At 34.7% G+C, this 72089-nt stretch overlaps 1 protein-coding gene across 2 annotated transcripts; it reads left to right on the forward strand.

Annotated features, from left to right (window-relative positions):
* The first annotated feature begins 24438 nt into the window (after nucleotides 1-24438).
* On the forward strand, nucleotides 24439-55933 carry LOC145671345 (uncharacterized). 2 transcript variants are annotated; one of them, XR_014128510.1, is made up of 3 exons: nucleotides 24439-29136; nucleotides 36438-36544; nucleotides 53630-55933. XR_014128510.1 is itself a non-coding variant. In XM_081740382.1 (2 exons), the coding sequence occupies exons 1-2, from the start codon at nucleotides 28700-28702 to the stop codon at nucleotides 54393-54395; spliced, it is 1203 nt and encodes a 400-aa protein (XP_081596508.1). In that variant the 5' UTR covers nucleotides 24465-28699; the 3' UTR covers nucleotides 54396-55933. The 2 variants fall into 2 exon arrangements, 1 of the variants encoding a protein (XP_081596508.1); XM_081740382.1 differs by lacking the exon at nucleotides 36438-36544 and having other exon boundaries at nucleotides 24465-29136.
* The last annotated feature ends 16156 nt before the right edge of the window (nucleotides 55934-72089 follow it).

The following is a 72089-nucleotide window of genomic DNA, read 5'->3' on the forward strand; positions in this document are numbered from 1 at the left end:
AGCCACCACGGCCCTAGAGAAAAAATAAAATACATTATTATAATCTTATTATAATCGAGTAGATTAATCTCCGAAATATTCTTTGTTTACCTGTCAAAAAATCAAGAATAATATAAAGCTCTTTCATCAGCTTCCATCGTACAACATACTAAACACAAACATTATATATATATAGTGGCGGGTCCAGGATATGATCAAGGGAGGAGCTAAACCATAGTTTGTCTCTTTATCCAGAGTAAACAGGATTGAAGCCCATTTTATCCAGTGTATACCTGAACGTCAAGGGGGGGGGGCTATAGCCTCTATAGCCACCTTTGGATCCGCGCCTGTATGTGTATACTGTTTACAGTGCCGGATTTACGTATAAGCTAAACAAGCTATAGCTTAGGGCCCTGCTCTCTTGGGGCCCAAAAGTCTAAAGAAAAACTGGATATACATTTCTAAAATATAAGAAAATTAAAAAATAAAATAAAATGTATATATACGTAGCAACAATGCTTCCTGCTGTGTAGCCTACGTTCATGTAATTAATGGGGCTCCTTCTGCTAGTCTGCTTCCTAAATTATCTCTAGTTTGTTCATTTCTGTATGTAGGGTGCCTATGTTCATCTGGACACATAAAGGACCCCATTACCTTAAACAGCTTGGGGCCCCACGAAACCTAAATCCGACTCTGACTATCTATTTATGCATGTTTGCTCCCTCTCTTTTCGAAGCAGTGTTTCTTTGATATTGCTTCAGATTCCGGTAGGTTTTACCAAGGAGGGAAGAGTCCTTATTCATTCCAGGCATTCAAACTAGGGACTGGACTACTTGCTTCCAACATTCTGTCTCCCATGTATCCCGGTCTGAATCAATTGCCTAAAGCCCATAAAACATTCAAATTCAAATGTAAATGTTGTTCATCAGTGTCGACACCGAAATATTTCTCAATCAATGGTAGGGGTGTTTGGTATCCTCAATCTGTCTCCCTCTTATTAGCGGAGAAATACTCTATATTCGGTAGTAATTTTTATTTTTATTTTTTTTTAAAAAGTGCTGTTTAATGTATCGCATAGGAAACTAAATTTTAATATACCCTAGTAGTATAGAAACGCACCATACGGTACCTTACAAAATAAACATCCTATGCCAAGGATGCAAACATTAACAATAATAATAGAAAAACATACTAATAAACATTTTAAAGACATTCTTTCATTAATCAAGTCGCACTTAAAAGTAGAAAACAATTTTGGTTATGCATGACTTAAAAAAAAAAAAAAAATGGGATGCGCTCTAATATAGGCTTACATACAGTTACTTTATAAATTCTTAAAATGACGCGCCCCATTCTTTTTATTTAGGCTTGCATAAATAAGATTATTTTTAACTTTTTAGTGCGAATTGATTAACAAAAGAATGTCTTTAAAAGGTGTTTTATCATTTTTTTTTATTCGTTGGACACATTTTCCAAATCCTAAAGTGATATGCAACCAGGGAAATAAGGGCTGGTTAAAGGCTAGTATTTATTTTAGGATAAAATAGTTGAAAATAAAAACATATTAAAATTTGCTTTTAAAATAAATAGATATATTGCAAAGTATGAAAGTAAAAATGAAATATTGTATTGTCGCCGGACTTACGTCACTCTGTGACAGTTCTTAGTTCTATGACGTCAGGAAATAAGTTCAATGTATACGAACACTTATTCAATGTTTGAAACAAACACCTGTTACGTCCTTGTACACTCATCTCCAAAATGATTGTCGCATATCTATAACTGTCTTCATGTAAGAATATAATGTAATACTGAATTTGCTGGGTACTTTTAATAATGATACTATGTGTATAATCGGGAAATGTATATATGGTAAATTTCATAGGAAAATATTTATAAATACGAAAATTAGAATGAGTAAATCATAATGTTCTAAATGGACACGAAAGTTTTATTTTCGTTTTATTGTTCTTATTTACTCCTCTTTTGACATGAAACTTGCATACATGTCTCTGCCGATTGTACACATACTAACATTATAGGAAATACCGGGTGAATTCGTTATCAAATTATATTCCTACAACAACATATTTATAGACATGCGACAATAATTTTGGACATGAGTGTACCTTCCTGAAGAAGGTGACATATCTTTTAATTCTATTGTTAATGAAGTGGTCTATTTCCCCAAATAAAAACCAATACCAAGCAGAGCATATGCTCCCTCCTGTCCTTCTAAGCCGGTACCCAAGGCTAAATGTAACATTGCGTCCCTTTCCTGTTGTAATAGGAAAAATTCAGGATGGTCAGCTACTGGTATCGATCCCAGGACCATTCGAATGTGAAGGCGAGACAGAGGGTAAATCTGGTGATCATATTTTGAAAAGAAAATAAAGAAATGGATTCCACTAAAAAAGAGTCACATTGCCAATACATTTCAGATCTATGTCTGGGTTTTCTGCCTTTCAATTCCAAGTTTTTTTTTTTAACCACGAAGGCCCAAAATAAATTAAAATATCGACTCTCCCGTTTTTTTTTTTTTTTTAAATATTTGCATGGTTCTTCATTTTATATCAGACTCTTCCTGCACTATTCCCGCGTTATTTACCATAGGTAGAATCCTTTGAGAAAGAGACAGGCGACAAGTGCTTTAGTTCTCTATGGTATGTTTGTGACCGTTGTAGATATTTGAGTGGCTGACGGCTGATATCATGTTGGTCCCTCTTACAATATCTCTGTATTTATTTTTTCTTCAGTTCTGTTTCTCTTTTAGCCAAAAGAAAGGAATTTCACTCCTGTGTCCCATTTACATCCGTAACCACCCCCCTCCTGCGCTGTCCAACTTTGACCACATGCAGGGGAAAACGAAGGAAAAGGAGGGGTGCCATTTGCTTTGACGGCATTTCAGCAACAACCCCATCTGTTGCCAAAATAAAGAAACACTTTGCACTGCGATATCTTCGATTTGTCAAGGTCACTTGACTCCTTCCGACTCTTAAAATTATAATACTTAAGGTTTGGTCAAAACTCTTGGAAACGTTGAAACAGTGGAATATTTAGACCTCTAGTATGTTCTCCAAAATTGTGGGACGTGCATAATTAATTAGGTGAAATTTATCCTTATTTTAGACGATACCAATCATAAATATAACTCCGTTTCTCTTCCAGTCGTGGGCTTATATGTCTTATATTTATGCCTACAATAGAAACGCCATTTCAGGCACGTAGCCAAGGGGGGGGGGGTATGGACTCCCCTTCGAAACCAAGAAATGGAAAAATTAAGGAAATTAAACAAAAAAAAAGAGAAAGAGAAGAATCAGCGTTAAAAATAAAAAAAAAAAAACTACAGCAAGCTTTTGGCTACTCTTTCTTATGAGCAGCTTTGTTTGGAGAAAACGGGGGTGTAACTTAAAAATGGATTTTGTTGTAACGGGATTATTTCATGTCACGGACCCCTTCTTCCCCTATTACGAAATCCTGGTCACTTTAAATGTTGTTTTTGGATGAAATTCACAAGCATTGCACAAAACAATGAAAAGGTCCATCACCGCTTAAATGTGAATACGTTCAATATTTCAAATAACAGGTATGGAGCATAATTGAAGGCTTTGAGCGACTTCTTAATATTTTTTTTTACTGCGGCGAAATTTTTCATTCAGTGTATTTAGACCACATGGATCAAAGTTGGCAACTATGCGATAGATCAGAGATTATTTGATACGTCAAGCTCAGTTAACCTCAAACTAGTGTTATTTGATGTGTCATACACCCCCTTTCCATAAAAAAATGACTTGAATCCAAAATGGCGGATTTCAAGATGGCGGCCATGAATGACATACACTTCAAAAGTTGCGTCCCCTCATCAAACCTCTGTTCCCATAATCACTTTTTACTTTCCCCGTCGATTTTCAAACTTATGCAGGTGTCCAAGGACTTTTAACTCACCCTGTATATATATATCTGTGTGCGTGTGTGTGTGCAACTCTGAATAACAAAGCAAGAAATCTAAAGAGTCTTTAGTAGACAGGACTAGAAAGATACTGCATATTTTCTTGGGTTTGTTATTAATTTTCAGAAGGAAATTTAGGTCACCGAATAGCACTCAAGGAGTTATTAATCTAATATTAGAATTGCATCTAATTTTATTTAGTTTAACGTCCCATGCATATGCTCTGATGCTGGGAGAGACGGTGATAATGAAGAAAGTGGGGTTAAATGGTGGAACCCCGAGAAATCTCATGCACATAGTATTTAGTTCTGTTGTATAACAAATACGTATAATGATCGACAAAAATAAATATTATGTACGTGATTTCTATATAAAACGTGCCTATAATCAACTTTGAAGTGTTCATTTGCAAATGACAGTTCTCCCTTGACAATTCCTGGATGTGTACAAAGGGTACTTGATTACACTTCTGTTGCGACACTTTCCAGATGCCAGAAATTTTTTATATCTTACGAGTATCAGGACGGTGATTCAGATGTCCAATGGCAGAGTAATTCATTGGGCTGGCATAGGCATAAGCGTAGTTGACGGAAAATATTAATTACAGAGAACACCTTCGTTAAAATGGGAGAGACTGCAATGGCTAAGCAATGATCTTAGTAACGAGCGTGTGCTTTTCCGTAAACCTGCAGTTGAGCCCGAAATTCTTGTGTTCGCACTCTCCATAAAGGATACACACCAGTCTAGTGTGGAAGCAATACACTGCATATCCTGGTCATCTTGGCCTCAATTCAGAATAGTGTAAGAAGTTCGTCACTAATTCTGTCTGCCGACTTCATATGAACACTTTGCTGGATACCATCATGCAACAGGATAACGCGAGTCTCCATACTGCATGGGAATCTCTAGCGGACAAACACCGTGTGCGTGGGTTTTCTCGGGGTTCTCCCGTTTCCTCCCACTTTCTTCATTTCACCATTTCATTCATTACTCATCATCACCGTCTCCTTTAGCCTAACCGGCATAACCGTGGGACGTAAAGCTCAAAGATTTCATTTCTCCATACTGCATGGGAATCTCAGTGTATTGTACCTTGTTGTCCCAAAAGCCAAGGCCCATCTAAGTGGTGTGGACATGGTTGGACGTCGTGAGACTGCCAGCAATGAGTATTACGATGATTTACAGTGAGCACGAGATATAACACTCTAAATTTTAGTTGATATATTAAATAGAGCCGCTATTACTCTTGAAGAATGATATTGTCGTTGTAACTGCATGAAATGTGATGTTTCAGACTTAAGCTTATGTTTTATAAAAATTATACGAATTGATAAAAGTACAAAAGACAGATCATGATTGAAGGTATGTTGTAGTTTCTTTTTTCAGTGGATATGTGTTGTATTCATAAAAGTGATTGAGATTAAATCTATTAAAAATTCTAGCTTTACTAGGGTCTATTTCTCACAACTATTAAGCTTGTAATACCAATGTGAAGCTTTTAAAAATCAAATCCAATTGCCAAAAATTCTTTATAAATTAGAGGTGTCAGCATAGTATTCAGAAGTGACTTTTGTATTTTTCTAGTATTTTTGTTTCAAGATATTTTACGATTTGCAAAAACATATTACAAAACTAGTAGCTTTGAGTAACAACCTGGTAGGGAGCAGTGTCTTATACCATGACTTCCGCTCATTTATATAGATTAATGTAAACATAAACCAGCATGTTTATTTGGGCATTCTCTGTAAACAGATGTCGTCATTTCTCCATGATGATTATGTAGTGGATACTCATCTTGCAATAAAACTAGTACCATGTTTATAATGCACATGGTTTATGGTTTGAGGAACATTCATCCGTCATACCTGGTCTGGCCTGAAAATTTCCAGATTTAAATGTAATTAAAAGTTGCGGTACTGTTTGGAGAAGTCGATAAAATGCAGAAATAAGCATTACGATTTTCCTCAAACTACAGAATCTTTGATGAGAGAAGGGGTTCACATCGCTTTGGCAAATCTGAAACATCTTTTAGAGTCCTTTGCAAACAGAATCCAGGCCAGAAACAGAAAAGTCTGATTATAAGGAAACGAATATGGTCAACATATTTCTGAACAGATAGGCTACCCACAAATATCCAGTTGATTGACTTGATTCCGAGATTCCTTTTCGGGGTCGAGACGGGACCTATAACTAAAATGGAGAATGATGTACTGCCTTCTTAAGCGGGTTTGCATCCAAGAATTTTTCGTCCCTATCGCAGCACGAAGTACGCAGGCTACTTGGTCACTAAAGTCATTGACCAGGTTGAATTCCTCTCATATCCACACATATATACACGGTGATCCTTTTACAATGATAGTAGTAAATATCTCAAAAATTGTAAAAGGCAGAGAAGCGAAGTTTTGCACTAAGAAACTAGATAGGGGGAGAGCGTCCTCGGTAGTTTCTAACATCACCTGATGAACAGTGTTGCCAATCCAATATAAAGTTATGTTTTTCAAATGGCATTACGTCACATTATTACATATTTCAAAGCTACATGACATAACGTCACTCTCCCTATAGTTTCTTAATGCAAAATTTCGCTTCTCTGCCGATTTCTGAGATACTACTATCATTGTAAATGGAACACATTGTGTGTATGTATAAATAGTAACATTATTTCACATACATATCAGGTCAATATCCTAATCGATGCATTAATTTGTGCCTCGCTATAATTTAAAATTCATAAGCTCCGATCAAATATGCACATATAGAAAATGGATATGCAAATAAGTCTAGGCAAAGCTAGCAAGAAACGGATGTCCACCGTAGTATCCTGCCTGCTAACTATGGACACACCAACATGCGGCTCCCCTAGTTTCACCCTGGCATGACGTGGAATAGATACAATTCTTACTTATGGTAGCCATCAAGCACGTGTTAGTATGGGCTCTTTCATGGAAACTCGGTATTGTGCATGCCCACCGTTTGTTTAAGCATGCCCCCTCCTAGTATCCAAACACGTCAGATTTATTCTGCTTTGGCTTGGAATAGTTACAATGCATGCTTGTCGCGGCGACTCAGCACAAGTTTGTGTGTTTTTCATATAAATAATGATATGCATGTAAAATCACCGTCATTTCGGGCATGCAACAAATCATGCACTAATATGTGCTAGGTGTTCACTATAAATAAGAATTGTACTTATTCTACGTCACGGCTGGATGATACTCAGAACTGCGACGGGAGCAGGCGCGAAGCGACAGTGCTTATTATACACAAATTTGATTATTTACACGAAAAATAACAAACTTGTGCTGGGTGGCCATTACAAGCCCTTCTTACGGACGAATCTCTGCGCAGGCCAATTGGCTTCATCCCACTCTGAACGGGAATATATATATTCTCTGTTGTAGCAACAATCTATTACAGGTTGGTGGTTGTGTTGCGCCTACCCACCGTCGCTTCGCGCCAAATTATCTCTTCCCTGTCGTGACGCGAAATAAACAATTTTTTCTTGTAGTTGCCACCTAACAAAGCCTGGTGCGTGTTTTTCGCATCAATAATCGTTTCTATGTTCTATCAGTTTGTACGCGCATTACAATCTATATGCCATAATTCTGGCATGTATAAGAAAGATAGAGTGCGTGCCCGAATAGGAAATCACGTAAAACAAGAAGAGTGAATGAAAATATCTTCTGGGATGTTACGACTTATGGTAAACCTGCACGGAGATTACTATGTACTCTTCCATGGGAGAAGCATTGTTAACCTTTAAACGACGGAGGGATTTAAATGCCGCAGCCCCTTTTATACGGCGCCATTTAAAGCGTTTTCGTAAGAGTTTACAAACAAATCCATATCTTCGCCCCTATTTATCCTAGGATCATGGTTCATACCTCATTCTCTTCAGAATGGAGCTGGCTTTCAAATGGTACCACTTGCATGCTCGTATCATATACCAGGAGAGGGGAAAATGATTTTAAATATAAAATTTCGTAGGGGGGGAATTTTTTACCACACTTTGGGCCCCTCTGGAACGGCCCTGTGTGAACGTAGAGATCTCAAAAAAAATCTGGTAAATAGTACTTGGTATACTGAATGTGTGTGCTAAATTTCAAGTTTATATCTTGAATACTAAGGGCGGGAGAAATTTTATCAAGAATTCCCACAATGCCCCAAATTACCGCAAAACACCATGATCTCAGGTAAAAAATTTCCTGAGACATCTCTATTTACCCTAGAACTACAATCTGCCAATCATTCTCTTCAGAATAGAACTGCCTTTCAGGCGGTACCATTCACATGTCTCCATCATGTATCTAAGGCGGGAAAATCCCGATAAAAGGAATTTTTTGGTGTAAATATCCCTTTTTTCAAATTTTAGCCCCTCTGGCTCCCCCCTGTTTTAACGCAGAAATCTGAAAAAAAATTCTGTTAAATACTACTCGGTGGACTGAATGTTTGTGCATAATTTCAATCTTCTAGGTGCAAAAATAGGCCCGCAAAAAATTATATATACCGACAACGTCCCATATTCCCCTATACAGAAGTATATTTTGACAAAAATTCCCTGACACATCCCTAATTACCCTAGGGTCATGTTTCGCCCATCATTCTCTTCAGAATAGAATTGCCTTTCAGACGGTACGACTCACGTGTCTCCATCATGTACCTAAGGCGGGAAAATCCCGAAGAAAGTGATTTTTTTGGTCTAAATATCCCTTTTTTCAACTTTTAGCCCCTCTGGACCCCCCTGTTTTAACGCAGAGATCTGAAAAAAAAATCTGATAAATACTACTAGGTGGACTGAATGTTTATACACAATTTCAATCTTCTAGGTGCAAAAGTAAGCCTGCCAAAAATATATATATACTGACAATGTACCATATTCTCGTATACAGAGGGATATTTTTGAAAATTCCCTGAGACATCCCTAATTACCCTAGAATCATGGTTTGCACATCGTTTTCTTCAGAATAGAACTGCCTTTCAGGCAGTACCATTCACATGTCTCCACCATGTATCTAAGACGGGAAAATCCCGAAGAAAAGGATTTTTTGATAAAAATATCCCTTTTTTCAACTTTTCCCTCTCTGGATCCCCCCCTGTTTTAACGCAGAAATCTAAAAAAAAATCTGTTAAATACTACTCGGTGGAGTGAATGTTTGTGCAAAATTTCAATCTTCTACGTGCAAAAATAAGCCCGCCAAAAAATAATGAACATAGGCTTAATAAAAGAAAATATATATATATTTGAGAATTATGACGTCATCACCTCCTATGTCTCGACGCAGGAAGGTGTGAAACCATACGTAAGGTCTTCTACAATGCCTCTTGACTTGAAAAACAAAAAAAAAAAAACCCGGACGAAAAAGCTCAAATAGGAGAGTTATAACGCAATGTACCATGAAACACACAAAGGGATAGAGTGTGGACTGTCTGGACAGAAACACTCTCACACACACACAAACGCATTCACGCACACACATTTTCCCTTATCTCATCAACATCATTGGTAATAAACACCTCGAAGTGTAAGCTGAGTTCCTCACAAGAGAAACAATCTCCTCGTGTCAGCAGAAATAATTGATAAACAAGCGGTCACAAAAGTCAACGTGAAGAAATGAAAAAAAAAAAATAAAGGGAGGAAAAGTAACCAATTTTATGGTTTGTTTGGGTTACAACTGGTGAACCATATTTCAGTCACGTGTTTCTATGATCGTTTTAGAACACACAGATGCTAGCAGCGGAAGGTTTGATGCAGGATAGCCAGTGCTACATTAGTTATTGGTCTGAATAATTCTTTTGGTCGAAAAGGACCAAACCGTATTTTCAGCCAAAATCGCTATTGGTCGAAAACGACCAACTTCGTCGTGTAAAGGTTAAGTATTAATAAAGTAGTACACGTTCACTTCTCACCATATACACGACACACTGACCTCAAGTAAACCTCATCCTCCCTAAAATTCCACTCGAACCGGTTGTTAAAATTCCCCCTTCACTTCTAGATGCAGAACTTACGAAAGAAAAATAATTTACTAGTACTATTTTTTAAAATCAATATTAAAAATATCAACGTAAGCTATACGCTACGACTTAATCCTACTTACTATTAGTGGGATCATTGGTATAAATTAAGGATAACGTTTAGCAGAAGGGGTTCAGCTATTTTCTCTAACAAATGTTACAATTTTGGCGCTTTGTGTTTGCATTAGGTTAGTTTCGGTTGGGTTAGGTTAGTTTCGATTAAGTTAAGTTACTTTATGTTAGATTATATTAGTGTAGGGATCCAGAATAATTTCCGTACAAACGATAAAATTTCGCTTATTTCTATTAATATTAGGTTAGTTCAGGTTAGTATAGGTTAGATTTGGTTAGGTTATGATAGGTCTAAATACTTGCATCTTCCATTTCTGCCGTAAGTTTTGTATTTTTTACGCACTTATGGACCTCGTCTGCTAAACATTTACCTAAATTAGAATAAAAATAAGTCAATTTACTATATTCATAATAGAACCTCTTGTTAAATAGTGTGAATGTCACCACTGGATAATATATATATATATATATATATGTGTGTGTGTGTATGCTGGGTTATACTCATTCTATACGGACATATATGTATGACAATGCAAAAATATTTCTGCAAACTGACATACTTCTCAACTAACTTATTTGCTCCATTTGTTTATGAATCAATAAAAGAAAAAGGAATAAATTTGAAGAGAAGGAAGAAGAATATTTCTGCACTTTATACATAGAAATGCAAAGACCCCCAACCCACAAAATTTCTACCGTGTCATTACTCGTTCAATCTATATACTATGTCTCACCCTATCAATTCATTCAAGCGCTGCCAAGCGGAGGAATTCGTAACTATTACAGAAGCTGACCAGTTGCGGAGGAAGGTGCAACTGCAAGCGGGCAGCACGAGAAAATAGGAGGGATGTAAGAATAAATCCACTTCCCCATGTTAAAAGATAGGAGTTTGCTAACATATGTTCAATGTTACTTCTTCTAATGGCAACGCTTTCTGCAAGTGGAAATGTAAATCACTCTCTTTCTTTCAGTTTTTAAATTTATTTTTTAAAGAAATGCATCAATACTCAAGACAAAGAAATATTGTTTACTGATACACTACCAGTAGCGTAGCCAGAATTTTTTTCAGGGAACCAATGAAGGGCCCAAAAAAATTTTATTCACATAAACACACACACACGCACACACGTATATATATATATATATATATATATATATATATATATATATATATATATATATATATATATATATATATATATATATATATATATATATATACACCTGGTACAGTATATGTGTGTGTGTTTGTATGTGTGTTCAAGGTGAAAGTTTTCATCTTTGTTGTTCATGGTTTTACTCTTTTACAGTGAAAATGTCAGAATTTACTACCTCAAACAACTAGGATATATTAATGCAACTGATTTCTAATATAAGTAAGTAGTTTTTTAATCACGGCGTTTAAAATATTTGTGGCTGGTTGATTTAAGTGGAAGCGAAGAAATACACTTTTACAGGTAAAGAAAATGACTCATAGGTTTATGCCTCTACTTAAAAAAGGCTTTTTCTATTGTTGTGGGCAGCAGCAAACTTATCACAACTTGTTCAAGATGTAACGATTTAGCAATTTTCTTCAATATAAAGCAATCCTAAATCTTTCAACTTATCATCAGTCATTGAATTGTGTATATGTCTATAATCTTTTTAAACATGAGAATGACCTTTCACATGTAGCACTAGAAACTGGTATAGTCGCAGAGATGATATCTAGCTTGTAGGTTTCTAGAAATGCGTTTTTGTAGACGCAAAGATCAACGAAATTAATCAAGGAATCAACTTTGGTTTTCTCTCGCCTTCGTACAACTTAATTGTGTATGGAAGGATTTTCAGCTCACCTTTGAATATTTCCAGATCACTTATATAATACTGGGCCATAGGCTCCAAATGTTGTAATTTAGAAAGTTTTCACTTTTTGGATGTAGAGTGGTGATTGATCCAATGGTTTTGCTACATGATCCAAAGCGTTTTTAAGTCTCAGTGATTGTCTTATCAATAGTAGGAAGAAAAATGTCTCTTAGTATATCATATTTAGAAAATTCATTTTCTGCCTCCAATGAAGGAAAAGATTCTTCCAAAATAAATTTGTGATATTTCGATGGCGAATGTCTAGTTCGTTTCCACGAAGAACCCCAATAGTCTATCTGTTTCCGGCTCTGGAATTTCAAGAGACCATTTTCTTTGTATATCTTCAAACATCCTTGATAAATTTGTTCGAATGTTGTTCGTTGAGAGTCATATTCTCCACACCTCATCTTCGAAAGCGTTTGAACTAGTGAGTCTACAAGAACCGAACCTTCCGACATGTCCGCATCTACTTGAGATAAGGCGAAGCTCAAAGTTATAGCTTGGTAGCAGTCGTCTCAAATATTACCAGCCCGAAAACATTCCCTTTTGTACAGATTACACTAATTTGCAGGATGGAATGACGGAAGTAAATAAATATCCCAAGTTCTAGATTTGGTTTAGTGCCGCATAATAATATAAATAGTTGTTTAGTAGATAAACTGCATTAATAATAATAATAATAATAATAATAATAATAATAATAATAATAATAATAATAATAATAATAATAATAATAATAAAGTAAAAAGTGATGGACAAGGAAAAATGTTCTTAAGAGACAAACGTCACACAGAAACAGGAACTGATCTCTAGCAGCACACTGAGTTGCCGTCCCAGCCTACTTTAAATTTTAAGCCCTGCTCTTGAAATTTAAAGTAAACTGCCAATAATTATCATGTATTCTTAATATTTCAGAAAAATGTCCCGATTTCACGCTCTAAAAATATGGTAGCCTAATCAGTTACGAAACTAGACATTTGGTGCCCAGGGCAAATTTTGCTATTAGGGTCTCCTTCATATACATCTACACCAATAAACACAGATTAGTTTGCTGGCGCCCGGGGCAACTGCCCCGGTTACAGCATTTTGTTTTGATCTGGTCGTGGTTCAATTATTTTTGGTTACTTTTATCCTTGAGCTCCAAAAATGAGTAATGAATGTGCCTTTACCAGTGACGTAGCAGCTGCCCCCGCAACCCCCGCAGTGCGGGGGGGGGCAAGGTATAGGGAGCCCCTAAGTCTTGCGATGAATAAAGATTTAAAGAAGTAGAACCTCACCCTTACTTCTGTCGGCTTTACAACAAGGGCCCCTTCTCCATACTTTGCAGGGGGCCCCGCAAAAGTGTGCTACGCCACTGGCCTTTACTTTATTAAAATGATGAGGTGAACATTCTTTGAAGCAAAAAGAGGAAATGTGTTTTTCTTTCCCTAATATCAAACAGTGTTAGAATAGACATTTCAATCGGGACTCCTTACAGCAAAAGAAGTATACGTGGCCTTTTTCTTTCTTTCGTTTGTTTACTTTCAACAGTTTTTAGAATTTGCCGTGAATTCAAATACACAAACACTTCACACCCACACCGAATGGCCAAAGCTCAGGGGTAGAACATCAGCTTAACATTCGGAAGATGGTGTGATCGATCCCTCGTGGATAAATATTTCGACTGAGGAGATTACCAAGATTCTTCCTCGGTGTCACTAGGGAAATTTTTATGGACATTTTGACTCATTTCCCTCATTTCTATCCTCTGAGTCTTAGATATTTCAAAGCCTTAAAATAAATTCAAATGTAGATTAAATAACTTAACGGTACTATCCTGTAGTGGATGCTAAATAAATATTGTTAATTTTGAGCTTAGATTTGAAGGAGGGGCATTAATTAGTATACCTTGTTGAAAATTCATATCACCACTGATTTACTGTTCTTCATAATTCCTACAATGTAATTTTCTCAGAAACGCTTAGTGCTTGATTTTCTCAGAAATGCATATTTTGACGAAGAACAAATATAAATCTGTGATAAAAATGGGTATTCACTGACTGATTTACTGAATGGAATATCTGGGGACCAGTCCCACAAACTCCTGATATATCTCTGATTACTAAACATCATGTAACGGGATGATACGATCTGCTCATGGGGGTAACTACCATTTTTATACAAAGTAGCATTACTGCCGCGACCAAGTTGAATCATCTCCGTATCTTCCTGATGGTTAGTAATCTGTCTCTGTGATAAACTTTGGAATTTCTCTAGTAGTAGCAGTTTCGTGATTAAGCTACAGTTAAAATCATTTAAAATAAAATACTCCTGAACGATTTATTTATAAAGAGTCACTGATTTTTTTAAGCCTAATTTCCCCAGGCTTTAGTTAGTAGTATAGGTCCACCAAGCGCTGACTTCGTTTTTCTCGGAGATAACATCGCAGCAGAAAGTTTCTACTGAGTTGGCAACGGCGAAGACCGTTAGAAAACTAGACGTACTTGAGACAAGACCAAAAGGTAGTCGAGAAGGAGAACCAGTATCAGTAGCAAATAGTAGGTGTTGGTAGTATTCAGTACCTTAATTTTCTCGAACGATTGGGATACTAACAACAGAGAGAATGACAGAAATAATGAAAACTTCTGCTCTCTTCTTTTACTGTATATTAAACAAGATGGCTCGATATTATTATTATTATTATTATTATTATTATTATTATTATTATTAATAATAATAATAATAATATCAAATTATTTAATGGATGCTACGCATTTGTTCTATGTCGCCATAATCAATGAAAATTCATTACTTAGTGCACGAAGACTTCTTTCGTCCAATACAAGTCTAATGTTTTACTGCAGTGCATGCTATTTGTAAGTAAGCTTTCTCATTTTCATATGACTTTCAACATCGAAGCGAATGAGAATGCATACTGTTTTTTTTTTCTTGTTCTTTGTCGAAAACAAAGAAAATAACCAGATAAGGGACAGAGGTAAAAATGAACGGTCAACTGGTGAGGTCAATCTATGCACCATACAGATTTCGATGAATTAGATCTTGCTGTACTACAAACAAAAACGAGCCTCGAGCTTTTTACTCAGAACGCAGACCATTAGAACATACGGTATTCTGCCGTTGGTAACTCTGTTGTCGAGAGATGTTTCGGTAGTAGTTTCACTTGAGGCCACTATCAACTCACCTTTTGTCGACCTATAGTAGTATCACTCTGTGTGGGGGGCCAAGAATTTGAGTAAGGGGGCCTGGCCCTCCCTTGGTTCCGCCACTGTACACTACTTTAATACTTTAAAATATTTTTAGTATTAAAACCAATATCCGGTTGCACAAGCATACAACATATATTACCAGCCGCCGCTGGTGGCAACGTTTCCGCATTTTACAATCGAGAGATCTCGGGCGCAGCAACTAGTTCCTCCTCTTTCGATTGAGGTACAGGTAAACACACATCGACTGCAGTGCCAGAAGGGGTACAATTGAACTAGAAAGGCCGTAAAAATGGGCAGTGGGAATATTCCCTGTCGGAAGGAAAATGAAAAATGGGAATATTCCCGCAATTTTTCCCTGGCATATAACTTCCGGGAAAGTAATTTATTTCAATGTATTTACTTTATTTTCCATATTACCAGAAAAATAAGACTAATTATTTTATTTTCATTTATTACTTTTAGGTTCTAAACAATTTGGAGGTTAAAAATGAAATTCGTTGATTGTACTTTATATAGTTAATTAATAATAAGTTTTATTTTAAATTTACATTTCCATTTGCAGGAGAAAATACCAAAATTATAATTTATAATTGGTGAAAACGAAGCAGTTTGTAAAGCAATCTGGAAAATCTATAGAGATAGAGGTGAGGTACTATCAATACACCCCAAACCGCCGTTAGTAATAGCACAGTGTTTTTTTTTTTGGTATGTCTGATCGAATTTCGCTCTCTGAGGAAGAATCAGATATTGAATAAAGGAATCTCTGTTGTTGTAAATACATATACTTTTTAAGTGTAATGGCTAATAGTAGACGTCAAGTACTCGTCACTTCCCGAGGACGCACGAAGTGCAGTCTTTTACAAATTATTCATTGAACATCTAGGAACTTAAAAATGGGGTAACCAAGCGAGTGACGTTCACTTTCTTGGTGATACGAATATAAAAATCAAGATACGTATATTCACCTTTGTGTTCGTACTCCTTCTTTGTTTTGTTCGACGGCGAACGCTCTTCAAATGTTTGAGAGTTGTATGCAGTAGTAGTAGGTCTAGCGTGATTGCTTACCGGTTTTTGTGAAGAAAACTGGTTTGAGGGGTTATTCCGCAGAGCTTTGCGTCAAGGTTTGGGGTCATTCCGTAGAGGGTTTTGTGAGCTGAACGCAACGCGAAGTTTGTTTTTTTGTTGTTTACTTTCACTTACTGGTTATTTGCATTTTCGGGAATTTTCTTGAGGGCCGTATAACGTCCTGCAGTTCTAGCCTACGCGGAGTTCCCATTTTTTTTTATGGTTCTGCATACATTGTAGTAGCTTGTGCTTTGTTTTCTGAATGTAGGTGGAAGCACGCTGGAGTAGTATGAGAAAGGATCGAAGAAAATGGTGGTAGGAGCACATGTAAGGCCGGCTATACACTATAAGATGGATCCTAGGAAATCTCTTACGATTTATCCTAGAGTCAAATCTCAACGTGTATGGCAACAGATCCCATGTCATTTCCTGTGTTCTGAACGATCCTATGAGATTTCTCTTGTTTAGAGCACGCTCTATTTCGGAAAGAAAATTCGTAAGATTTCGATTTAAGCGACATCAGGTGAGAGAAAGTGAAAACAAAACAAATGAAAACACAAATGATGAGGTATCTTCTGATCGTGCAGGTTTACTTTAGATGTACCACTCGAAATAATTGTTGAAAAATTATAATTATAATTGTTGAAAAAATGATTTGCGTTGACCGACATGAAAATATCTTACATAGCATAGATAAAATCCCTGAAGGGGACGAACAAAAGCAATTGTTGATAAACTACAATTCTTTTACGATTTGCGTACAAATACGGGGTCAAGATATATATAGTATAAAAACTATAGTGCAAGAAACGCAAACCAAGTTGTGCTAGGTTGTTTCTAGAAAGTACGAATGCTATTTAACCGAGTCAGAGCAGGGCTAAGCGGAGTCCCGAGCGTCATTGAGGGGGTGCGAGCGAAGGAAGCAGGCGCGTCAGTTGATGTAGTGAAAACGAGTGCGTTTTGGCAATGATACGAGTTTGAATAGCACTTGTCATGGTATCGTGGTAGTAGCGCTCCACTCGTAAACATAAATTATAGCTTCTGTAAACTATGCAGAAATACACCGGTGGTAGAAAATAGTAACACCGGTCAACTTTCATATGCACTCACTTACGTAAAAGTTTCGCAGAAGGGGTCCAGAAGTAAGCAGAACATACAAAATTTAGAGGAGAAATGGAAGATGCAAGTACTTAGATCTAACACAACCTAACGAAATCTAACCTAATGAAGTTAACTAGCTTAAACTAACCTAATATTAATAGAAGTAAGCGAAATTCTATCACTTTTTGAAAATTGTGTTGGACCCATGTACTAATATAATCTAACGTAACATAACCGTAACTAACCTGAACCAACCTAAACTAAACTAATGTGAATATAAACTACCGAATTTGTAGCATTTCTTAGAAAAAATAGCTGGACCCTTTCTGCTAAACATTGTCTCACCTATTTTAACCGTCGTTAAAACATTTATAATGATTTTACCCTAGTAATCCTACACTTGTAAACATAAAATACAGGTGTATTACTTTGTATTTAATTATGTTGCTTCCAAAAAAATTGTTCCTTATAAATATGTCTTTTCTTGCAAAGTATTAAATTTTACTTGTAAATCTTCTAAAATGTGGTGCGCCAAAAGTATACCAGCACCCTTCTGACTTATGCTTTTCTTTTCTTTTTAGAGGTATCCAATTTAACAATATAGCGCCTGATATTAATATCAGTGGGATGTGCAGTGTGGTTAGCATAGTAATTCTTCAACTTTATACTTTTATTAAATAGAACTATTTCACAATGTTGATATACGTCATTCGGTCAGACAGGTAAAATCTTCACGTGTATGGCACACAAGGGTAAGATTTCCTACAAGATATGTCATAACATTTTTCCGAAGATAAATCCTAAGATATTTCCTAGGATTGATCTCGTAATGTATAGCGCGCCTAAGTAAGGTGTACGATTTTTATCTGTTTTTATATTGGTGCTTTGAAATGTTTTAGGATATAGTATACATGAAGCTGCATCAGTTCCCGAAGGAGCAGGACGCTCATACTTTTAGGGATTATTCATTGAGTATGTACGAACTTACAAAGGGGGTAACAAAGCGATTTTTATTTACTTATCGACTGATACGAAAATAAAAAAGAACGTACATGTGCTTTATTTTTGCATGTGTAGTTTTCTATATCTATACCAAATGTTTTTCCAACTTATTTACTTATACAAAACATATCGTAGGAAATATACATTTAGGATATACGTACACTCTAAATATAATAAAATACCGTTCAGCATATACATTTTAAATAATCTTCTGGAGACAACAGTGTAAATTTCTATATTCTTGTTAAAAGAATATAAATATACACCAATTGTGTCTCCTGTAATACTATAGACCTGCCCAAATTAGTAACACCTTTTCGTACAAATGCTTACTTTATTTCTATAGGCCTACATGTTTATGGTATACACTTTTCACAAGAACTATCCAACTATTATTTTGTGGATATACAATCACGACGCCTTCTAACTAAACATATTAAATAATCTCAACTCATACATCCATTAAACATCCACTACTTACTTCCTATATCCAGCGATTCCCTTTCTTGTTATTAACCATACCCATACTATTTACCTAACAACAGCTACACAACGGCATGAGCACAATTTTATGTAACCTCCTGCCCATACTACATCCCACGTCTAAACAGAGCGTAACTTCAATGAGCGACTGCGCCAATGTAAATTTCTATATCCTTGTTAAAAGAATATAAACATACACCAATTGTGTCTCCTGTAATACTATACATCTGCCCAAATCAGTAACATTTTTTCGTACAAATGCTTACTTTATTTCTATACCTGTTTATGGTATACTTTTCACAAGAACTATCCAACCATTATTTTGTGGATATACAATCACGACGCCTTCTAACTAAACATGTTAAATAATCTCAAGTCATACATCCCTTAAAAATCCATTAATTACTTCCTAAATCTAGCGATTCTCTTTTTTGTTATTAACCATACACATACTATTTACTTAACAATTTCATGTAACTTCCTGCACATACTACATCCCAACAAACAGTAATAAATATACTTTGATAAAAAAAAAAGTATTTTATTTTTAAATCATAGTAACAGAATGCATGTTTCTTTGTCTGTGTTCATAAATTCCCGGAATATTCCCATTTTGGGAAGATTCCCGGGAATTTGCCCATCACTAGACCTGACGTTGTTACTAGTTGGTCTGCTTCGAGCTCCTGTTTTGTGCTTTGTCTTAGTCGGGAAGGTTGTAGTGGTGTTTTTGTGCTATTTCCGTTTTATTCTCTTTATTAGTGCATGAACATCTTCGGTATCACTACTTTTCTACACTTATTTCTTTTTACTCCCCATCTGATTAACACGGACTATTCCGGTTATCTGAGCCGCGGCATTTTGGTCATGCTGTATGATACCCATGCTCTTACTTCAGTGTAAACTATCTCACGTTTAACACAATTTTCGCATCTTCTAACAATTTTTCAATGTAATAGAGAACATTGGTACAACTTCTGCTACGTGCTCAATCTTAAGTTTTTTTTTTCTTAGATAAAGCACACAACAAAAAAGAGGTATCGAGAGCGAATAACGGTTGACTAAAAGGTGAATGACACTCGGGATACATTAACGCTTAGACAATTAAGTTTCAAGTGGCCCCGCGTGGCGTAGTCGCTAGCGCTCTCGCCTTCGGTGCGAGCGGTACCGGGTTCGATTCCAGGTGGGGGCACTCGATCGAAAAGTGTAAGAACGCTTTCTAGGCCAGCCGCCTTGAATGAGGTTTTCCTCATTCACACCAGGCAAATGCCGGGGTGGTACCTAACTTATAGGTCCCAGGCCGCTTCCTTCCTTCCCCAATCCTTTCTTCCTTCACGTTCCCCGCCGAGGGACGTGATCCCTCAGAACGTGATGGGCCCTCAATTAGAAGAACGCGTGCTACACGCAGTGGACGAAAACTCAGGAACGAACACAAGACGTGTGGGACTTGCCGAACGCGTATCCAATGCTCTCGTATTGCAGATTCTATATGCACAGCAGTTGTACCCATACGATCTGCAATGTGTCCAATATCTGACCCCCACAGACTTCCCCGCGAGAATGCAGTTTTGTCAGTGGCTTCGCAGACAAATTACTGGCAATCCTCATTTCACTGATGACGTCCTGCTTACTGATGAAGCACAATTCACCCGGGATGAAATTGTAAATTTTCACAATTCTTATGTATGGGCCCCTTCGAATCCACATACAATAGTGAAGATAGGACATTGACGTAGGTTTTCCTTGAATGTGTGAGTAGGATTCTTAGGTAATCAGCTCGTAGGACCATTCTTTCTTCCTAATGCTCACTGGGATTAACTGAGATTTCATATTTGCGATTTCTCCATCACGATTTGCCGCTTCTACTCGGAGATATACCTCTCAATAGGCGTCAGCGACTGTGGTTTATGCATGATCGAGCGCATTTCTTTAACCGTGCCACAGAACATTTACATGTCCGATTCGGACGAAAGTGGATAGGACGTGGGGTCCTATTGCTTGGCCACCGCGCTCCCCGGTCTTAAATTCTTTAGATTTCTTTCTCTGGGGCCATGTCAAATCGCAAGTTTATTCTTCCCCTGTTGCAACATTTGAAGACCTTCGAGAAAGGGTGGAACAATGTTGCGGACATATTCAACAGGATCCCGACATGTTATCACGAGTACGTGGATCTTTGCGAAGACGGGTACGAGCATGCATTTGCATGAATGGACGACACTTCCAACATTTACTTTAATGATTGAGGTAAGTTAATTTCTCATGCATCTCTTCTGAGGTTACACATTTGGGTATTTACTGTTTACCTTATGATTAATACTGCACACATTACCAACATGATGATTTCTGTTTGTTGATATGGACAAACACGACAGGTCCATCATTCTTTGCTTGTCGTAATACACTTACGCGTTCAACATGCGGAATGTTCCAAATTCGCCTCCCATATACTCGAATGTTGTCATGCTTTTCCCATTGCAATCTAGTTCGCGGATATTCGTCACGTTAATTGCTTAGCACATAATGCTTCATCAGTGCCTTGCATACCGTTTGATTTACCTAAGTGCTGCCACATTCGTACGTAAGCATTAGTTGTCGGAATTCTTCCTGGAGCCGTTTACAACGTACATCACCACACTTCGATTACCTCTCTCATTTCCTGCTGGTGATGCAACTACACACGGCACGTAAAATTTGTCCGCCATTTTGTATCTTTTCGAGATTTCGACCTGGTACCACGACTTATGAATTACTGGTGGATAGATTCGCCTCGAGCCCCCTTTCCTTGGACAATTTTACGGGAATCCCTCCGTTTCTTTGGGGAATCCTTTGCGCGCACATTGCAGAATTGTAAACCATTTTTGCATAGCGCAGGTCTGACTTCGTTAGTCATTCATTGGAACACCCTCTGTCTGATACATACTTTTTGAGATATTCGTCTTTAAGCTTCATTTTCCCACACCTTCGACAGTCCCTATCTCCGTTACAAAGCGTTTGCGGACACGTGTTTACTAAGACTTTTTTGCTAGTTTTGGCGTGTATTACCTTCGGTTTATATCATGACCATTACTTATTAAACATCCTATATATATATATATATATATATATATATATATATATATATATATATATATATATATATATATATACAGTGATGAAAATTTTCCGGAAAATTTTGAAACGGAAAATTTTCCGATTCATAAAAACATACTCCACTTATTCCTACATCGTTGTTTAGTCGAGATGTGAGGTGGAAAATTTTCTTCTATATTTTTCCGGAAAATTTTCCGTTCTTAACAAATATCAGTGATTAAGTAACAATTCGTCAGTATTCATAAAATTGATTGAATTCATATATAGAAACGTTAAAAAGTGAAAGATCGTTGAAAGAATTTGAAAATTTTCATGGCTCAGTCAATTTTCAGTACGATGTAAGAACTATTGGAACAATTTTCCATGAATCGAAAAATTGTTTGTCCTGTACAATGAAAATTTTCCGGAAAATTTTCCGATTGATAAAAACATACTCCACTTATTCCTACATCGTTGTCTAGTTAAGATGTGAGGTGGAAATTTTTCTTCTATATTTTTCCGGAAAATTTTCCGTTAACAAATATCAGTGATTAAGTAACAATTCGTCAGTATTCACAAAATTGATAGAATTCATATATAGAAATGTTAAAAAGTGAAAGATCGTTTAAAGAATCTGAAAATTTTCCATAGCTTAGACAATTTTCAGTACGATGTAGGAACTAGTGGAACAATTTTTCATTAATCGAAAAGTTGTCTGTCCTGTACAGTGATGAAAATTTTCCGATTCATAAAAATATATTCCACTTATTCCTACATCGTTGTTTAGTTGAGGTGTGAGTTGGGAAATTTTCTTCTATATTTTTCGGGAAATTTTTCCGTTCTTAACAAATATCAGTGATTAAGTAACAATTCGTCAGTATTCACAAAATTGATAGAATTCATATATAGAAATGTTATAAAGTGAAAGATCGTTTAAAGAATCAGAAAACTTTCATGGCTTAGAGAATTTTCAGTATTATGTAGGAACAAGTGGAACATTTTTTCATGAATCGAAAAATTGTGTCCTATACAGTGATGAAAATTTTCCGGGAAATTTTGAAACGGAAAATTTTCCGATTCGTAAAAATATACTCCACTTATTCCTACATCGTTGTTTAGTCGTGATGTGAGGTGGAGAATTTTCTTCTATATTTTTCCGGAAATTTTTCCGTTCTTCTTAACAAATATCAATGATCAAGTAACAATTCGTCAGTATTCATAAAATTGATTGAATTCATATATAGAAATGTTAAAAAGTGAAAGATCGTTTAAAGAATCTGAAAATTTTCATGGCTTAGATAATTTTCAGTACTATGCAGGAACTAGTGGAACAATTTTCCATGAATCGAAAAATTGTCTGTCCTGTACAGTGATTAAAATTTTCCGATTCGTAAAAGAATAGTCCACTTATTCCTACATCGTTGTTTAACCTTGATGTGAGGTGAAAAATTTTCTTCTATATATAGAGAGAAACACTGTGTAAAATTTTATTTCCCAACTTGAAATAAAAAATTTTTGGGTTCCCGAAAGATAATTGGAAAATTATAATTTGTTGCTGACTAACTTTCCTCTACTGAAATTCAATTTTGTAGCTCTATGTGCAGTTAAATATAGTGGAAAATTTTCCACCTAACATCACTTTACATAATATCCAAAATTGTCAGGCCTATGAAAAGTGTTTTCCACTTGTTTCTACATCGTGATGAAAATTTTCCGATCTATGAAAACTTTCCGACTCCTAAAAAATTCTTCAATTTTTCCATATAAGGCAGAAAATATTTCGATTCATGAAAAATTGTTTAACTTGTTTTTACATAGTACTGAAAATTGTCTGAGCCATGAAAATTTTCAGATTCTTTAAACGATCTTTCAGTTTTTAACATTTCTATACATGAATTCAATCAATTTCATGATTGCTGATGAATTGTTACTTGATTACTGATATTTTTTTAGAACGGAAAATTTTCCGGAAAAATATAGGGGAAAATTTTCCCAAATGCAAAATTTTCCGCCTCACATTACTATATATATATATATATATATATATATATATATATATATTCAAGAGCTATAAGCGAAATGAACTTGCTCTATGTGGCTACCAATAGCACGAATGCTATGTAACCGTGTCATTCAAGCGGAATTTGGTTTCCCGTGCGTCTGTTGGAGTATGGTCATTAGGAACTGTGCATTTACACGCATAAGCGGTAAATTGTTCATACGAGACAGTCATTGAGGTTCGGCAGTGGCTGTTGTAGTCGTTGCCTCGTGTCTGGTGGTGCTCCGTGAGGAAGAAGGCTAAGTGGGACTCGCTATACATCTACACTACACTTACACTTTCTGTTACATTTACACGTACATACATTCCCTTCTTTTTTATACGCTTTCCTTTTTCATTTTACACTTCCATCTTACCCTTAACTTTTTTGCCCTGTTCATCTTGGCTTGTGGCCCTCTTTCCCTGCCTGAACTTCTTTCTTGTTTTGACTTTCTTCTGACTTGGACTATTTTCCTGATTTGTGTCCTTTTTCCCGATTGTGTCCTTTTTTTCTATTTTTTTTTGAATCATAAATCCTCTGTTTGAGGTACACATTTGACAATTTAGCACTTGTAGCACATTTGACTAGTAAGCTGGTGCACCTACCTATTTGACTGATAAAAGTCATACGACAAGATAAGACATTCGTTAGCACAGACAAACGATATATCCTTTGTCTGTGTTCGTTAGAACGCTGGCTTTCTTCTTTAAGTGGTGCACACCAAGCACGTTGGAGAATCGGAAAAAGTTATGGTGCTTGTGTAGTTTTGGCGCATCACCTTTTGGAATATTTACAGGCAGAATATAATACTCTGCAAGAAAAGACATATTTATAAGGAGTACATTCTATCAGGCGACAAAATTAAATCCAATGCTATGCAGCTGTATTTCAGGTTTACAAGTGTTAAGGTTACTAGTGTAAGATCATTACGAGTGCTTTACTAAGGACAAAATAAGAGAGTACATATAAAAGGTGACTTTATTAGGTGCTATTTTCCACCTGGGGTGTATTACTGCACAATGTACAGAAGATGTAACGTTCCACTTATATAGATAAAATACAATTCTGAAACCATGACAATTGCTATTGAAACTCGTATTATTGCCTAAATCCACTTCTCGTCATTGATCTCGCTTATGCGTATACCTACCATTACTGATGCGTCTGTCCATTTCGGACGCGCTGCCGCCTGGGCGTACCAGCTATGCCCGACTTGACTCTTTTAGATTTCATTCATGCTTTTTAGTGACCATCTACCATATGTTGGTTCAGTTTTCTGCAGTGTTGTTTTTATACTTTATTCGATAAGTTCTTTTAATAAAAGGTCAGGTTAGATATTAAACTTTTTTCACCATAATCTAACCAAAAACGTTTTCCTGTATTAAAACAAGTAAATGTTTCAACTTAGAAATTGAAAGATTATGTAGTATATATCACTGGAAAGTTTTTACGTTTCCTCTTTATTTCGGTATATCATATAATAGATTGGAATAATATGGCAATATCAGAAAGTGAATTACATATTACATAAAATTCACAATAGAAAGAGAAAATGAAAGGCTTACGAGATATACATGCAAGAATTAAGTGCACAATATCACTTAATGTATTTTATTATAGTATTTTTTTTTAACATTTTAACTCCACTACATTGTACCGATTTATGATGTGAAGTTGTTTCATAAATGAAACAATTGGAAGGAATTACAATTCTTTACAAATCACAACTTTGTGGTGTAATTTTGTGTAAAATATGTTTTCCTGACATCAGTCTAGTAATTCCATATCTGTGAAAGTTTCCCGCATGGGTGTCCTCTTTCGTGCAATCAGTCGCTCACAAATAATTTGCTGTTGGCAGTTTCGTTTTACAGCATGCATAAATTGACTAAAAATTTGAAGCATGTTAAGTACCTCTGTATCAAAAAGATTACCGACAGTTTCACTAAACTCTTGTTCAAGATTTTCGGTATGACATGGTCAGGCATAATGATGGGTAAATTCCCGGGAAGATATTTTTCGGGAATATTCCCTGGGAACATTCCCGGGAAGATTCCCAAAATGGGAATTTATGTTCAATCAGAAAGAAAATTGCATTCTATTACTATATTATGATTTCAAAGGTGAATTAATTTTTATATCTCAGCATATTATTACTGTTGTCCACAGAGTATTCTTTAAAATATATATTCTGAACGGTACTATGTTACTTTATTAACACTTTATTATATTTAGAGAGTACGCATAAATGTATATTTATTTACAATATGTTCTATCAATTAATTATGTGTGAAAAATTAATACTTTTAAACCACTAAACAGTTTAAATTTATATGTAACTGGATTTGCTCAACTTGACTTTATTACTGATATTATAAAGACATTAAATTTATAAATGTTACAAACCAATAAGATTGGGTAAATGCTAGAAGATACATGTCTCATCAATTTATCAACATTTGCGCATACAGATTTATGTTCACAAAATTTTCAAGATACTTTCAACTTATCTTTATATTTTAGCACGTCACGTTGCCATACACGACCAGAGAGGAGACAGAAAGACGTGTATTACTAATGATAGTTCAGGGTTTATTAATAGTACTTCATCTCTATTTCTAGATAATTCTAAATTACTTTACAAAATGGTTCCTATCCATCATTCGTAAATTAGTATTTTGCTAATTTTGGCTGTTCTTTAGCATTGGGGGTCAGCTTTTGCACCTACTTTTTTTTGCAGACAGCATTGCAGAGCGAGCGTTAGCGAATGAAGGCGGGTTAGAGCACCGCACGGCACGTTGTTTTCTATCTTCGTTACCATCAATTCACTTTCTTTTCTCACATAAATCACTTCTACTTACCTTTCCGTTTAGTATAAACCCCCTACTGCCCTAAAAAAAATTGTGTTCGATACATTCTTGACTACTTGAACATCACTATCAACTCATTTCTTCCGTAAATCATCCTACTTTTTGCTAGTTTTGGCCTTCCAATACTAAACAATTACCTTACTTTTTAGTGAAAATGGAAATGGAACTTAAAAACTTATATTAATAGTTATATAAAGTACTGTCAAGTAATTTTAAATTTTTTAACCTCCATATTCTTTAAAACCTAGAAGTAAATCATAATATATTAAAATATAGTAATTAGTCATATGGTTCTTATAATTTGGAAGATAAAGTAGAGAAATGGAAATAAATTCCTTCCCACCGGGAATATTCCCACTGCCCATCACTAGTCAGGCATATTTTTTCAAATTTTTATCGTAAGATAAAATGTAGAGTAAGAGAGTAGCTCGAAGAATTTGCTTATCATTTAATATCTAAATTAGGGTGTATTAAATCCAGAATATAATCCAACATTGCAAACTGCGTACAAGTATAAAGAAAACATGTAATTTGAAACACGTCTTTGCAGAGTCTGTGTAAGTTCAGTCACATCATATATATATACACATGATTAACACTCGCAATGCTAGTATGTCATTCGATTAATTAACTGTAGCAGTGATGAGTTAAGAAGATTTCTCCCAGGGAGTGAAAGAAATACTGCAAAAACACTGATAAAGCTAAGTAAGTACTACCGAAAAAAAATCCCACCTGGGGATTTCGTTGCTTCGAGAGAAGGCATTCAGTCTCGTTGGTGAAAAGAGTCCTTTTATGTTCTATGAGTAAATTGTTTGACAAGAATGATATAAATTACCAAAAGTCACTGCTGATAGAAACTAATAGTTATAAAAGAGGAGGAAAATAATTTGCTATTATTTAGTTGTAATGTAGAAAAAATGATAGTTCTCTACATGCAAATAACAATGATAACCATTTAAATCTCAAAAGACCTGTTAATATGAACAGGCAGCTTTTTAGAAAAAAAATATTTTAGGAAATTTGGTGAAGTAAAAAGATAACATAGATTTCTCACTTTTTACTTTTTTTTAAGTGTAGTTTGTCTTTAGTATATATGTTAATAGAACTGTTCGGTGTTATTATTTGGTGGAATTGATTTTAATCTTTGAAATTCGATAAACATCTTAGTATCCCAAAACAAATTTGTATGAGAGGAAATATATTGTTATGTATTGTTTTAGTTCAGTGCATTATGTCATATGCTTACGGTTGTGCTGCGTTTGTTCCTTTGCTAATTTAAGGTAGGTATACTCTGGTCTGTAAAGGGAGAAAAAAATATATATTTTGTAGTAAAGACCGGTTCAGAATCTGTCTAAAATACCGCAATACGTCATGAAAGTGTTATCCGTTTTTAAGCGAAAAATTTATATATCATTTCTTTTCAAGTCTTTTTTTAAGAAATATAAGCAAGCAACGAAGCAGAGGAAATTTTATTGTGGCGTTTTCTGTCGTCATGCAACATTGATCGCACGCCCAAAATTTGTATTTTTGTTTAAAAAGAAAGATGATTGTATCTCAGTAAAATGTACTTATTCATAGCAAAAATATTTTTATTACAGGAAAGATAATTTAGGCCTACAATATATTTGTACGTACAGTAGAAGACAGAATAAATCAGGTTTTCCTTTAACAAGAGAAAAAATATATATTGATGAATATCTGTGTATTTGGATATATTTTAATTTTGGTGTGAGTGCTAGCAAAATTTCGAATATTTTAAAATACTGGTTTAGTATCTTTCACATCCCAAACCATTCCGCCTATTAACTCAATTTGAGCTGGAGTGGCATTTACCGTTGTCTTCTGCAGGCCCGCTAAGATTTTTTTGAAGACATAAAATATTTTTCTTTTTGCTTTCAGATTTGTTTCCTTTTTGAACAATAAGTGCGAAAGGTTTCAAATCTTCAACATAAATGCTTTTTAAGTTAGCAAAATGCCTTTTCGTTATTCCAACTTTGTAATAAAATTGAAATGAAAACTGAAAGCGTTCTTTTTAAGCTTGAAATGAAAACAGAGGAAAAGTCATTTGAAGAATGTGATTATAAATTATTCAGTTGTATCACTAATGATGATAAAGATCCTCTTACAATATGTGTGGAATATAAGGAACGAGAAAATGCAACGCAAGAAGAGAATATTGGTTCAGAAAGTTATGAGGATGAAAGAATATCAGATTGGAAACTAACTTCGAAAGCGATATGTTGGGTCAAACGTTTAACAACAGCTGATGTATTTGTAAATGCCAAACGATTTCACAGTAACATCAAGTCCAAATCTTCCGATTTCACACACAACCCGAAAGAGTCAAGCAGTCACCAGTCTGCCACTATTGGAGATAAGAACGATCACGAAGAGGAAGTTAAAGAAAATGGTAATCGAGAAGCATATAGGAATGCTCAGGATCTCAGGTACGATTAAATGCGTTTACTTTGTCAGTTATGTTTTATTTAAGCATTTCAACTCTTGCAGTACCTCTTTAAAACTTTTTTTTTCCTTCATCACTTTAACTTTGTTAATGGAATGAGAATTATTTCAACACATGCTAACTTTGTAAAAGGTAAGACTGTTCAGCAGTGAAATAAGTATCAAATCATAACGATAAAATCGTAACCCTACTAAATAAGAATGCGAAATACGGACCATACAAAGAAATTATCGACAAATTTTAAGTTTGCAACTTTAGTAAAATTTTCACTTATTATCATAGTTGTGATAATAATGTATGGCATGTCACGAACGAAGTTCTACTAGACGAACCAAATATTCAGCTTTAGTAAACATTTTAATATATGTTTTATTTAGCTTCACTTGTAAATATTCATGTCTCGGAAGTTTATATCTTATACTATCTGGTTTCACCATATGACCGCTTTCCACTCGGAAGGCTTGTAGATAAATGGTCTTTTCTTCCTACTTTTGAATTACATTTGTCGGCTTTTATCCGTTCTTTGAACTGACCATTGTATAAGAACCCTGGTTGCTCAGTGGTAGAGTTATTGCTTCCGGCACGGAGGATCCATATTCTATCCTAAATTCCGACAAGTCTGCTTAGCCGTGTACGAACACCATTTGCTCGGGTTTCTTGAAGTTCATCCATGCGTTCCGTTTTGTTATTCCATTATTATCATGCATCTCATCAGAATCCTGTCTCTTACCTTGGGGGCGTATGAATCTTTTAACTTAGAGGTGACCATCTTACAATTAATTGTTGACAAGCAATCTACTCAAATCCAAGAAGATTAAAATTTAATTAGTCGATAAAATCCGATAATATTAACTAACTAACTAACTCTATGGCCTATGGAACCCGGAGGTTCAATGCCGCGTTCACAAAAGCTCTCCACTGACTTCTATCCTTAGCTAACTGCATCTAGTTTCTATTCTGTTTTCCAATCTCTGCGAGATCCATCTTAATATTGTCCTCCCATCTGCGCCTGGGTCTTCCCAATGGTCGTTTTCCGATTGGTCTTCCAGTCAAGACTTTGAAAGCGTTTCTACTTTTTTCCATTCTAGCTAAATGACCCGCCCACCTAAGACTCCTAGACTTGACGACCCTAACAATGTTGGGTAAACCGTATAAATTATGTAGTTCCTCGTTATGAAGTTTCCGCCATTCCCCATTGTCGTTCCTCTTGGGTCCGATAATATTAGGAAAATAAAGTTGTGATTTTTTTAAAACTATTATCTACTTCGATTTTTGCAAACGAATACAATCCTTCGATACTTGGTTACTCTTAGGTCAAGACAGCAATATTTGATCTATAAAGAAATCAAGGTATAACGAATATTTTTTTTTTTTTTTTTTTTTTTGCTTGTTGCTTAATGATATTTCGTTACTCATCGTTTAATAACAAACATTGTAAAAGGTATTTTATAATTGTTTAATGAATTGGTAAGCACACATTCTAACAATAAAAGCCACTCGTATAATTTTTAAAACTTTGTCCGATTTGAGACTCTTTTCTTTTTCTTTATCTTATTACAGGTATTTTTAGGTGACTAAACACACTAAAATTTAATATTTGGTTTATTGCATATATCTTGTAACGTAAAATTTTGTCATTATTAGCGTAGAGGGTTTCGTCTTATTCAAATATGCCTCTGATTATTTTGTATTACTCGTTAGTGTAGTAATCAATATCTTTCACTCTGTATTACGAAAACGTAATCACATACATTTTGACATGACCTTTTGTAGAGTTGGGGATCAAAAGTCACCACTTAATGGTCAAACTTCCTGTCTGATTTATAAGAGAGTTTTTTTCTTACTTTCGTTGTGCTCTTACTTCTGAATAATTAAGCTTTTATTATTATAATTATCACGTGAGAACTATCGTGCTAGCTTCCGCTTTATATATCGTCTATTGAAGTATTATGCCCTTGTGCTTCATAATTCAATCGATTACTTCTGATTATGCAACAAAGAGGGTATAAAGGACGCTCTTTTTTCGTGGGCTCCGAATCACACTGGATCTTCATTGTTCTCGTGTACAGTAGTGAAAGTTTGTTGAGAAACTGCTGTTCAGCTTAACAGGCATGTGACGGGTGACCTGCGCTTGCTCGACTTTTTAGGCACATCCTTGTCAGCAGTAATACGAACTAATAGCATATACCACCATTTTATATGGGGAGGGAACGGAATCGTACTGAGAAAATATTGAGAATGCACGTTGCACATAGTCAAAGACATGCACCGAGGAAATTTTCGTATCTTTTGTAGAGGGATAGAGCAAATATAATATGGGAATGGAACTTGGGTGATTCTCAAGTTCCTTTCAAGGCTGTATCTTCCACGAGGAACTCAGTTTGGGATTACGAGAATTGGGAGTACGTGTTAATGTTTCTCCCTTAAAGGATTAACTTTTCTTTTAACAGAATTAAAGTAGGTTTTTAAATGTTTTGAATGAAACTACATAATATATTACATATTTCAACATACAATAGTTTATATATATATATATATATATATATATATATATATATATATATATATATATATATATATATATATATATATATGTGTGTATCAAAATGTGTTTGAAATTTTGTGCTGAGAAATATATAACCCTGTACTCTTCTGTTTTCACATAATACTGCGCTCAATTGGACATCTTGAGTCAGTAAAACTGAATTGCGTTTTACTTTACTTTCATTTACAAAACGAGACAGTTGAACGGAGAAACCAAAGTGACATGAATAACATACCCAAGTGGCGGTCTGATATAAAACCTTAATGAATTAAAACTAATCTGAAGTTTGGCGCCACCCTGCTTAGAACGGAATAGAAGCTGGATACAGACAGAAGAAGGTATTTTTTGTTTAAAACGAAATAGCGTAAACATGGCGAACACAATTGTAAGGTAGTTAAAAGGTCTTTTCAAAAGTCTATGAAGTCTGCTTCCTTTTTTAAATAATAATGATAAATAATATCTATGTTCTTACTGAAAGATTGTCTTGGGTTTTGATAGGGTAAATCTAGGCTAAGGGAAATTTATATTTACCGATTAGTATCTAATATACATCTTAAAGAGGAAGCATCTACTTCGGATTGCTCTTCCAAATTGGCACTTCCAGTTACAGGCATTCGTGTGAGCATCGTCATCGGTAAAGATCAAATTGGTTCCCCTAATTTTTTGTTAATTGTCCGTTAAATGTTGCAGCTTCATTAGTTCTGAAGCGCAGAAATACGATTTGAATAATTTAAATTGAATAATCAAGAAACATGTTACGTGGAATCTTTCTGAAGTAGAACTCCCACCCTCATAGCTGAGGATTTTAACCTTTTTATCTTTTTCAGAGAAAGACATCTTGGAATCACAAAGCAATTTCATGCACGTCTGTGATCATTGCGACCCGTTCAATAATTTTTTGTTGGTATATATGTCACCAAAGTGTACTAGTTTGTGCTATTCTAAACTTAATACCGACGATGTTACGTGATACGAGATTTTTCCGGATGTAATTTATATGAGTAATACTTGTTCCTGTAATCATGGCAAGAAATGCATATATTGGAGTAGGCCTATCACGTAGCTACAGTTGTTTTTCTTTCTAATGCAAGCCTGTGTTGAGAAAAGGGCATTATTCTCACCTATCCCGCCTTCACTAAAGCTGTATTACATAACATGTAACAATCTTGTTATATAGTTGGTAATTAACATGCAGTAAAAAAACACTAATGAATTTTGAATACTGAGTAAGTTACTTAGCGTGATTGTGTGATCTAAAAGAAAATTGACATTTCTGTAGGTATAGCTGATCTTTACACTATGAAGGAACCACATATTAGCACACAAGTAAGGAAATCGAAGTGTTTATGGTAGATGAGTTTGTCGCTTGCATCTGTAATACACATGGGGGATAATGAAATGCTTGTGAAAGAAAAAGCTATACAGCCGTTTGGTAGATCAAAAAGAATAAAGAGAATATTGTACAAAAAGATCGTATGAATGTGGGTGACAGGAACCCAGGCTGGCTGGTTGTTTTTACGATGACATCCATTTGAAAGTTTTTACTTCTGTGACTATATACATTGGGCTCAATAAATAACACAGTGACTAAGCTTCGTATGCTACAGAATATGTACGGATTTTTAACAGTGAAAAATATTTTCTATTATTATTAATGTTTAAAATCTTAACCTAACAGTACACAATGAAAATTACCATCTAAACTTTAAGTAGTGATCAGAGCTGGTGCAAATTTCTAATTGTTTTCGTTCTACGTGGTCACAAGAGTCAATATTCTCTTTAATAGAATATCCAAAAGCCTATGCATAACTTTAACTTTTGATTGTTACAGATTCAGTTAATACAACCAGAGGTAAGCTGATTCGTATTGTTCCTCGTTGCAGGGTCTGCTCATATTCTCGCTCTTGTTACTGGAATGAAACGTTGACCCTTTTCGGGACGTAGTCATTCAACTAAAGGGAACTTTTACTGAGACAATATAAATTAAATTTCTACTCTTTTCAGAGTGCGTTGGTAAAGGCGGGGAAAGAAGTAGTTTTCTCAAGCTGTATTTAAATGCGAACTTTTTTGTTTGTTTGTTTTGTTTAGGTGTTATAGGGGTTTATAAATGGCAAATGTTCATCACAAAGTTAGAGATGGAACAATCATGTGCTTTGTAAAAATTATATCATGTATGTAGCTCCGAAAACTACATAAATGTACTTCGTAAACATTGTCCACCAAGCCTTGTCCCTTAATTATTTTAGAGTAATAACTCGAGAATGGACTACATAATATGGATGAGACACCGCACGAAGAAATTTGATACTTTGATATATTTATTTAAGAAGTCGAATACACTATACCAATAAAGGGATACGCAAGGAACGGGAAAACGTCGTTATATAGGAGAAAAATGATGATATTACATTGTTTTCCTGAAAAGATATCTTCTATGGCAGGACATCTTGCAGTTTTAGACGTTGAACATATTTAAATATCGAAACAAGTTTAGATGTTGTGTTTAAGATGTTTGGGTTCACAGATGAAAATCATTTCATGATATCCGAGAAAAAATAAATCAATAAAGTGTTCTTAAAACTTGTTGTATGCTACCAAAAGTGTGATCATTAAACTGCATCAGATGATATGGATGTTTCTACATTATATTAGTTTATGTTATGTGGTAATTTTATATATCATGATAACTACGCACATTGCGCGCTTTTATCTCTTAGAGCGTAGATTATTTCCCCACTGATTTTCATTAATTACTTTATATAACAAATTTTACGTCTGTAACATAATCCACTCATGAGATAATTTGTTTTTCGCGAACAGTTTAAACAGTTTTGTTCCTAATAGAGTTCTAATTCTAATGAAAGAACGTAAAAAAAGGAGAGAAAATATCTGGTTGAAAGAGAGTGACAACAAGAGATTAAAAATGAATTCACACGTTTCCTGTGTTAAGTACATACAACCTTGATTTTAAGTTTACGTACTGATAAATAATATACTGATTCTGTATTAAATTTGGTATTTCCCAAATTATTGTTGCACTCGAGTTGGTTTTAAATTGTATGCACATGTGTTAAGCTTTCTAGAGATTCAAGAGATCATAATTTTTTACGTACATTTATAATCCTCATATTTTAATGAAAGAGCATGAAAAATACTCAGTAGAATGTAGGTACTAGATATTCTTCTTGTTCACCTTAACTGTAGGTTGGTGGGAACAGGAAAATTTTAAAACTTTATATGTCTTAGGAGAGGTGTTTTATTCTTTGTTATGGTGTCTTCTTCGTAACTGCATCTAAATACTTTATCCTTGGTCTTCTCCTTCCTGGTGTCCCTTCTGCCTTTCCCTTTATCAGCAAGATGATCCAGAGTACCGAATAAGATGGCCAAGAATGCTATTTTTTCTTGCTCCTATTATCTTCATGATCTGTCTCCGTCATTATCTTCCTTTTCCTTTTTTTCATTTCATTTTATTTATCCATTCTGTACAAACTTGGAAATAATTTTCCGATAGTACATGGGATTTGTCATGGCTAATTGAAGCAGTATATATATTAGACACATGTGTTAAACATAATTCATACATTTATACATTACAGTAGTTTGAAATATCATTATACCAATGCTACAGCATAGCTTATACATAAATGAACCTATTTTGTTACTTTGCTATTACTATTTACATAGTGATTATTAAATTGATTATATTCATCTATTGTATAGAAGCAATCTAACAATAGGTATTCTTTTAATTTTCTTTTGAATGTAACATTAGACTTGATTACCTTTAATTTGTTTGGTAACTTATTGTATAGCATAATACCAGCATACTTTACTCCTTTTTCGTACATTGCTGTTCTATGGTTTGGTGGATGAAAATTAGTCTTTTTTCTTGTGTTATAACCATGCACGTCACCGTTTGTTGTGTACTCATTTATATTGGATCTTACAAATTCTATTAAGTAATATATATAAAACATGGTTAAGGTAGTATAGCTAGTTCTTTGAAATATTTCCTACAGGACTCTCGGGGTCCTACACCAGCTAGCATTCGTACAACCCTTTTTTGAAGGACAACAATATTTCTGTTCTACAGTATTTCCCAAAAAAATTAATCCATATCTTAATATAGATTCAAATGATCAGTAATATAATATTTTTGCTATATTTTATGGTATTTTTGATGGTTTGTACGGCGAAACACATTTTTCTTAACCTATTCGCAATTTTTCTATATGATAATCCCATTTTAAATTTGCTGATATATGTACACCTAAAAATTTTACAGAACTACATTGTTTTATTTCTTTTTTTCCTATTTTTATACTTCCTTTATCTAGATTGTTGTTTGTTAATTTAAAGCTTATTGACAAGGCTTTTTTCTGAATTTACTATTAACTTATTATGATCAAACCAGTTCGTTAGCTGTTTTCGATGTTAGTATTTAATTGTTGATGGTTTTCGCCTGTTATTGCTACACTTGTGTCATCCGCGAATAATGTGGCTTTTGCAAAATTTAAATTATCCGGGAGATCGTTTATAAATATCAAAAACATAATGGCCCAAGAATTGATCCTTGTGGTACGTCGCATTTTATTTTATTCATTGTAGATGTGAAAGTAGTTAGTTTTGAGTTTCTCTCATCTACTCTAGTTATTTCCATCACGTGCATTCTATCTGTCAAATATGAACGAAACCAGTTTCTTGTTACTCCACTTATTCCACATTTCTCTATTTTATAGAAAAGTTTTCTATGAGGCACTAAGTCAAACGCTTTAGAAAGGTCTATAAACAATCCGATGCACTTATTTCTTTTATCTAGTAGTTCGCCTACGTAATTCAGATATTGGTAAATAATGGTTTCCGTTGATTTTCCTTAAATAAATCCATGTTGATCTTTTGAAATTGTTCCAGTACTTTGTAAATATAGTGTAACCTGTTTGTTCATTGCTAATTCTAATATTTTCGCAAATGTAATAAGAGATCGGTCTATAGTTACTGATAAACATTTTATCCCCCTTTTTATAAATTGGTTTAACATTGGTAACTTTTAATTTATCAGGAAAGACTCCTGTTTGGAAAGAAAGGTGTACCAAATAACATAAAACTTCAGCCAGAGAACTGTTTACAACTCTTTTGATAAGCGCATGAGGAACTTCATGAATCCCTTCTGACCATTTATTTTTCATTTGATTGATAATTCTAATTACGTCGGTCACATTTACAGGATATATATACATTGAAGTTAGATTATTTTTTATGTTAACTTTCCCAAATTAGTTTTTATTTTTGTGTTTGTCATATATTCTACTTAAATTTGTGTAATAAGAATTGAATGTGTCTGAAATCATATGTGGGTTATAAATTACTTCTTCATTGTTTTATTTCAGTAATATTTTCTCTTGTTTGATTTATTTTTATTTCATTATTTACTAATGACCACATCGCTTTGGTCTTATTAGCCGAATTCTGTTCTATAGTTTCGTTGTGCATTTGTTTTGCTGCTATAATTACACGTTTATATATATATTGTGACGGTATATGGATTTTAAGATTTTATTTTTGGTGACGGAAATAAAGATTTATTATAATTAAAATTGAAAAGATTAAAATACTGTGATAATGTTATTTCATATTAAACACGTGCATTTGTTTGTTTACGTAAATTGTTATATTTATGTTGTGTTGTCATTTAAATCATGGCGAGACGCTAAATCGTCAGATTGTTTGTTTTGTTTTGTTTTGTAAAGATGAAATCGAGAATTGTAATGTCATCAATGTGCAATCTAGTTTGTTAACACTGGCACAATTTGAATGTGGCACAACTTTCAGATCTGCAGAGATTGTTAATCTGGGAATTTGGTCACGATGTAATACGGGTTGAAACAAATGTTTCAACAATAGCTGAGGTAAACACAATTGAAGGACATAGCGAATTCCAGCGTCTGGAATTGGTGAACAAAAACCTCTTGTTGGAGAGGATCTGGATCAGAAGCGGGAGACATCGATCAGAGTATCAGACTACGGTCAGTCATCGACAATTAGCAGCATGGTAGTGGTCTGAGAGCTATCACGACCATAAGTAGATCAAGGGTGATCTACTCCACGTTGAAGTACAAATATAGTCCACTAGGAATGGTTGGTCTCTAGTTGGCATTCCGTTGGAGACCACATACAGCCAACAATCCTGTCCAGGCGATCCAGAGCTGAGGAGTACAGAACCACCAGTCCAGACATTTATCGCATTACGAAGGTATGTGTACCTCAGCTATGTATGTGTTGATCGTGATTCAATTTCCAGTCATTTACGATTTGTGATCTGATTGTTAGGCTACATTCACACAGAACATACACTCAGACACTATGACATCATTTAGACAAATACATGAATGAAACAAATTACAGTTTATTATAAGTTCCTCTCAATTAAAACATTAACCTACCGAGGCTTTGCTTTGGGAAATGAAGTGTATACAACATTGAATAGTAAAAGTATTACAAAAAAATATATTATTAAAAATATTGATTAAGTAATTGGAGTTAAACATACTTTCCAGTAAGAATTATATATAGAGAGGATTTACCTTAAAGTGCGATGCAAACGAATATTCGAGTTTTAATCTGATTAAAAATCGATAACTTACACAAGAATATTTACTTCATTAGTTTTATAAATCTATGCTTATCGTATTATAATTCACTTTAAAATTATGATTTTTCCATTTCAAAACGTAGAACGAGAAATAAATGTAATATTCTATTTGTTAAGGAAACCTTTCAAACTGATGATTTCAGGGCATGACCTGTGGGAGAATTTGAGACTCTGTCGACATAAATTTCCCCCTTCGTGGCCATAAGTTATCTTCTATCATGCTCAAAGGGGACTAAAAATGTTTTATCAGTTTTCTCTCATTCATATATTGACCATTACCGGGGGAGAATCTTCTGAAATCGTCAATGCTTATAATTAGTTTTTCATTACAAATCAAAGGATAATAATGAAATATTGAACATAATATTTTGTTCTCAGCTGTGGATTTTAGATTTGCAAATCATATAATTTTCCCTTCTAATGGAATTTGAGAAAAAAATAGTTGCCAAAGATTTATTTAAAGAAATGTTCTCAGTCCTCTGATGAAAATAGGAACACACTTTAAAAAATATATATATAAAAAAAACGAATTATCCCTTCAGGGTTTGAACACATAAACTTCTAATTGATAGACTAGTGACCAAAACCGCTCGACCAGTTCGTATGTCTTCCGTGAGTCTCTTTTGACTTTTGGGTAAAGTAGTTTCCTGTTCCACACTTCTTTTTGTTTATGTCGATACGACTATAAGTTTGTGGTGAATATTTGGCAGTTACAGGTCTTGCAATGCATAAAAGTCTTTTTCGTATAAATTATGTTCAATTTTACGTCCTAATAACTTATATACAACAGGTTGACTCTGTGAAATTGTTGGGGTTAGAGTGATCGTAAATGTTTTCATAGTTAGGAGCCTGGATATGCAAACCCGCTTAACGTAGGGATTTACTTTTGAAAATTTGGTACCGCTGAACGAGCAATAGGTCAATTCAGCCGGTAATGAAGCATTACATCGATAGAGAATACACAAATTGGGACGAGATTCTTCCATGTATTGTGTTTACAATGAATACTCAAGTTCACGATGGTACGAAGCATTCGCCATACTATCTACTGACAGGACGTGAACCCAGAAAGTTCCTAGAACAAGATCTGGACATTCCCTGTGAGTACGTTGAGAATGATGCGCGAATCCAAGCCGTGAAGGAAGCGAGAAAAGTAGCGTACCAAAATCTGCAAAAACGATTTAAGTCGCAGAAAAAACAAATAGAGAAGAAATTTTCCCAACCTAAGTTTGACATCGGACAGAAAGTTTGGATAAAAGAGATGACAAGGGCTGGAATCCCAGCATGTTTTGGGGGAAGGTTTAACATCCGAGGCATTATTTTAGATCGAATGAATAACAATTCGTATAAGGTGAGATATGAAACCAAGAAGGGTCAAGAGAAAGTTGATACTGTGGACATTCGTCGATTAAAACCTTTCGTTGGACCAAAGGATGGAGAAAGTGACAATGATGAGGATGATTCAAGTTCAAACAGTGATAACTAGGAAAAAAAAGGAAATTTAGCGTGAACATCATGGTTTCACAAACTCAAGTACCACAACCGTTTATGATTGTTGCGCTTGAAACGGAAAAAAGTAAACAAATAAAATTGTTTATAAGTTTGAAATATTTCGATAGGTCATCTGTAGACAAAATGCGTTTATCAGTGACTGCGAGCTGGACCGCAGTTTAACAGCCAAAGTCCGTCCGAAACCGAAGGAAACGTCGGTTTCCATCAGAAAATCCTGAACTGGTAAACATGTTTTGTTTACAGAAATTAGAGAAAATAGGAATATAGAGTTTTTTAATTAGAGAAGTCATAATCTATTGATCTGTGTAGTAAATTATCTAAGTTACATATACAACATAAATAAATTAAATAAAAAAAATATTAAATAAATAAATAAGTAAACAGTATAAATAATAGCTAAATAAAAGATTTAAAATTTATTAAAATAAGTATAGTAATTCATTATGTAGAAGAGAATAAGTAATTTTAGGTTTTAATTATTTACAGTAAACACCATGTTGACGAATATAATTTTGGAAATGATAGCGATGATGGTGTGCATAGCAGAAGATGATCATCAGCAGGGGGGCCGCGGTGGCTCAGTGGTAGAGCGTTCACCTCTGGTGCATGGGGTCCCGGGTTCAAACCCTGCTCCCGCCAAGTGAACTTTGTGGTGGACAAACACCGTGTGCGTGGGTTTTCTCGGGGTTCTCCCGTTTCCTCCCACTTCCTTCATTCCACCATTTCATTCATTTCTCATAATCACCGTCTCCTTTAGCCTCACCGGCATAACCGTGGGACGAAAAACTCAAAGATTTCATTTTTTTCATCAGCAGGTCACTTTGCCAGAGGTTGGGTTGGCATTAGTGCAGGACGCTTATGCCGTGCACTCAACAAACATGGGTACACAACTATAAAATTGCATTTAAACTTTCAAGAAGCAGTGCCGGTGCATGATAAATGTACCGATGCGTACATTTTAAACGAATATGCGATAGAACGAGAATTTAGGAGAAACATTGTAAATTTATTGCCTTGTCATTTTGTGTATGAAAATGGCAAGACTAGGTGTATTCATAATTATAGAAGTAAAAGATTTATATTCTCTTGGTTATTAGGTTTTGTCATCTATTGGTTTATCCACGTATAATTTGGTGCATAATCAACAATTGTCACATTCGGTAGAAAAACTTTCTAAACATGAAAACTTGCTAGCTAATGAAATTTAAAACTTAAAAACATCCTTTAATAATGAAATTTCCCTGGTACATGGCGTCGTAGTAAAAGTACAACATGTTTTGCAAGGGCTTAAAAGTAAAATTCAGGAATTGTATTGTTATTTACATCAATCTCAACGCAAGATACTTGCGAATTTATTCGCACACTTAGTTCAAGAAAGGGTGAATAAAATCATAAATAGCATATTAAATAATCAGTTGTCATACTACATACTTTCAAACGAAGACGTAAAAAGATTGGTAAATCTTCATGATGTTTTAAAACACACTATTTATAGGTCAGATATTGGAATGTTCTACCAAATGTCGAATATATACTTAATGAAGTATCATTATGAAAAAAATAATGTCGACTTGTTAAAAACTCCGATCATATACGATAGTAGCATTTCAATTATGTACAATGTAATTTCAATGGGTTTTTTATTTAATAATACAAGAATATTCTATGAATTACCAGAAGCGGTATATTTGGAAGAAGGTAAATATCACTCATTGGATAAAACGAAGTGCGAATTTAAAAGTTTCTTATATTTTTGCGAAAGCATTAAATTAGAAGATGAGGCAAAATGTTAGAATAATATTGTATTAAATAACTCTTTAGAAGGATGTCAACAAAATTCAGAAAAATTTTTGGGGAAAGTAATATTCAGATATACGCATGCAAGTGTTATGTACTCATCTGTTCAACAGGATGCGTATATGACAAAGGTAGGCGTCCATCAGGAAATTACTTCCACAAAATTGGAACAGACGAAGAATAGATCATATTTTATAAATTACGATAAAGTCGATAACATAATTATAGGTGAATTTGTAATTCCGACTAAGCAAATAGTACAAGTTCGTAATCATATTAAATTGATTGGAAATTGGACGGAAAAACAAATAAATTTTTCTTTGCATGCGCAAGAATTAAATGGATTAACTGAAAAATTATTAAAATTAAAAGTAGTTACAACAATGCCAAAATTAAATTTAAAAACGGATTACATTATGTATGTCGTAGGCGGAATCATTATAGCACTAATAATGACGACTACTTTGCTTGTAATATTGTACTGCAGACTCTACAAGTCGATTCGTCAATATAAAATTCAACATCAATAATAATAATAATAATAATCAGCAAGTAATAATATAGTAAATGAATGACGTAAAACAATGTTGTATGTACCTTGGGTTTAAAAAAACAAATAATATTGAACATTTATAGGTATGGAGAAGAAAATCATTATTTTAAAAAAAATGAATGTTAAAACGGTAACCTGAAAAGAAACACTATATTAGAATAGTAAACAATTGGCAAATGAGTATATGTACTTACCGAACAAAAGTGGTAAACATGAGTCAATAAGCCTAGATAATAGGAAAATCCTAGACATCCTAGAGCCAAAGTAGCCATTGGTGTAACGGAAAGCTTAAATGAACGGAAAAGAAACACACGCGAAGTAAAACGAGAACACTTTGTACTTCTGTTATCCAAGAGAAGCATTAAGAATAGTAATAGAATATCATAGATAAGGCCTAGATAACATCCAGCAAATAGAGTAATAACTAGGATTAGTAACATTAAAACATCAGTGAGATAACTAGCTGACAGCTACTTGAACAGCGAGAATAAAAATTGAAATCTATTAAAAATAGTAATAGAGGTAGATAATAGATAAAATAGAGAATAAGAATAGATAATATAAGTATAAAATGTAGAAAGTAAGCTTACTAGTGAAAATAACAAGTCGTAAAGAGTATGTGGAAATTTAAAAAAATAAATAAATACCGAGAAGAAAATAGTTAAAAGAATGTTAAATAAACAGTAAAATAGTCAGAATAGGATTCATACGTATTGCATCTTGTTTAAAATATTCAAAATTGGTATGTAAACAATGTATTTGGACCAAATTTATTTTCTAAATTCCAAGTTTTTTTAAAAAAAGAAGTGAAAATTAAAAATAATTAATAATCGTTATAGTAATATATTGGCATATAGATGTTTATCTATAAGAAGCAAAGTATTCATTATATAACATATTAGATGTTTAAGTTTATATTTATACAGGAGACTAGACAGACGTTGTTTGCTCTCGTGCATAAAATATAATAGCTTGGCAACAGTGCCGCCATCACTCAGAGCGCGAGCGCTGACTACTCCTTTCATCACCAAGTAGGCGGGACTTATCAGCCAGCATGGAAGCTTGCTTCGCAAGCCACGCCCACATATGATGAATACAGCATTTTCATGCGAATTTCGATGCAATATGTATAAATTCTAAATGAATAAAGAATTGTAACGTTATAGAAAGAAAGATCAATACACGTATTAGTACCTAAATATATGCAGATAAGTAGTTAGAAAGCGTATTTAAGTACATAAATATGAGCGGAAATGTGTCGGTACTACGACTTTAAAAAGAAAGTAAAGTAAGAGAAGAGAAGAAGAGAACTAATATGTAATGAAGGTGACTTCTTGCACTAAGATAGATTACATAAAGGTAGGAAAATAGTTCATTGTAAAGAAATATGCATTCTTTGTACATTAAAAGTTGCAATGAAAGAAAAAAGAACGAAAATAGATAGGCCTATGATCGACACAATGTAAGATTTTACTAATGGTAACCATAGACACAAATATAGAAACATAATAGCTCAGAATAGATAAAATAGACGAAAATAGAATCTCACGCCTAGTTATTTTATATTTTGCAGAACTATGCAAAAGAAGACAGTGGTATTAATATTAGTTTTAACAGTATTAGGAATTTTAGTAGCGTTGGTTCTAATAATTACGGCATATGTAATATATAGGTTACAGAAAATAGAGAATAAGAGAGGAAAGGTCAATAGTATAGAAAACAAGAACACTGTCTACGAAGAACACAGGCAAATTACACACTACCTAAGCACTGACATATATTCAGTAATTCACAAACACAAAAAACACAAAACTGAAAACACTCTAGATCACAATGATGAAATGATGGAACAGGCACGAGAAAACACAATCATATAGGGGTGCACATATGGTAACGAACACTGCCGAAATTCAGGGTGTTGCACATACAAACACGAATTTCGAAGATGCTGATACCGTAAATAAGCACGAACTTTTAACCAAAGAACCGAACAATGCTAAAGTTTACTTTAGACCATGCGACGTCGTGATTCTGTAAAAATCACTAAATTTTGGAGAAAATAACCGCTAGCATGAAATTCACAACCAATAACGCACGTCGGAAGGAAGCTACTGCGGAAGCAACGTGGAAGTTTTTCAAGTTCACGGGCACTCAAAAAATATAGAATCAGCATTTTACGGCATGAGTTGAAATCATAGTTGCTATCCTCAGAAGTGAAACTTGTAACAGTAGTGAAGTGATTTACTAGTGGTGTTTTATTTTAGCATTTTTCAAACACATTATAAAATGCAACAACGTAAACATGACGTTGCTATTAAGTGTACAAATGTATTTTAGAAAGGTGAAGTGTGTTTCAGTGAGTGAATTATTGATGAAATAAATCGGTGATTAAGACACTGAGATTTACAATAAAATTGTTACATTGAGAAACTGTGCAGTGGACTTTGATACCATACTGAATGGAAAATTACTGTGAAGAGACATAAAAAAGTACATGTATATAATTTTGCGAGAGCATTGAGTAGCACGTAGTGCTATATAAAAAATACTAGATGGCATAAGACTACATTTTATCATTGAGATTCATGCCATAAACTTTTTTTTTAAAAAAAAGAAAAATCTACAAGATATAGAAATGTATATATTTTTAAAATTTAAATATGTTATATCAAATAAAGTATAATATGGGTATAATGATATATATAGGTGAAGGAAATTTGTATGATTTTTAAATATTGATTCTTGTATAAACGTATTTGTGTATTGAGTGTTAAACTAATTTCTATTCAGAAATTTAGTCGAGAACGCAGTTCCCTCGTTTTGAAGGAGGGGCATGTGGCGGTATATGGATTTTAAGATTTTTTTTTGGTGACGGAGATAAAGATTTATTATAATTAAAATTGAAAATATTAAAGTACTGTGATAATGTTATGTCATATTAAACACGTACATTTGTTTGTTTACGTAAATGGTTATATTTATGTTGTGTTGTCATTTAAATCATGGCGAGACGCTAAATCGTCAGATTGTTTGTTTTGTTTTGTTTCGTAAAGTTGAAATCGAGAATTGTAATGTCATCAATGTGCAATCTAGTTTAACATTGACACAATTTGAATGTGGCACAACTTTCAGATCTGCAGAGATTGTTAATCTGGGAATTTGGTCACGATGTAATACGGGTTGAAACAAATGTTTCAACAATAGCTGAGGTAAACACAATTGAAGGACATAGCGAATTCCAGCGTCTGGAATTGGTGAACAAAAACCTCTTGTTGGAGAGGATCTGGATCAGAAGCGGGAGACATCGATCAGAGTATCAGACTACGGTCAGTCATCGACAATTAGCAGCATGGTAGTGGTCTGAGAGCTATCACGACCATAAGTAGATCAAGGGTGACCTACTCCACGTTAAAGTACAACTATAGTCCACTAGGAATGGTTGGTCTCTAGTTGGCATTCCGTTGGATACCACATACAGCCAGGAATCCTGTCCAGGCGATCCAGAGCTGAAGAGTACAGAACCACCAGTCCAGACATTCATCGCATTACGAAGGTATGTGTACCTCAGCTATGTATGTGTTGATCGTGATTCAATTTCCAGTCATTTACGATTTGTGATCTGATTGTTAGGCTACATTCACACAGAACATACACTCAGACACTATGACATCATTTAGACAAATACATGAATGAAACAAATTACAGAGTTTATTATAAGTTCCTCTCACTTAAAACATTAACCTACTCATTCCGGATAATGAGTGGTAGCAACTTCTGGACGTCACTCTTCCATTATCCCCATGCTTTATAGTCACGTCGTCAGGAAGTTGATATATATATATATATATATATATATATATATATATATATATATATATATTGTAATATTTTTCGAATGCTACAGTAGTATTTCCTTCCTTCTTTAACAAGTTTAGTGTTTTCATTTTTCGACTGGAAATTTTAATACCCTGAGTACACCATTGTTTGGAAGCTTTTGTGTGTAAAGTAACACTCTTTTTGGGAAAAGCTACATTGAAATAGTAACTAATGTTATCAAGAAAAACGTTCCAGTTTTCATTTACATCATTGTGCAAAAATACTTCTTCCCAAATTTCATCTTTAATTATCATTTTAAAGTGCATAATATTATTTGTATTAAAATTGCCCTATATGCGTGTATTTTTTCTTGTTCCAGTTTTAAAGACGTACTTTTATTTATTAGTACATTAATAGTGAAGAGTTGACAGAGATGGTCAGAAGACCCGGTCTTTCTGTCCATGATATGCGCAGCATTCTGCGCCAACACCAAATTCCTAATGCTTCTGGCTTGAATATTTCAGGTTTTCTAAGTGTCCATGTCTGTGATCCGTAAAGCGCCACGCTCCATACTAAAGTCTTAATAAATTGTTTACGAACGTCCAACGACACATTTCTTGATGTTAGCAGTCCTCTTTTCGTATTGAATGTTTGTTTAGGCTGCGCTGCTCTGGAACTTAGGTCTTTCTCACTTACATCCGAAGATATTCGACTTAATAGGTGCAAGTCTTAACGTTTTCTTTTTCTACCCATTTAGCCATACGTTTGCTTCTTCGTGTCCTGCTCTTGTGCACTTTATCACTTTATTTTTCTTGTTTATTTTCATTTTGAATGTTTTTTTTTCAGATGGTCGTTCAAGTTTTAAAGTGGTTCCAGTAAGTCTTTTCGTTCTTCGCTATTAGTGCTATGTCATCAACAAAACTTGTTGTGCTGAAAACCTGGCCTTTTCTTTTACCCCTTTCTCGTTTTTATCAAATAATTCTTTGATTGCCTCTTCTATATAAACGTTGAACAGAAGGGGTGAAAGTCCACATGCTTACGTTACTCCTTTACTTGTTGGTTTTTTATGATCTTATCATATAACAGCTGTCAGTTTCCTGTAAAGCTGGTGTAGCATTCTTCTAAATATTAAAGAATTCTATATATATTCTATTTTCTAGCACTGAATATTAGAAAATTTACTTCATGTATTTCAGCAACTTTACTTTTATAATATAATTTATAACATGTCTCTTTCATTACTTTAATATACTGAGTGAAACGTTTATTTTGGCACGCCCTTCTAACTTTCAAAATAATAAAGAATAAACACTCACGTTTTTCATGATGCAAGCAACACCCGGGAAACAATTTGACATTCTGACCAATAACAGTGTTGCAAATCTACTATAGATCTTCGTTTCTTTCGAATGGCATTACACCAAGTTATCAGAAATTTAAATTCTGGCTCATTTCATGCGAAATCACCTAATTTTAAACATTACCGTGCTTCAATGTCTCAGATTCTCTTAAAAATTTTTCATACATAAATAACAATGAAATTATGCTAAAATTATTTTTTTTCATTTTTTTAATGAGAAATTGCCCGGAGAGAAATATTTGAATATTGTGAATTTGAGGCCCATTTCATCCGACATTCAGCATCATGGAACTGAGAGTACCAAAACTTCCTTATCTTTGAAGTTATTGGGTTCCGCCGGCTGCCAAATGAAAGGTTAACTTTTGCTCATTCAGTAGATCCTAAGAATTTTTTGCAAAACGTTATACTGTCGAACATTAATGGGCATATAAGTGAATTTTATGGATTTTACAAATTGCGTCATTGCTGTAAAGTTACAACTATGAAACTTTTGAAACTTGTTTTGTACATTCATTTTAACACGTACATGGGATGGCTAAGAAAAACTTTTTTTTTGTATTTTTGTAATTATTTTTTATTTTACATATATGGAAATATACGGTTTTAAGTTTTGTTACAATTGTCATTGCTCGTAAATTACAACTACAAAGCTTTTGAAACTTTTTTTTTCATAGAATCATCTTAGCACATACATGATATGGTTAAAAGTAAAACGTTTGTTTTCGGTAGTTTTGTTATTCTTATTGTTTGTATTTTACATGTACGAAAATATACAGTTTTAAGCTTTGTTAAAACTTGTGTCATTGCTCGTAAGTTACATCTATGAAACTTCCAAATGATGTTTTTAGAGAATCATTTAAGCACATAGATGATCTGGTTAAGAAATAAAGTGGGTGCTTTTGGTATTTCTTTTTTGTTTATTGTTTTACATGTACAGAAATATACTGTGTTAAGTTTTGTTACAAATTGTCATTGCTCATAAGTTACAACTTTCAAGCATTTGGAGCTTCTTTTTGTAGAATCGTTTTAGCACATACATGATATGGTTAAAAAATAAGAACGGTGTTTTTGATATTTTTGCAATTATTCTTATTATTGTTTGCATTTGAAGTGTACAGAAATATGCAGCTTTAGTGTTGTTAAGAGATTATGCCTTTCCTCTGAAGTAGATCTACTGATGGCCAATTTCGGAATTTTTACTTTCCCGATTCTGGAACGTGAAAACGGATAAATTTTGGAATACACAAAAATTCCGATTTCGGAAAAAATAGGGAATTCGGAAAAATTCCGATGTCGGAAGAATTCGGAATTTTTTCTGGATTCTTGAACTTTTCCGAAATCTGAAAAGTGAAATTTCCGATTCCGGAAAATTTTTGGCCATCCCTATTCTGAAGTGGTAAGTGTCACGCTTTAAAACTTTTTCAAATAATCATCTTATTAAATATAAGGTATGCTTAAAAATAATAATGGTGTAATGTGTAGTCTTGGTATTATCATAATATATTTTTGCCCTTAAATATGGCTTTTTTTGTCAATTGTATCATTGCTTACTAATATTAAACTTTTGGAACTTTTTATTGGATTAGTTCGAATTTTTTTCATATGATTAAGTAACAAAAAGAAAGTTTTCTTTTTTGGCAATAATTTTGTAGTTTTGTGAATGGAAAATATAGGCCTGCAATGTAACGGGTTAAGTTATTATTACAAAACTTATCAACAAAATAAGAAATATTAGACTATTGTACCTAGATCAAAACAACTTCTCAGAATTACGTAGATTTACATACAAAATGTTGTGTCCTATATTTCACAGCTCATCGTCTTCACTCATTATGATATATATTTTTTTTTTAAATTTTGCGTTCAGTTACGTAAGTCCGGGTTGATCGGCTTTTAAGAGATGGAATAAGAACTTCCCAGATGATATTTTCAAACGATACCCAACAAAAGTCTATTTTCTCGCCAGTAGAATATAGAAGACACAGAGCGATTCATGAATTGCACTCTGACGTACAAAAATAATAATTACTAAAATACCAAAATCACCCTTTTTATATCTTTACCATATCATGTATGTGCTAAAATAATTGTACAAAAAAGTTTCAAAAGTTTCATAGTTGTAATTTAGAAACAATGGCGCAATTCGTAGCAAAATTTAAAACTATATTTCCGTATATGTAAAATACAAAATATAATAATTACAAAAATACAAAAAAAAACTTTTTGTTTTCTAGCCATACCATGTACGTGTTAAGATGAATGTACAAAAACAAGTTTAAAAAGTTCCGTAGTTGTAACTTTACAGCAATGACGCAGTTTGTAAAATCCATAAAATTGACTTTGTATCAGGGTTGGCTGGTTTAAACCATGGTTTAAACTACCAGGTTTTTTCAAAAGAACCAACTGGTTTAAACCAAAAAACGAAAAATGTTCGTAAAAGTATAAGTGTTTGTAAAATCTTGATGAATACACATTTGTGTGTCATCACATTTCACTCCCGTATATTATTCGTATTATATTCAGACCTACATTTCCCATTCATTACTCAAAAAGATTATACTACAAAAGCAACCTTTTTTAAATATGTTTATAAATGTTTGTTTTGTGATTTTTTTTGTAGTTGTTATTATTGTTATGTAATTGCAGTCAAAGAAAAATTCTAAATGTTGTTTCGTTTCAATGTTTACTATTGATAAAATACATCGAAATGCCGTTCTTTTAGTGTGTGTGTGTGTGGGGGGGGGTCATAGAGATCCCACGAGAGGCATTTAGTGAAATGAGAAGTATCTTTGGTATCTATTTATGTATGAATGAGTCTGAGCCAAAGTGGACTCAAATAATTCGTATCTTTTTGCACTTTTCTTACAGATATACAAATTAAGTCGTTGTATTTCTTTAATTTGGACCAATAAAAGCTGTTAACTAACTTGAACTAAATTAGTTCTTCTGTACTCTGTAGTACTTTGAAATTGTCCATATGTAATTCTGTATAATGGTTTCACTTGTGCAACTGTTTATCTTTTTGTCCTTCTGAAACGACTCTTAACAGTTATATTAAGAATCATGTAAAAATCAGTACAACGTATTTTTATCAGGATTCCTTCGTGAATGAGTCGGCATACGTATCGCATTTGTGGCCAATAAGTCCTGGTTCCGAGTTCAAATGGAGGACAATTTCTCTCGGATGTAACTCGAGAAGCAGTTTTTATTCCGATTTCAGCTTATGTGACCCCTTCCAGCATAACCCGGCTGTTGCATAATAACATCAAGGCGAAACAAACTTATTTCTGTCTGTATATGATATGAATATATAGAGCAAGGTATTTAAACCAAATAAACTTCGTTTAAACCAAAAAAACCGTTTTTTTTGTTTTTTTTAAAAATAAAAACCATGGTTTTTGCCAACCATGCTTTGTATGCCCACTAATGTTTGACAGTTTAACTTTTTGCATCCTTTCTTAGGATCTGCTGAAAGAGCAAAAATTAGGCTTTTAATTGACACGTAGATGAGCCTAATAACTTCAAAAATAAGGAAGTTAGGGTACTTTTAGTTCCCTGATGCTGAGCGCGAGGTCAAATTGGCGCCAAACTCACATTTTTCAAAAATTTCTCCACGGCCCATTTCTTATCCAGAAAATCGGAAAAGAAGTTAATTTAGCATAATTTCATTGTTATTTATGTGTGAAGGAATTTTGAAGAGTATATGACACATTGAAGCATATTGCTCTTTATGAGTTCACATAAAATGACGCTTCTACGATTTACATGAAACACACATTACCACACTTATTTCTGTGTTGAAAGTAACGTTACAGCATGAGAATTTTCAAAATTCATGGAGCCACTAATTAATAACTGAAGTTAGACGAACACTCCTGCTTGTCATCCATAATGCTCAGTGCGTTGCAGTGGTATTGTGCAATAATATTATCAGATATCTCTTATAAATAGGTGAAGAGTTACAAGCAATTCAAAACAGGACGGTTGTCGAAATGTTTTATGTCGGAGTGTTTAAATATGACAATATTTAACCATTATGCATTTCAGTGGACTTAGAAAAGGTAATACGGACTTCAATATCTCAAAGCATTCCGAGGATGTTAAAAACACTAGTAGACATTAGTGTACACGTGGAATGACGAATTTTGTGCAAAATTTTAAAAGTTGTTACAGAATTCGTTTGATTCCCGTCCATGATATTAACAGTTGTTTCTGGTGGTGGTAATTGCAGCAATTTCCGTACGTGCTAATTCTTACGGGTCAAAAATTTATGATATAATATATGAACATCTTCAGTGACATCATTCCTCAATTCTCACGTATAATAATGAGATGTTCATACCATAATACATGTACTTGTTATATCGTAGATATAAATGTAAATATAATTTGAGATAATTAAAGAAAGTGCAGTCTCTTCTTTAGTGGAGAAAAATGGTATGGAAACTAGTTTTCGAGGGGGAAAGAAGCAGAGACAGAATGTTTTATTAGGATTTTCACCCGACATACCAGCTATCTAAATGTTGAAATACAGTAATGGTAATTTAATTAAACGATTGCATTTGTATTTACAAAATGATTCAGAACCATGAAACAGCTTCTTCCTAGTTACGGGGGAGGAATATGGTAAGGTTTGCCCCATCCACAACTTTCTAATAAAAATAACTCCTTGTGTATTATTGTTCAGAATTTTACACGAAAATTCTCAAGAACTAGTTTTAAGTTAACAATTCTTAATAAATTTCTCCCGAAAAAACACCTCGAGGCCATACTCGATTCAGGGGGGTTCAAGAACCCGGAAGATCCACCGCACTCCACAAGAGAACCTTTAAATTCATCTACGCTCAAATTTTCAGATTTGATTTCACCGAAAGTTCCCTTCGCATTTTTACAATTAGGACAATCGAATCCAGTATTATTGCATGTCAGCCAAATATATTCTTTAAATTTGGCCTCCCTTTGTGCTTTAGTATGATCAACAGGAAATGCAAAGACAGTCGTGTCATGAGGATTAGCTTTCTGATTGATAATTTATACCTGAAGCTTGTAAAAGTGTTGAAGCTGTAGTAGTAGTTTGCTTATCTTCATCACCTTTCTTTTTACTCTCTTCATCTGAAGTTTTCCTTCCTTTGATTTTTACTGAAGCTTTCTCGATATTGAAAATATTGAACTCTCATTAACTAACAATATCAGATAAGCAATCATCAAATGAAGAGCATAAGAATATACCAGTATTATTGATAGACTCAGGCACACGCATTCATAGTGTTATTTTATTATTAGAATAACGAAAAAAAGTCTTAATAAAAGTGTCTAAGCTTCATGAACTTGATCATCTTTTCACACCACACAGAACTGGACACTTATGCAAAACAGTTATTTATTGCATAAAAACTGTTGTTTTGCTAAAGTGTCCAGTTTCTGTGTGGTGTGATAAGATGATCAAGCTCATGGAGCTTAGACACTTTTATTAAGACTTTTTTATTGCATAAACTTAATTTTTTTCTTGTAAGTACCAAACCCATCAGTGTAATCATTGTAGGCACAGAAAATATCCCTATGAAAGCATGACAATACCTTACGATTGCAGTTTAAGAGAGTCGCCTCGGTACACTCCTTTTGTTTGGATTGAGCTCATGACGATTTCCTTGGTGTCATGAGACTTAACCTGCAAGCAACGGAACAGAGACTACTTTTTGCGTAGAACTAACGAGTGAACTTCTATGTAGAAGCCTTATTTAGAAAGAAAAAAGTAGGAAACATGTAACAAAAATGTTGGTCTTCGCAACTTTGAAATTATTTCTACGTAATATATAAAATCTTTCTCGCTCAATGCTATACGTCAATCACTGTGTATAAAGAGATTAATTAAAGGTATATTAGAATCAGCTTTCCAGTTATACTACGTCTTGGTCACTGAAAAACCGGAGGTGGTATGGCATATAACCGCATAGTGTCTCACTTCGACCACTGATGGGAACCACTTGATATTTCTTCATTCCTTATTTCTACAAAAAGTCAGATAATATTAAATAGTATCCGACCTTACGATATCAAAATATAAAGTATGAGTACTTTACTAAAGCTTCAAATTTTCAATACAATAAAAAATGTAATAGAAAATAATTACCATTTATTGTTTACTTTAATAGCATATACTTGCATTTCTTTGTTACGTATTATTAATTTCGGTTTTCAATTTCTTGTCTGATTATTATTATTATTTTTATTATTATTTTTACAGGTTCCATACACATACGGTATCAGGAGAAGTAAATACCTTTATTACAAGAAAGGAAAACATATTAACACATTCAGGTGAGAAACCTAACACATGCCAAATGTATATAAAGGGATTTACTCGTAAATCAAGTTTGGCAACACACATGGTTTTACATAAGAGTGTAAAAGCACACAGGTGTCAAGTCTGTAGAAAGGGTTTTAGTCGAAAATACAATTTGGAAACGCACATGTTTACACACACAGGCGAAAAACCTCACAGGTGCCTATTGTGTATGAAGAGATTTAGTCGAAAATCGTATTTGCAATCACACATGTTTGTACATACAGGTGAACACCCACATATATGTGAAGTTTGTAGAAAGAGATTTACTCGAAAATCGTATTTGCAATCACACATGTTTGTACACAAAGATGAACATCCATATAGATGTGAAGTGTGTAGAAAGAGATTTACTCGTAAGCCAGATTTGAATAGGCACATGTTACATAAGGGTGAAGAGACTTACAAGTGCAACAAGTGTGGAAAGCGATTCGTTGAAAAAGAAGCTTTTTCGAACCATTTGTTTTCACATAAAAATGAAAAACCCATCATATGCTACGTGTGCAGAAGGCAGTTTAATAGGAAATCACATTTGGAAACACATATGTTTGTACATACTGGTGATAAACCTCACTCATGCGAAGTCTGTAAAAAGAGATTTACATATAGATCAAATTTGGAATCACACATGTTTATACACACAGGTGAAAAGCCTCACATATGCTAAATGTGTAGAAAGAGATTTACTCGTAAGTCAAATTTGGCAGGGCACATGTTATTACATAAGGACGAAAAACCTCATATTTGCCAAGTGTGTAGAAGGGGGTTTATTCGAAAATCACATTTGGAAAAACATCTTTGTTCACACAAGTGTAAAACCTCTAACATGCCATGAGTGTGGAAAGGGATTTAGTCGTAAATCAGTTTTACAAAGGCATATATATACATACAGGTGAAAAATCTTACATGTGCCATGAGTGCGGGAAACGATTTATTCAAATATCTGCTCTGGCAAAACACATGTTAATACATACAGTTCCAAAGCCTTATACATGCCTGTAGTGTGGTTGCGGATTTCGTGAAAAATCACATTTGCTAAGGCACATGTTAACACCTTCAGCTAAGTAGCCTAACACGTCTCAAGTGTGTAAAATCAGCTTTGGTAACACGCATTTTAACAAAAAAGGGAGAAAATTTTCTTTTATAGCAAGAGTGCAATGAACGTTTTAGTTAAAAATCACATTCGGCAAGGCGCATGTTAGGACATACAGGTGAACATTACACGGGCAGTGAATGTATAAAGCGATTTATTCAAAAATCGCACATGGGGAATCACATACTAATACATTTTCATGAAAAGTATCGAATGAGTCAATGGTATGAAAGTGCATTTGGGTGAAATTCACATTTACGAACACACTAACACATAAAAGTAATAAACCTCAAAGTTACCAAGAGTGTGCCAAAATATTCAAACATCAAATTTGTCAAGGCACATGTTAAAATGTATGGATGAAAAAGCTTATACTTTCCTGAAATGTCTAATGGAATATACTAAAAAAGCAAATTTCGCATTACATTTCGTCGTATAGACACGAAGCAGTTCACATATACCACGAGTGTACTAACCGATAAACTGAAAAATCTTATTTGAGGAAACACGTTCATACATACAGGTGATAAATTTTACTCATGCCTAAATTGTGGAAATAAACTGTAAAAGTACATTTGGAAAGGCACATGACAACATGCAGGTGACAAACTTCGCACGTACCAAGAGTATAGAAGGGAATTCAGTCTAAACACAATTTGCAAGGCAATCCAATCCTCACAGTATAATGAGATGTTTCGAACTATCCTAGGGTTTAAGGCATGTTGAATGGCTGCCAGTTGAACGATAAGGGTTTTCTGAAGTGCTTATAGTGTATGTGCTCTTCCGTTTATATATAATGAACTGCATATAGTGTCACCTTAATTACAATGTTTATCCTAAGGAGGAGAAGGTTTAAAACGTACGGGAAAATGTATCTTCTGAATGAGTTCTCATGTCAAATAGCTGAAACTTAAAATATGATTCTTTTAAAAGAATAAAAGAAGATGTGTCTAGCGTTTCCTAAAACTTCGCTTCTAAGAAAAAAAACATTGGAGGTCAAATTCTTTAATAGTTTTCTCAAAATATGAAAATGATGTGGCTCTTGCTGTCACGTGGTCTTTGAAGTATATCAGATGAATTGTTTGAAGTAGGTAGCATTTATTTCAATTCAAGTACTTATTATAAGGATGCAAAAAAAAAAAGATGTTCAAATATTTTGCATAAATATACATTCTTCATCCAATGCACAGGTAGCTCAGCTAGTTTTTTTTACATTGCTTTCTGGTAAAGATTATACAATAAAGAGAATTGCACTTTTGTTTAGAAACTATAATAACTTTCTTGTTGCATTGCGAAGAATTTTCTGGATAAACATTCAGGTGAATATATGAAATTAATATGAGAAATATGTCACTTTAAAATTGTTTTTTTCTAAATACTCTCTTTGTATTAGTTATAGTAATGGAGACTCTTTTCTGGCAATTTAACGTCTATTCGTTTCTTTATTTTTGAATTTTTTAAATTTCCTTGACATTTTTTTTTATACAATTCCGTTTACGTTTCTTGTTTTGTTTTTAATTTCTTTCTTTATGAATACGGAGTGGACTATTTATCTTGATACGCCCTTTTAATTTTTTAACTGATAGGGAGAAAACGCAGGGATTTTGTACCGGGGATGTATCGGCAGAGAGACATTATTTGGCATACTCTGTGTTTAGTAATGCTACCTTAAGGTTAGTAGTGGTACATTTAAGCGGTATATATTGTTGATGGTAAGGATTCCAATTTCTTTACTAAACAACACCCCACTTAGTCACACTGCTTGTTCATTAGAATGTCATCGCTTTAAATGTTTCATATAGAAAACTGCAAATAATGAATGTTTTTTCACTCTTAGTTAAAGAAAAGTTTACCAGATTGCTCTAGGTTTTTTGTACTAGTATAATATAGGTATATATTTACACGTGAAAATCAAACTGTCTTCCATTACAGTCCATATAATCGACCAGATGGATTTTAGTTGTTTGATGTGTTCTTAGCATACTACTTTCAATCTTTTTTTTTTCTAGAATTAATTTTAATTTAAGATAGTTTTTCTTTAAAAATGAAATACTTGTCTTTGGTCCTAAGCTAAACAGAGAACACAGTTCAAAATATTATTAAATCTTTATATTACTAACTAACTAGTTAACTAACTAACTCACTCTATGGTCTACGGAACCCGGAGGTTCAATGCCGCGTCCACAAAAGCTCTCCACTGACTTCTATCCTTAGCTAATTGCATCCAGTTTCTACTTTGTATTCCTATCTCTGCGAGATCCATCTTAATATTATCCTCCCATCTGCGCCTGGGTCTTCCTAATGGTCGTTTTCCGATGAGTCTTCCAGTCAAGATTTTGAAAGCGTTTCTACTTTCTTCCATTCTAGCTACATGACCTGCCCACCTGAGCCTCCTAGACTTGAAGACTCTAACAATGTTGGGTAAATCGTATAAATTATGTAGTTCCTCGTTATGAAGCTTCCGCCATTCCCCATTCTCGTTCCTCTTGGGTCCGAATATTCTTCTCAGGATCCTGTTCTCAAATACTTAAAGTCTATGTTCTTCCCTCAGAGTAAGCGACAATGTTTCGCAACCATACAGAAGAGCAGGCATGATTATAGTCTTATATGTTTTAAGCTTCAAATTCTTTGACAGAATTCGCGACGACAAGAGATTTTGAACCGAATAGTAACACGAATTCCCTTATTTTAGTCGACATTTAATTTCTTCGCGAATATGATTTTCGTCTCTTAATATTGATCCTAAATATTTGAAAGTATCCACTTTATCAAAAGTATTATTTAATATTTTAACGCTTCCACAATTTGTCGTATTACGGTCCCGACGCACTTCCATGTATTTAGTTTTCTCTGCATTTACTTCTAAACCCATGTCCCTGCAAGCGTTTAATAAGATCTCTGCATTTCTTTCTGTTTTTCTCCTATCACCCCCTGTTAAATTTACATCATCAGCATATTCCATAACCTGGTGAATACCGTTCAACTGTAGGCCCTGGTTGCTATCTTTGATTTTCCTTATAGCGTATTCCAGCACAAAGTTAAATAATAATGGAGACAACGCATCTCCTTGTTTCAGGCCATTGTCGACGTGAAACTCCTGGACAAAAATTTTCCTACCCGGACTTCACTTTGGGTTTCATGTAAACATATCTTAATTAATCTAATTAGTTTTCTCGGTATTCCGAGTTCTGTTAGAACGTTGTATAATGTTTCTCTTTCAACTGAGTCGTACGCCTTTCTAAAATCAATAAATAATTGATGTACCGGGGTATTGTATTCCCACTTTTTTTCGAGTATTTGGCGAATGGTAAATATTTGGTCGATAATTGATGGATTTCGTCTAAATCGCATTGATAATCTCCAATAATTTCATCTGCGTATGGAGTCAATGTTGCTAATAGAATGTTTGAAAGGATTTTATAAGATGTTGACAGAAGAGAAATGCCTCGATAATTATTACAGTCAGTTTTGTCGCCTTTCTTGTGAATTGGAACAATGATTGATTCTTTCCACTCTTGTGGCAATTCTTCCTTGTTCCAGATAAGGAGAATGAGTTTGTGTATCTTGTTCCACAAATTTTCGCCTCCAGCTAAAATTAACTCAGCCGGAATTTCATCTACACCCGGAGATTTGTGTTTAATTTCTTTGTAGCGGTTTCTACTTTTATTCGATTGGGTTCTGGAATAAACGGTTCTGCGGTGTGTATCTCCTTTTCTCCACGCACATTAGTTTTTGGCTGCGTGCTCAGGAAATCGTCCAAGAAATCTTTCCATCTATTTACGAGGCTATCCGTATCAGTGAGAACTGTTCCGTCAGATTTCTTTAATATAGAAGCACGAGGTTGATAGCCTTCCGTAAATTCGCTAATCCCCTTATACATGTCCCGAATGTTATTATTTTTACTATTATCTTCGAGTTCCTTAATTTTAGCTTTCAAAAGATCGCCTTTCTTTGTTCTAAAAGTTTTGGAAGTTTCCCGACTGGTATCTGCGAAAATTTGCGTAATTTCATTCGGATTTTGTAGCCAGCGTAATTTTGCCTGTTTTCTTCTCTGCTAGTTTAATGCATTCTTGGTCGAACCATGATTTCTTCCTACGTATTTTCGCGTGTCCCATTTTTTCTATTGCTGAACTTTTAATGCTATCTCTAATTTCAATCCAAGAATCCTCAACACTAGTGCACTCCGAGTCTTCCAAAACCGTGAATCTATTTGAAAGTCCAATCTCGTATTCGTCTCTTAACTGGCTCTCTTCTAATTTCTTTAAATTAAATCTCTCTGTTTTCGGACATTGAATATTACCTTTATTGAACGATAATCTCTCTCGTATTATCGCTACTGCAAGGTAGTGATCAGTGTCACAATCAGCCCCTCTAAACGACCGGACATCAATTATGCTAGATTGCCTTCTTCTATCTACTAAAACGTGATCAATTTGATTATGTGTTTTTCCGTCTGGTGATGTCCAAGTGTATTTATGAACGTCGCGATGTGGGAATTTTGTACTCTTCACGATAAGATTTTTGGATGTTGCAAAGTTCATGAGTCTAACACTGTTGTCATTACTTTCCTTAGTTGGTCAAATATCCGTTCCACTTCTTCGTAAAAACTATCTTTTATATCGGCATCCTTATCTTCAGTTGGAGCATGTATCCTCGTCGCCAGAAGTGCCTTTACATCGCAGTGACGGGTATGTGACCGCGCAGTACTCCAAGGAAGGGATGGTTGTATAAGAATTTTTGATTAATTTTGAAGAGTTTTTATTTTGACTAGGGAATTAACATAGGTATAGGGAGTGAAGACACAGATTTGAAGCATCAGTGCACGAAAAGATTCGTATTCTCAGTTTTACTATTTATTGTTTTATATGTTAAGTTAAACACCACAATATGTATCACTGATATCGCAGATCGTATTATTTTGTAAAATCGTGTCTGTAACCTATTGTCAAAACATTCATCTTCAGACATGATGTAGAGAGAAGAGAAAGAGATAAGACATCTGTAATATATGTATATGTGACTCAATAAGTAATTGCAGAAATTAGTTAAAGGACACGTAAGAGAGCGAAAAGGACGTCTGGAAGTCTGAACTTTTTAGAAACGTCCTAGATAGGTGAAAATATAGTTAAAAATTGCAGAAGGTATCATGTAATTTATCTTTCTTTTCTTATATCCTAGTATACTTTTTCTTTCAGATCCAAACATCTCTATTCAGAATTACGAGATAAAGGTGAAGAGAGAAACATTTCCATCTGAAGAATTGTATCAGAAAAAAATCTTTTGACTTAGAAAAGATTCGAACTCGCAACCCTTGAATCCAAGAGTGTGCGCTCTACCGATTGAGCTAACAATTGCTGTTGCAGAAACCTGATTTCTACAACTACCGGTTGCTGAATGGTGTGTATTAACGAAATTGGCCGAGATAATTGCTTCATATAGCTTTTACAATAATAATAACAATAATAATAATAATAAAGAGGAGGAAGAAGAAGAAGAACATAATTTAAAAAGTCGCATTGTTAAAAGTTTGGTGTGCGAAGTTAGTCCTAATATGAGATTTTATTTATTATCTAATAAATGTAAGCGTGGTTTATTCGTGCGTGCTATTCAAAGTTGTACGCGTATGGTACAGTAGCCTTGTGTCCCACAACCATGAAGAAAGTTTCGGTTTGAACCTATGCGTGTCCTAAGAGAAAGGAGGAGATTCAAAGAAAGAGAAGTGGTTTAGAAATTATGCAAAAATAGAATATCTCACGAGGTGAGGTGATATAGAGTTCAGCGTGTCTTTCAGCTGTGACTCTATACAAGGTGTGCATCTACGACTTAACGTGGAACCCGAACCACACGACTCCTGCCGGGAATCGTAACCCGTATCACCTCTAGCTCTATCATGGGAGACACAGGGACATGTAAAAATAATCGAAACTGAACGATATTAATGTTAAATCCATAGCTTTTGAGGTCCTAAAAATTCCTAATTGAAAGATATGAGTGTTTATTCAATAGTTTTCCGGATCGTTGAAGTAAATAATGTCACCCCCGATACGATATAAGCCCATGTTTTTATTCTTCGTTAGCGGCAAGTTGATTCTTTTGCTCCTGCTGGAAATGGATTCGTACTATTTCATTCCGATTCAAATATGTATTCTACTGGGAAAACTAATCTCAAATATATCTTTGAAATATAAACCTATTCTTCCCGTGCAACGCCGGGTATTTCAATTAGTAATAAATAATTTAAGAAACAATGAGTATATTTAATGGAAACAGATGTATGTATTTTTGAATGTTGTATATGTATTGCTAATTCATACTTTATCTAGTAGAAAATGGTGCACCCATTATATATTCTGAAGCAATAGGGAGAACTATCGAAGGTATATTTTATTATATCTACTGTCGAATTTAGTGTGGAATAATTTCACACAATTTATTTAGAAACTATCGAGACGAGACTGAGACCGCTATTTGTCGGTTGAAAGGAGACTAGGTAATACTATAAATAGTCTCGTATTGTCTCGTTTTGATACCAGTCCTACTTCGGGGTTTGTTCTCTAGTAACTGGTTGCGTACTGCACCTACAGTATATAAGACGTCGTATATTTAAATGTTTGAGAACTTACCCCACCTCCACTTGACGGATCGTTCTAACTAAAACTACCAGACCGTTTATGTAATTTTGCGATATTTTCTTGCAACAGAGAATGAAAAATATAACAGTTATAATGTTGATCGCGCATAATCCTGTATAGATAAAAGGCACTTTATAGAGTGTCGGACTCTGTGACGTAAATAGTAGTTACTGGCTTGGTAAGTTCATCACTGAACTTTTTCCGTCATACTCATGCAATGACGTCACCTTTGACACATGCTCGGGACAGGACCACAGGAGGAGTAACACTGTTGTTTGCTTACTCGCTTGCTGCTGTCTATTCTCTTTGGAACCTGATGTGAAATTACTGCTTTATCCTTACTTTCAGCTGTCTTTGCTATTTCTAATTTAGTTATATTAGTGGAATTTTATTCCATCATGGAAATATATTTTATTTCTTTTTAAATGTAAATAAAAAGAAAAGTCTATTTGGACAAGTTTCTCCACAACTCTAGAGGTATTGTCTTGGGTGCGCTTTTCTTTTCTTTTCCTTTAGGCCACGGTGGCTCAGTGGCAGAGCTTTCACCTCTAGTGCTTGGGGCCTCGGGTTCGATCCCAGCCCCACTAATTGAACTTTGTGGCGGACGAAAACCGTATGGGAGGGTTTCCTCGGGGTTCTCCCATTTCCTCCCACTTTCTTCATTTCATTCATTACTCATCATCACCGTCTCCTTTAGCCTAACCGGCATAACCGTGGGAAGTAAAACTTAAAGATTTCATTTCATTTCTTTAACACAAATGCAATTAAAACCTGACTCTGAGAGCGCAACAATGTTATCTTTTTCGAAGGGTCAGTGATTTTGTGTCGAAGGTAATGTCACGCGAAGAGACAGGCTGCGCGTGGGCTTACGTTGTCTTACGTTTAGCAACATTGCTCTTGGTCAAGTGGCCTATTGCTTATGCCTTTAGGTATTTGCCCTAAAGCTATACAGCGAGCTGTGTGCGTTCTGTTCCTCCCTGTCCCTGGCTGTTTGCGAAAATATTATTTGCTCTTCATGCATTGGGATAAGGGGTAAGACACCTTGCATACCTTGGGGCAATGGAAGTAACATATAAAATGATCGAAAACGACAACCGATGTTAATGTAGAGTTCATAGTTTCGAGGTCGCTATAATATTTAGGCGTAAAGCTATCAGCTATTTTCTGTTAGTGGTTTCTTCATATACGTACGTCTACTAAGTTAACGAACCTTGACTTATCTGCGTACAGTAGTTGGTTAGTGTGTCCTCGATGGCTATTTTTACTTTTTCCATGATCATCCCATACCATACAGTATTTTTTTGTTTTGAAAAAGCTTGATTTTATCAATTCGTTAAACAACAATGTTTCTTTTTTTCTAACCATGTTTCTTAGTGTTATCCTCTTCATTCTAACTAATTTAAATATTTTCAATAATTCAGAATTTTGACTAAAAATGTTATTTAATACAATGATCAAGATTTGTATAAGATGAGGAGCCTTCATTTCTAATCATTGTCTTAAACGGAAGGGAAAACATAAAAAATTGAAATAACTTAGTACACGTAGAAAATCGATAGAAATAATGAACATCAAATATTAGTTGACTGTTAGAAGTATAGTAGATATGGTTCTCAACCCAAGTAGAAGATGCACTCTTTGCTTCACGAAAATAAACATTTTTGAAAAATAATTACAGAAAAGTAATTTGATGACATTTACTGAGCGAAGGTAGGTTACTGGTTGGTGTTGACGCTTCGTAATTGAGAGTCTCCCAGTTCAGGGAGATGACCCCCTAAAAATTCTTTGGGCCCCCATGCAAGCAAGTAGGCTTTTCTTATCCATTCGCCCAGGGAGTGGAGCGAATACTAAAAAAAGATGGGTGGTACAAATGGATTTTTTAAAAATCATTTCTGAGGGAAATTTTAACTTAAGTTCCTAATGGCTCAAATCGCTGTCCACTGCTTAATGCTCACTTTGTTAATATCTATTGGTTCATTTGTCATTCGTCAAGATTTTCATTTCTATCCTAAGTCGTTTCGTTTTTGTTTTATTTTTTTAATTTATGATGTGTGCTTTCACTTTTTAATAGTACTTTGTTTTTCATGTAATAATAATGAGCAACGATATAAAACCAAGTGACCATTTTATCGGAAAAGAAAGCTACAAAACATGAAAGAAGATAAGATGCAACCGAAGGCTCTAAAAGGTTTTTTTTTTCGCGTTCTGGACAAAATCATACAAATGTTGAGGTGGGGACTTGTCAATACTAGTCACTGTTAACGAAGCATTTGCAGGTCGACATTCTTTTGAAACTGTAAGGTTATTTTACCTGATTGCAGTAATTTAATTGTTGAATTAAAATGGAACGATACGGTCATTTCGGTTACAGGTCTGAATTAAATTTCATGTATTTCAAAATATATTTGAATACAATTAGTTTTCACGCGGCATATAAGTATATAACTTGAAAGGATATAATTGAAAGCGATGAAAGGTCATTTGGATGACAAGTAGTTTTTTTTTCAGTACCCTCACTTCCAATCATAGCAGCGTATACAATGCTTTTTTTAAATTATAACAGTATAACAGTAATTATTAATCCATTCTCTGGTATTAAATTTAGACGGAGCGATATTTTAAATTAGTAATAATTCTAATGCAAAGTAGAGTTTTGATTATTAGTTACTTGTGTTCAGGGATGCGCCGACATAGGTGCTAGGGATGCGCACGAGACGAGTCGAGACAGGATTTTCCAGACAAAATTCGAGTCGAGACACGGTTCTTCCAATAGAGAAATATACATTTTCCGAGTCGAGACATCACTTTTATAGCACATTTTCGAGACGAGACAGCTACACATCTTGTCTCGTGGGCATCCCTAATAGGTGCAGTGTTCCTTTCAGAAAAAATCTTCCGGGGGGGGGTACACTTAGTATTCAGAGGGCCACTGCTGCTATTCTTTTATTTATTATTATATTACAGACGTATTATTTTGATCTCCTCCCGGGGGAAAATGTCCCCCTAAAAATATGTGTAGACGAAACACTACACAGGTAGTCTGAGAGTCTGGATCCCCCAATTAGCACAATGTCAGGGGCAGATACACAAAATTATTTGCATTTATAGGCTATTCCGAAAAATCTTCGGACCCCAAAGATAAATCTTGGGTGCATCTTTGCTTGTGTTTACATTGTGTTTCTGCCTGATTTCGTACGTCTATGTTGGAAAAAACATGAAAGAATTGAATTGTTCTATAGGACTAAGGTGTCCTGAAAAGAATTTTTGCGAAAGAACCTGATTTTAAAGTTCTGCCACTGGATCGAGGACAAATTAAATATCAATTAAGACAGACACTTTTGTCATTTGTTGTGTATTGAACTAGTTTAACTAAAATTAATAAAGAATTATTTGAAATCAAGTGTATCTCAAGAATGATTAAATGGACTAGCTTTGATGGCCATTGAAAATTACATTCTGAATGAAATTTATATTGATGCAATAATAAGAGATTTTGCCAAATTGAAAACCAGAAAAGTGTCTTTATAACATGAACTTTTCAGTAACAAAGAAAACGAGAAATTAAGCTAATTACCATATTTGTATCACTAGAAAACACTATTTAAATATGCTTTTAATGAAGTGTAAGAGGATATCTCTTTGTCAAAATCAAACTTGTGATAATCTTAGACTTGAAACTCATGAGTTTTATTCTATTTAGACTTTTATGTTTCAACTATATTTGTCAAAATACATCTTAGGTATACATTTTAGTTGTTTCCTGTGCTTATTTAATAACAAAATATATAAATTATTAAAATTGGAACTTTGGTCATGATTCATCCACAGTTAATTAGGTTAAATTTCGCCATTTTCCTTTAATACTTACAGGAAGACTGAATTATTATATATTGAAAAATTTGTAATTGTAACAATTATCTGAAAAATTTTTGTCCATTCTATTCTTTTATTATCATTTAGACCAGGGCGACTAAATATTGTTTATTTACACTTACAAAATGTCTACAACCGATCCTGTTACTGTTTATATATATATATATATATATATATATATATATATATATATATATATATATATATATATATATATATATAGAGAGAGAGAGAGAGAGAGAGAGAGAGAAAGTTTTGACTCAGAAAAAAATTACAGAGGGATTTCAAACGAATAATACCTATACATTATCATCTGAACAATTTAACCCTAAAAATGCTTTCGATCACTGAAATAAATTCCTGCCTACGCTCCTGTAAAGCAGTAAAAATTTTAGGGACTGATCATGGGGTAATGCCTCCCTGGAGCAACGACAGTTCTCCAGAAATCATACCTCTGATAGGTCCGGATGTGACACCAGTATTTGTGTATTACCACTCCTCACTCTCAGTGTATTGAAACTTAAGTGAAAGGAACTGTTCTGAAATCTTCACCGGTTCTCTCCTCTGAAACCGCATGCGAATGGGGCCAACCTTGGCCATATACCACATCTGGAATATTACCGTTTATGTCAGAGATCCCGAAAAATATATATTCGACACAAATAAAGGATGTTTTCGATTTCATTTAATTAATTTATTTATTTATTTATTTAGCCTGTCAACCTCCCACTCTGACCTCCATGCCAACCAAGGTTTAACTTGAACTTAAGCAACATCGACAGCGTCACTATTCATCTGAGACCACGAAAACTAATACCATAACGATTTCGATATTAATATTGTTCATATTGAGTACTTTTACATGCCACTTCCCCTCTTATTACGAATGGCATCAGTGTCTCGCCCCCACAACTATGGAGCAATTTCAACAAACTTACGTATAGCTATAAACCACCATCTGTAAAATAAATGTGCGAGTGATCTTTTTCGGGGAGGAATTCATTAGCTACTTTTCCAATATCAATGTGGTGGCTTTTTTCGCTTTCCATGCTAAAGATTGCCAAAGAGCTCAACTGCATTTGCACCACTTTCCTATGAATATAGATTTTAATGGCATTTACTTTACTGAGTGCTTGCTTAGGTGTTACTCTCGTCACAGGAAAAGTGAGATTCTGTTATAAATGAGTAGGGGTCTTAACAAATACGGAAAACTATTAGCAATGACACTACTCGAAATGAGTTTTCGCAATATAATGGAACAGTATTTTATTCGAATGTGAAGGAAATCATTGCATAAATTGACCCTTCCCTTCCTTAAAAGTCTAAGCTACAATATGTATATAATAATTTTGAATTAGAAATACATGCATCGAGTTTCATATCCTTAACTTTAAGGTCTCCTGAGTTAAGTAAATGAATAACCTTCCTGCTAACGAAAGAGTAAAGCTTTGCGCTTTAATGGTATCGGGAGTGTAATTATTAATTTCAGCAACCCCGAAAACTATAGAATAGACACTCCTATCTTTCAATTAAGAATTATTAAATTTTCACCCCTCCCATTAAACCTCAATGCCGATAATACTAAACTTTGATGTGAACGATATAGAAGGTTTCATAATTCATGTACTCAAAAGCTATGGATTTAACATTAATATCGTTTATTTTCGATTATTTTTGCATGTCCCTGTGTCTCCAGGGGCGCCCATTAAGGGGGTAAGAGGGGGCGCTTGCCCAATCTAGAGGAAATTATACTTTGCAAGATCGAAAACCAAATAAAATTGTTTGAATATTTACCCCAAAATTTGCAACTATATTTGAAATGTCGCTTATACTTGCCCCCTTTGAAAACCACAATATGGGCGCCCTTGTGTGTCTCTCATGATTGAGCTAGAGATGATACGGGTTTCGATTCCCGGCAGGAGTAGTGTGGTTCGGGTTCCACGTTAAGTCGTAGATGCACACCTTGTATAGAGTCACAGCTGAAAGACACGCTGAACTCTATATCACCTCACCTCGAGAGATATTCTATTTTTGCATAATTTCTAAACCACTTCTCTTTCTTTGAATCTCCTCCTTCCTCTTAGGACACGCATAGGTTCAAACCGAAACTTTCTTCATGGTTGTGGGACACAAGGCTACTGTACCATACGCGTACAACTTTGAATAGCACGCACGAATAAACCACGCTTACATTTATTAGATAATAAATAAAATCTCATATTAGGACTAACTTCGCACACCAAACTTTTAACAATGCGACTTTTTAAATTCTGTTCTTCTTCCTCCTCTTTATTATTATTATTATTGTTATTATTATTATTATTATTATTATTGTAAAAGCTCTATGAAGCAATTATCTCGGCCAATTTCGTTAATACACACCATTCAGCAACCGGTAGTTGTAGAAATCAGGTTTCTGCAACAGCAATTGTTAGCTCAATCGGTAGAGCGCACACTCTTGGATTCAAGGGTTGCAAGTTCGAATCTTTTCTAAGTCAAAAGATTTTTTTCTGATACAATTCTTGAGATGGAAATGTTTCTCTCTTCACCTTTATCTCGTAATTCTGAATAGAGATGTTTGGATCTGAAAGAAAAAGTATACTAGGATATAAGAAAAGAAAGATAAATTACATGATACCTTCTGCAATTTTTAACTATATTTTCACCTATCTAGGACGTTTCTAAAAAGTTCAGACTTCTAGGCTTCCTTTTCGCTCTCTTACGTGTCCTTTAACTAATTTCTACAATTACTTATTGAGTCACATATACATATATTACAGATGTCTTATCTCTTTCTCTTCTCTCTATATCATGTCTGAAGATGAATGTTTTGACAATAGGTTACAGACACGATTTTACAAAATAATACAATCTGCGATATCAGTGATACATATCGTGATGTTTAACTTAACATATAAAACAATAATTAGGAAAACTGAGAATACGAATCTTTTCGTGCACTGATGCTTCAAATCTGTGTCTTTACTCCCTATACCTATGTTAATTCCATAGTCAAAATAAAAACTCTTCAAAATTAATCAAAAATTCTTATACAACCATCCCTTCCTTGGGGTACTGCGCGGTCACATACCCGTCGCTGCGATGTAAAGGCACTTCTGGCGACGAGGATACATTTAAAACAATAATGTCACACCACCGTCCTTTAAGAGTAATAAAAGAAAGTCTTTCAGTAACAAATTCAACCCTTTTAATGCTGGTAATATTCGTTTGTGAACGAAAAACCCTGTTCCTAACTGGTGATTTTTATTTCCTTCCCCGTAAAACAACGTAAAATTTCCGGAATTCGCAGATCCATTTCCTTCCCACCTAACTTCCTGAACTACTAGGTCCATCCTGTATTTCTCTCATTCGTTACAGATTTTAACGCGCCTGCCCTATAAAGACTTCTAATATTCCATGTTCCAAATCTCATGTCCATTTTCTTTTGCTGAGGTCGTGCCAAGATATCAATTCTTGTCCGAGGTTTTTGTGAATGTTTCTGAACAAGTGCCTTTTTTACAGGAAGAGGTTGTTATCCGTACCAAACCTCCAAGCTGGAGGACCACTCCTAGTCGTCTATCCGCGACTGCTTATTCAGTATATTCGCAGCTAACCTCTATATCTAGAGGCCTTCTCCTCGATCCGCAACCTGAGGACGCGCCATGCCGTGGTGACAGGAACCCACGTTACACTGATCTTTATATTACTTTAATACACATATAGATAAAAGACAATATAAAATTTACACTTATGCTGGAAATGTAGAAGATAATGTACAGCGGGGGACACTTCTAAATGGTACAGCCATATGGAGATTTACGGCTAAGGTGTACCATTTAGAAGTGTGCCCCGCTGTACATCCATATGGGTATTTCTGTGATAAACGAAGCGATGGTTCATATGAAAATAACCCATAATTCAGTCGTTGGTAGTAAAAAGATGCAAAATATATTGCTCCTCCCAGGTGTTTATGATCCAACACACATTAACGACGTGGGTACCTTAAAATTTTTAGCCCTGTATCTGCTCATTAACGAGCTAATTGGATACATGTCAGTATACACCTGCCTCGTGAGACACCAAGGTTTCCCTCCCAACTCTGGTGCTGCTGGAATCTGTTCTATTGATCTTCACTGCTATATATTCAATACAATCTAATTCTTCGTCCAGAGAACGCACATCGCATCAAAGACCATAACAACCTGGAAACCTCTTAAAGCCAGAGGTGAAATGCATCCCAGCTCTGCTCATCCCTGTTGTTCAAAACTATGGGAAAATGGCGCAATTTTAAATTATTTACGAAGAAATGGAGTAATTGAGGTAGTAAATATGCATCGTCCCTCTGACTCATACAGAACTGGGTACACGATTTCAACATTACAAGGAGAGCCGCCGATCCCAAATGAACATTCTCTTTAAAGTTAGACAGTATGCATCAGCCATTGGGTCTGGTACTTCTACCGTAATCAGAGAAAGTTTCGTAATGCTTGAACGGCTGTGCCGATTGCAGATCTCTCTCAATTGTGGTATATATTGTTGGGTTCGCTGTACATGGTACCTAGACACGTCAAAGGTACATAGACTCATACTACTTGGGCGAGGGGAATGCCCAGGTTTCTCTCAAATGAACATCTCTGATCCTAGTAGATGATCTACACCAGTCACGGTCTGTGGTAATGTACGGTGTACTACTACAACAATTCTAGGTATTCTACTGTCTCGGGGTGCGAGGAAATGCCCTGAGGGTATAGTTCACGACCCTACCAGAGAAGCCGTTCCTTCCAAATGGCCAATGTTTTCAAAGTCAGTCAGTCTACATCAGCTGTTTGATCTGGTAATGTACGGTCTACTTCTACAGTAATGGCAAGAAGTTTAGTATTACTGAATGACCATACCAAAGAAGAGCGTGCTTGTCTCTTCCTATTTTGGTATGCACGTAGCATTTGGGTTCGGAATTTAGCTTTACTACGAGTGTACGTGGTTACTATATACTCCATGTCGGTACTTCTCTTGACTCGTCCCACGATTAAGCACTCCAACTATATTCAGAGCGAGCATACTAGGGGAGGCATGGCTCAAAAACGAACATGTCTTCTTTTAGCAGATGGCCTACATGAGTCATTGCCTCTGGTGATGTGTGGTATACATCTACCGTAATTAGAGGAACTTTCGTATTGCTTGGACGATCCTACCGAAAGGGGAATATCAGTTACTCCCTACAGGGGGAATGAATGGTGGCTGGAGGAAGAGGTTAATCTCAGGTATCTGAGTAAAAGTTTCAGATCCCAGCAGAAAGGAGGAAACTGTCGGACAGGTGCTGGCATCAAACTCGAATGATGACTTAACAAGTACCATTGGATCCGGGATGAGATACAGAAGTATCTTGACGGGTGAGTGGTACCTCTACACGCAAAAAAGTTAGCCGTCGAACGAATACCTAGGGAGGACCGGGAATGAGCAGGACCCCCTCACGCATGCCTGGGGCTCCTGGGTTGGTTTGAACTCTGTCGGGCTGTGATCATACCGTGGGGTTCGGTAGACTGTGTAAGCTTATCCCATTAATCTGAGTAACGGCGAGCATGAGCGATAACAAATTTAAAGAAAGTCTTTCACCTGTCTCTACAACGGAGGGTATCACGAGTCATTATGCTGAGTCATGGAAAATATGAAATCATTTGCATTGTTCTTAAGAAAAGATCAGTTCTTAATGAATTTACCTTGATTATTTTTCTTAATAGTTTAAAACTGTTAAGTAATATATCTGAAATTTTCAAGTCTCCAGCCTACGTACTTAGTTCACTGTCTTCTAGTTTCTTGAATTGGAATTTTTATTTTCACCTTTCTTACAGCATCTTATTTATTTACCTGGGACTTTCACCTTATTTACGTGGAATCCGAACCATGTGAGTACTTTGACCATATAGCTACGAGTAAAATTACTTCGTTCTTTTTTCTAGCTTTCTGTTATTGTTGGAATGTGATATTTCTAGTTCAAATAATTACTACGATTTTCGCAGTGGTATGCCAACACTGAAATTATATGCCTGCACTGAGAATTAAATACCCAAAAAAGAACTGAAAGTAGTAGTAGTTAACTACGTAATTAGTATCAAGTTGGCCCCACCACTTTAGGACGGAGAAAAATAAATAATGCTATTCGTTTGTGCTGGTTAGTGTCCAAATTTCAGCGTTTGTGCAATCAAAAGAACAGTTATGAACAATTTAAATTTCGCGGACAACTTGACGTCAAGTTGGCCCCGTTTTTCTCCGTAATTGATAGAATGGATTTTCTAACGTCAAACGTTTGTGCTACGTTAGTGCCCAATTTTCGTCGTTGGTGCTCTTCAAATAACGGCGTTATAACGAAATTAATTAGCGTCAAGCTGGCCATGCTTTTTCCTAATTGAGATAGAATGGATTTTCTAATGTCAATCGTTAGTCCTGGTTAGTGCCCAAATTTCACCGTTAGTGCTGTTCAAATTACGCCGTTATAACGAATTAATTAGCGTCAAGTTGTCCCCGCTTTTTCCCTAATTGAGGTAGAATAGATTTTCTAATGCCAAACGTTAGTGCTAGTTAGAGCCCCAATTTCACCGTTAGTGCTGTTCAAACACCGTTATAACGAATTAATTAGCGTGAAGTTCGCCCCATCTTTTTTCCCTAATTGAGAGAGAATGGATTTTCTGACGCTAAACGTTAGTGCCCACATTTTACCGTTAGTGCTGTTGAAATAACGCCGTTATAACGAATTAATTAGCGTCAA

Source organism: Thermobia domestica, chromosome 15, assembly GCF_964235325.1.
Source record: "Thermobia domestica chromosome 15, izTheDome1.hap1.1, whole genome shotgun sequence".
NCBI classification, from domain to species: Eukaryota; Metazoa; Arthropoda; class Insecta; order Zygentoma; family Lepismatidae; genus Thermobia; species Thermobia domestica.

Coding starts and splice junctions, on each gene's coding strand:
- LOC145671345 (XM_081740382.1), top strand. CDS start 28,700: ATGAAAACTGAAAGCGTTCTTTTTAAGCTTGAAATGAAAACAGAGGAA. Junction 29,137..53,629: donor AGGAATGCTCAGGATCTCAG/GTACGATTAAAT, acceptor TTATTTTTACAG/GTTCCATACACATACGGTAT.